This window comes from Triticum aestivum, chromosome 4B, assembly GCF_018294505.1.
Source record: "Triticum aestivum cultivar Chinese Spring chromosome 4B, IWGSC CS RefSeq v2.1, whole genome shotgun sequence".
Lineage (NCBI taxonomy): Eukaryota > Viridiplantae > Streptophyta > Magnoliopsida > Poales > Poaceae > Triticum > Triticum aestivum.
In genome coordinates this window covers 116,217,927-116,290,015 of record NC_057804.1, presented here as the reverse complement: position 1 = coordinate 116,290,015, position 72,089 = coordinate 116,217,927, and positions in this window count along the sequence as shown.

The following is a 72,089-nucleotide window of genomic DNA, read 5'->3' as shown; positions in this document are numbered from 1 at the left end:
CTCCACACCTCCTATTATTCTCCACTGACTGCAGCCCCACGCCGCACTAGAACCAGTTATAACCCTTGTACTCCTCTCAATCTGTGACTCCACTGCCACGTCTTCCCATCTCCTGGTCGTTCCCATCTGGGGCCTCGCTGTCATCCACTGCCTCGCTGTGCTCGGCGGGGTGTGGTCAACAAACGAGAGTCATCGGAAGAGGACTGTACATGAAGAGCCTGACAGCTGGGACCCGCAAGGTCCATGGTCGCATGCAAGGAAAGTTCCTCCTTATCAAGCTGAAAAAATGTTTCCTCCCCCTTATAGCTGGGCCCACCGGCTTTATCTTTGCACGGAAGGAAGTGCCTCCTTGTTATGCGAAAAACCTACCGATGACAGCTGGGAACCGGCAGATTTGGTGGTTGACTTATGGGCCTACTAAGCTGACGTGTAAGCAGGGCTTTGTCAACTTAATCAACAAATGATTATAGCAGTTGGACCATTGGATTTTAATCCAACAGATTTGCTGCTTCTTCAACCTCTATTGTTGCTCCTGTCTCCCGTGGGTGGCAATGCTGCCGCACACCCAAACCAGTCAAGTTTCGCACTCCTCTCCATCTGCAACTCCACTGTCGCGTCTTCCCCATCTCCGGGTCGTTCCAGTCTAGGGCCTCGCCATCGTCCACCGACCTTGGTGCACTCGGCATGGTGTGGTCAAGGTGGCAACAAACGAGAGTCATCGGAAGAAGACTGAACATGAGAGGGTGACAGTGGGGACGCACAACGCCGATGGACGATGCATGCAGCTGCATCATTTTTACCCTAAAAATAATGTTTTCTCCCCTTGATAGCTGGGACCCACCAGCTACAACTTCGCACGCAAGGAAGTGCGTCCTTATTACGGGGAAAAAATAACCCCCCTGGCAGCTGGGACCCAGAAGCTATATCTTCGCATGCAAGGAAGTGTGTCCTTATCCTCCCTAACAGTTGAGATCCACCCGGTCGAAGTGTACGTAGCATTGTCTGTCTTGTCGCAAATGTGTACGCACATACTGGTCGATTGGTCGCTCTTCAACGATGAACCGTGGCCGAATAAGTAGCATCACATGTCATAGTAGAGCCCCCCACGTAGCAGTTCAGGTTGTCCCGTCTAAACCATGTACACGTACATACATCCACATGCCAAAAAATACGACCACATACGTACATTGAGTGGGGTCTTGAAACACGTACTCGCACATACGGATGGCCAGGGCTCGTGTACATGGAGAGGCAACAGACGGCAGGGATGTTGTCCTGTTCATCTTCAGCTAACCGGCTGGGTCGGAATGGAGGAAACAACATCGTGTTGCCCGGGAGCCAAGTGACTGGGTCGAAACACATCCTGTTCATCGGGAGGCAACAGACTTGGTCGGAATGCGTCGTGTGTTCATCGAGAGCCAACTGGCTTGGACGGAACAGCCGAAACGAGGCATGGCGTACCGCAGAATGGAGGAAACGGCCTTTTGTTCGAGCGCTTACGGTCGAAATGGGATCCTGTTGATCAAGAGGGGTGTGGCGTACCGCAAAACGGAGGAAACAGATTTCTCTTCGACCTCCTACGGTCGAAACGGGGGTCCTGTTCATCGGGAGGGGTGTGGCGTACCACAAAACGGGACTCCATAGGGCTACTATTCATCCATCGTCGACTTCGTCCAGCCTCCACCTACTACTGTTCATCCACCATTGACTTCCTCCAGCCTCCACCGACTACTATTCATCCAGCTCTCCACGGGGTCCTGTTCATCCAGTCTCCACCGGCTACTGTTCAACAGCCCTCCATGTACGGGGTGCCTCCACCAGTTACTATTCATCCACCCCACCTCCTCGATCGGGGTCCTGTTCATCCAGCGGCAACGGCCTCTACTACCGCGGGATCATGTTCATCCAACCCCCACCAGGAACTGTTCATCATGAGGTAGCTTCGATTGGCTTCAGTTAGGAGCAGTAGTCAAGGAATCACTCAGGTTCTGTTAATAGCAAGGGATCGACCGGGGTTCAGTAACGTAGCTAGTGCAATAGCTTGGGTTCAGTTAGAGCCAACACCTCGCTCGGGTTCAGTTAGAGCGCAACGCCTCGCACACACGTGCGTACGTGTACGAGAGAAACACGCAAACCTTCGTGCATCGCTCAGCCCCGACCACCCACCGTAACCGGGAAGTCCCCAAAATTTTCCTCGCCCTCGCTTCTACCATGATTTTTCCCTCATGGACAGCCCAAAGAATGTCATGCAGGTGCGCCTTCGGCCCGCCCAGGACAAAAAACCAATTTTCTGTCATGAGTTTTTGTCATAGAAGTAGGAGCCCACCACATCTATGATGATACCGGGTTTTGTCATAATTATCATCATAGAAGTGTCATAAGTATGACAGATTTTTTTTCGTTCAATCCATAATGTCACGGAAGTGTCTTTTTTAGTGCCTCCATAGTTTACGCCTCCGGTCATATTCTTGCGGTGCTTAGGCGAAGCCCTGCCTGGATCACATCACCACGCCGTCATGCTGACCGAACTCATCTACTTCCTCGACCCGTTGCTGGATCAAGATCTCGAGGGACGTCATCGCGCTGAATGTGTGTAGAACTCGGAGGTGTCGTACGTTCGGTACTCGATCGGTTGGAATGAGAAGTTCGACTACATCAACTGCATTAAGCAAACACTTCCGCTTTCGGTCTACGAGTGTACGTAGACACACTCCCCCCCTCTCGTTGCTATGCATCTCCTAGATAGATCTTGCGTGAGCGTAGGAATTGTTTTGAAATTGCATGCTACGTTTCCCAATAGAAAAGAATGCTTTTTATGTGATAGTTATATTGTTGAATTTGTTAATGATGCTACTGAAAATTATTGAGAGAGAGAAAAATATGCTTATATAAACTTCAACGACATCAAGTTTTCTCTTTTTATGTTGAAAGTTTTAAAGTTACACTTGTTTTGCCTTCCTATGCTAGTTGATTCTTGCTTCAATAAATTGTTTGCTTATAAAATTCCCATACATAGGAAGTGGGTTAGGCTTAAATGTGTTAACTATATGATTCATGATGCTCTCTTATGTTTTCATACTTTTATGTGAGCATCATTAAGTTATCATGCCTAGCTAAAAGGCATTAAAGAAAATTGCTTGTTGGGGGGCAACCCAATATTTATCCTTACTATTTTTGTGTGTCTACATGATTATGCTACTATAGTAATCATGTTTTGTACCTTTTATTTCAATAAAGTGTCAAGTGTAGCCATTACCATGTTTAGTTTGCAAGTTTATGAGTTGTTGTTTGAAAGAAGAAAGTTTTCTGTTATGTCCTGAATATTTCCAAATAGTCAGAACATGATAAATCTTGAAACTTTTACATGGTAAGAATGTATGAGTTCTATGTCAAGTGGCAATTTTTCAAAATTTTAAGAGTTATAGGAGTATGATAATTAATTAGACCTTACGCACTCTTATGTTTTTGATGGATTTCAAAACGTAGCATGCAATTTCTAGAATGTATTTTGTTTTCTTTTTCTGCTTGTTTTAAAGTTTCCATGGCTTATACTGAGGGATATAAATTATGGAGATGATATGATAAAGTATATATCATTTAGACATAATTATGCATCTTGTCTGTTGGGTGCAGATAAGAGGAGAATAAGGAGTGGAAAGACCCTAATCTTGAGGATGCCCAAGGCATCCCCTCTTTCCTCTTCAGCACTATTGGTATACCTCACTTGAAGCTATATTTTAATTCTTCACATAATATGTGTTTTGCTTGGAGCGTATTTTTGTTTTGATTGTTGTTTGAATCCTAAGATCTGAAATTGTTTTCGAGATATTTTATGCATAGCCACCTATTTACTTAACTACTCTTTGATATCCACTTATTTCTTTTGGAGTAGTTTGTTCTTTACTCTTGTACTTCACTTATATTCTTAAGAGTAATTTTTTGAATGAATTGAATGTCATGTGCTTCATTTATTTATATATTCATTGAGAAGTAAAAATGCATCCTATGCTTAATCCGTTAAAGTAGAAGTGAGACTATGATAGTGCATATTTTTAATCAAGTATGGAAGTTATATTTTAATGACAACGAGCATTAGTTTAATTAAGTTGAACACATCATGTTGGGGTGGTAAGTATCTCCTAGTGAAGGACAGATGATTGGCTTGGCACATTCACATATGTTTGATAAATTCCAAATTCAGCCTTGGTGGTATTCCAGTTTGTAGGTTATCATTGTGATTATATTTTCTCAATAATGTTACTATTAGAGAATACATGATTTAGTTCTTGTGGTAAAATAGTTACACTAGTCTTTTGCTAGCCTTTTCCTGTACTAAGCGGAAATACTGCCTTGAAAATAGTTTTGTGCCACAATGTGTCCACCATACCTACCAATCGAAGGTATTTCACCGCCATTCCAAGTAAATTTGCATATGTCACCTCTAAACCTTCAAATAAACTTCTGTTTTGTGTGCCCGTACACCTCATGGAGCGATAAGGGTAGTCAATATCTTCCGTGTTGAATGTGTTTTACTCTTGACGAGAGTTTATTCTCCTATCAACTTAATGAGGAAGGATGATAATAGGGATGCCCGGTCCCAAATAATAATAAAAATATAATAATTGAAAAGGACACTCCCCCCCCCCAGAAAAGTTGTAAGTTGGCAGGCACCCATGGATTCAGCTAGCCATGGTTTGTGTTAGTATGGTGGAGAGAGATGTAAAAGCATGGGAACCACCATTAATTTGTTTAGCATGGAAGATATTGGAAGCCTTTGTCGTTAAACCGTTGACATGTAAAGTACACATCTTAAAATAAATTCATCTATGTTTTAAAGCAATGAGGTCTGGCATATGTTAATCCATGCTTCCCTCTATGGAGGGCCTATCGATTTTCTTTTCATGTTGAGTCAATTCCATCTTCCTATCTCTTTTGGCACCACATATTGAGCACAGGGATCACTCTTAGCTTTGCATGCATTCTTCTAGTAGAAATTTCTTGAGCATTGTAAAAGTATGATGGTTATCTTCAAACTGGGCTACCTAGTCATCATCCTTAATTCATTGATTGCTTATATTTGCAATATAGTCTTGAAAGATTGTAGGATACTTCATTACAACTTTATGATATGTTGAAATTAAGGACGACAATGGGTATTTTATGTGGTGGGTAGAGCAATACCATACCCATACATGTGAAGTTAATGGGTACACAATTCTACCCATACCCGACGGGTACCCATACCCACTGGGTGCCCAATGGGTAGATCGAAAGTACGCACATTATTCACAATTTTACATTCGTCTATAGAAAATTTGACAAAAGAACACTGATATCAACTGAATAACAGATAGATGAGTGCATGACAGTTATCTCAATTCAAATTTACAATTGGTGACAAGCTCATGACACAATTTAACATAGGTTCACAAGCTCACGACACAATTTTAACATAAGTACACTTGTGAATCATGGACAAGGTTCAAATGTCAATACAAACTGGTAGGGTATGAGTATATATATGGGTAAAAGGCTATACACGTGCCCTACCCATGACTTAACGGGCAGGGTGTGTGTTGGGGATATTACCGCTGGGCGTGAACCGGCCTACCTAGGCCGGGTTAGCTTCATTAGTAGTTTAAAGGTGATTAAGCAGATGAAGGCCCAAGGCCTGTAGTCGGTTTAGAACTTGTAGCCGTAAACCGGCTTGATATGTAAGCTTGCATTGTAAGTTAGGAATAGAGAGAGACCAACCGGGATACGAGTATGAACCGGTGTGGGACTCTATGGACCGACGGGTGTCACCCGTGTATATAAGGGGACGACCCGGCGGCGGTTCAAGGACAGACAACAACAACTCGAGCCTAGGCGAAGCTTGTTTGCTCCATAGCCATCGAAGCCACATCAATTCCATCACAACTAGACGTAGGCTTTTACCTTCATCGAAGGGGCCAAACTAGTATAAACCCTTGTGTCTTTGTGTCCGCTTTAACCCCTTCAAGTTAACCCGTAGCGATGGCTCCACGACTAAGTCCTTTCACAAGGACATCTGCCGTGACAAATCCACGACAGTTGGCGCCCACCGTGGGGCTATCGCACGACGGTTTGATGATCTTGGAGGGCAAGCTCAAAGGACTCGAAGGCTATGCTGTGGGCCGGATGACCAAGAGTCGTCGCGGCAAGCTCTACATCGACAATGCAGGATGGGGTCCCGAAGCCGGCTCGATCGAGTACGGGTACCGGGTCCCCTTTGGTGGCATACACGTTTTTATCGGCAAGATTGGTGAGCCTGGTCCTGAGCCGGACATCCGCACCGACCTCGTCGAGACGGCTCAGCGTGCGAGATCTACCCAGGTTAAACCGGCCGTGAGGCGTGCCTTCATGGGAGTCATCCACGGAGGAGAGCATGAGGACGAGTCAGAATACGGTAGCGAGACCGTCATCTATTCCGGCGACGAGTCCTCAACCGGAGAGACCGAATCATTGTACCAGTTGCAAGACGACCAGATTAGGGGCTGTTCCGATGGCGACAGTGTTCCGGACCCCCCAGATAAGATCAACCGGGTTGGAATATTCATGGCCGGCACGCAGGCGGCGAATCACTCTTCGACTGCAGCAGCAATGCTCTCCGGATCAGCAGCGGCAGCGACAGCAATGGCAGGAGGCCTTGTGCCCCTACCGGTTCAAGTTCTGTCTGACCTGTTTGACGCACTAGCGGTACTTATGGCAGAGGCCAATCCGGCGGATCAGGAGGCCCATGATGCGGAGACTGCAAAGGTGAAAGAGTAGATCATACAGGCAAAAGCCGACCTGGCAGCAGAGAAGGACAGTATGGCTGCAGAGTGGGCCGCTTTGGACGCCCAGGCCTATAAGCTCATGCTCGACCAGAACGCATCACAGGAGGTCTTGAAGCGGAAGCACAGATCACGCCAGCCGTTAGGGTTCGACCCTCGAAATCTCTTTCACACTCCGGGAGCTGGAACCAGTAATCCGCCGGGGCACCTGGAGGTAAACCGGGTCAAGGCACCAGGGCCAGGAGCGACGGTCGAACCCCGCCTGATGGAACTTCCTCAGCAGAACATTGTGATTCCTCCGCCGGTCCAGACACCTCCGGGTCATTATTCTAATCCTATGGACAATCTTGTCACAGCTGCTGCGCGATTAGAAGCTATCCCGGTCGAAGGAGACTCTCCACAAGCAATAGAGACGCGCCGGGTTAAGGAACTTCTCCGGACCGCTTTGATTCAACAGGAGGCATATTCATACAGCCGCGATCGGATTCATTCCACACCTCGTCCAAGCCGGAGCTATAGTAGGTGCCTGGATGAACCGGCCATATCAAGCAATGCGCGGGGCCGTGAAGCGGCCCGTGGCAATAACCCGGCCGGTGGTGTTCACGATGCTCAGGATGTAGTGGACCGGGCCCGGGCACGAAGGGAGGCCGAGTTAGCAGCACAGAACGAGGCGGATCAGCTTACACCGGTTCGTCCTACCACCTCTGCCGGGCCAGGGGTCGCATCTAGCTTGGGAGTGCCCTGTTTAGTCCCCGCTTTACGCAATGTACGCCTGCCCAAGGACTTCAAGGGCCCGCGCAAGGTGCCAAATTACACCGCTGATTTATCTCCAGAAGCGTGGGTAGAGAGTTATGAGATGGCAATGGAGATGCTGGATGTGGATGAGACCGCGTGTGCAAAGTACTTCACCATGATGCTTGAAGGCACAACCCGTACTTGGTTGAAGAGCCTGCCGCCTAATTCTATCAGTTCATGGGCCCAGTTGCGGACCCGGTTTATCCAGAATTTCAAAGATACGTGTAAGCAGCCTAAGTCCATAGTAGACTTGGCGGCTTGTGTTCAGGAGGACGGAGAGTCAACAACCCATTGGGTACGCCGCGTTTCTGAAGTCTTGCACTCGTCTGACAGGATCAATGCTGACTCTGCGATCTTAACCCTGGAGGGCAACTGCCGGTTTAAGCCTCTAAAGTGAAGTTGGGGCGTATGAAGCGGTTCTGTAATGACATGGGAACTCTCATGGCCGCTTTAGTGAAGTATGCTGATTCTGATAGTACCAAGGATCCCGAGACTGACGATGACGAAGCAGGGAAGGGAAAAAAGAATAGCAACTCTAAGGGGCATCAATACAAACCGGCGGGCCATGGAAACGGAGGCAAGCGTAAAGGCGGATGGCAGCATGGACTTTGTGGCTAACACTAATGCGCAGGACAAGGGTCAGCGGCGCAGAGGTAAAGCGGCGAATCGTAATGGGGCTCCAAATCCTAACCCGGATCGCTTAAACTATTTGCTGAATCAGCCTTGCCCAAAACACGGGACGAAGGAGGCGCCGGCTAACCACCTTTGGAAGGATTGTTACATTATGCAGGAATTTAAAAACTCTAATGCCTTCCGGTATGACCGTGGGTCAGGTGGTGGCTCAGGATCCGGTTTCCATGGGCCGGGTCACGATGGAGCTTCCGGTTCAGGTTTCAATCAGGGCGGTAATAATAACCAGGATAATCAGAACGGTCAAGGGGGTTACAACCAACAGCAGCAGCAGCAGCGGTCGGGTTATCAGAGCCAGCCAAAACAGTTGAACAATGGGCAGTATCACGTTTTCACAACTAGCTCGGATAAGCGCGACCGGAAACTTCATAAGCGAGCAGTGAACTCTGTTGAACCGGCCGTACCGCGTTATTTACGCTGGTCGGAGCAGCCTATCGTGTGGAGCAGGGAGGATCACCCCCCCCCCCCGGGTTGACAATCCGGGCCAGTTGGCATTAGTGGTAGACCCTCAGGTGGGAGGTTATAAATTCACCAAGGTACTCATGGATGGAGGGAGCAGTATTAACATCCTGTACTATGAGACATTCCGCCGCATGGGGCTAACAGACAAGGATCTCAGACCGTCTAATACGGTGTTCCATGGTGTGGTGCCTGGCAAATCAGCATATCCTGTTGGTAAGATAGCCCTGGAGGTGGCTTTTGGGGACGAGCATGATTCCCGATCCGAGACACTAACCTTTGAGGTGGTGAAGATCCGGAGCCCGTATCACGCCTTGTTTGGGCGGCCGGCTTATGCCAAATTCATGGCACGGCCTTGTTATATCTATTTGCAGCTCAAGATGCCGGGTCACAAAGGGACAATAACGGTTCATGGGAGCCGCAAGATTGCTTTGGAATGTGAGGAAGGTGATGCGGCCTATGCAGAGTCGGTTTGTGCCACGGAGGAGTTAAATATTATAGGGACAATGTTGATCCGGCGGACATGACCCCTTTGAAGAAGCCAACTACGGAGCATGATTCAGATCTGAAGTTCAAATCGACGGCTGAGACCAAGCTTGTTGACTTCGTGCCCGGCGATTCGTCCAAGCAGTTCACTGTCAGTGCCAACTTGGACCCTAAATAGGAAAGCGCGCTCATCGAGTTCATCCGTGAGAATCGGGACATTTTTGCATGGAAGCCTTCTGACATGCCAGGTGTACCGAGGGAACTCGCTGAGCACACTCTTAATGTTGATCCCAAGTATAAACCGGTAAAGCAATTTCTCCGCCGGTTTAACGAAGAAAGGCGCAAAGCTATTGGGAGAGAAGTGGCCAGGCTCTTAGCAGCTGGTTTTATCATTGAAGTGTTCCATCCAGAATGGCTTGCTAATCCGGTGCTGGTTCTTAAGAAAAATGGCACTTGGCGTATGTGTGTGGATTACACGGATCTTAACAAGGCTTGTCCAGCGGATCCTTTTGCCCTCCCTCGCATTGACCAGATTATTGACGCCACGGCGGGTTGTGAGCGTTTGAGTTTTTGGATGCGTATTCTGGGTATCATCAGATCAAAATGGCGGTTAAGGACCAGGAGAAGACGGCGTTTATTACTCCCTTTGGAGCCTTCTGCTATGTATCTATGCCTTTTGGGCTCAAGAGCGCCCAAGCCACTTATCAACGGTGTGTACAGAATTGCCTGCATAAACAGATCGGCCGCAATGTGCACGCCTATGTGGATGATATTGTAGTCAAGTCAAGGCAGAAGGAGACGCTGGTTGATGATTTGAAGGAAACCTTTGACAACTTGCGGGTTTATAAGATGATGCTTAACCCTGCCAAATGTGTCTTTGGTGTTCCGGCAGGCAAGTTACTGGGCTTTCTTGTGTCCAACAGAGGAATTGAGGCTAATCCGGAGAAGATTACGGCTATCACCTCCCTGGCTAAACCGAAGTGTATCAACGATGTTCAGCGTTGGCGGGTCGGATCGCCGCACTGAGCCGGTTTATCAGCCGCCTCGGAGAGAAGGCCATCCCTTTATACCAGATGTTGAGAAAGACAGATCAATTCATCTGGAGTCCAGCTGCTGATGAAGCGTTGGAGGACTTGAAGCGGCAATTAGCCAATCCGCCCGTTCTTGCAGCTCCGGTCGACAAGGAGCCGTTATTGTTATACGTAGCGGCCAATGCTCGTGCAGTTAGCGTGGCTATTGTGGTAGAACGCAAGGAGGCAGGCAAGGAGTATCCGGTTCAGCGGCCGGTTTACTATATCAGCGAGGTGCTTATTGAATCCAAGCAAAGGTATCCGCATTGGCAGAAGCTGGTATATGGAGTTTTCATGGCAAGCCGGAAGTTGAAGCAGTATTTCCAAGGGCACCCTATCACAGTGGTCAGTTCAGCTCCCTTGGGCGATATCATACAGAACCGGGAGGCGACTGGCCGGATTGCCAAGTGGGCTATAGAACTTGGGCCGCACGGATTGAAGTACGTACCCCGGACGGCGGTGAAGTCTCAAGCACTTGTTGATTTCATCAATGATTGGACTGAGTTGCAAGCACCAGAGGAGAAGCCGGATCACACATATTGGACTATCCATTTTGATGGATCCAGGCAATTGGAAGGCTCGGGGGCTGGAGTCGTGTTAACTTCCCCACGAGGTGATAAGTTTTGTTATGTTCTCCGCTTAATGTTCCCTTGTACTAATAATGCAGCTGAGTATGAAGCCTTGCTCCATGGTCTCCGGATGGCTAAAGAGATGAATCTAAGTCGGGTTAAGTGCTTCGGTGACTCGGACCTCGTAGCTCAACAGGTGTCTGGCACTTGGGATTCTAAAGACCCACTCATGGCTGCATATCGTCGTGAGGTGGATATTGTTGCAGGTCACTTCAAGGGTTATCAGGTGGATCACGTGGATCGTCGAAAAAATGAAGCGGCGGACGCTTTAAGCCGGTTGGGCTCTCAGCGTAAACCGGTCCCGCCTAATGTCTTTCTCGATGTGTTGCACAACCCGTCAGTCAAGCTCCCGGGTGAAGCGGATTTGGCTATTCCTGATCCGGAGGCTCAATTGGTGGCAGCCCTGCATATTATACCGGATTGGACAGTTCCCTATCTTGCGTACATGAACCGGGGAGAGTTGCCAGAGGATGAGACTCTAGCCAGGCAGATAGTCCGGCGATCCAAATCTATGACAATTATCAATGGCGAATTGCATCATTGCAGTGTATCAGGGGCGTTTCAACGCTGCGTCTCTCCTGAGGAAGGTTGTGAAATTTTACGCGAAATCCATGAAGGGGATTGTGGTCACCACGCCGGTTCAAAGTCTCTGGTGGCTAAGGCGTTTCGTCACGGGTTTTACTGGTTGACAGCTCATGCTGATGCGGAGGACTTGGTTAAACGGTGTGATGGCTGTCAGAAATTTTCAAGGCGTGCTCATGTGCCGGCTCAAGAATTGAGGATGATTCCAATTACTTGGCCGTTTGCAACATGGGGGCTGGATATGGTCGGACCTTTTAAAAGATCCAAGGATAAGAAAACCCACCTTTTGGTGGCAGTTGACAAGTTTACCAAGTGGGTTGAAGCGGAGCCTGTCAGCAAGTGTGATGCAGCTACAGCGGTGCAGTTCATTAAAAAGGTGATTTTCCGGTTTGGCTTTCCACACAGTATCATTACTGACAATGGTACCAATTTATCCAAGGGTGCTATGAAGGAATTCTGTGAACGTGAGCACATCAGACTTGACGTATCATCAGTGGCTCACCCCCAGTCCAATGGGCAGGCAGAACGAGCTAATCAAGAGATCTTGCGAGGCATCAAACCCCGGCTTATGGTTCCATTGCAAAGAACACCGGGATGTTGGGTTGAAGAGCTACCATCTGTGCTATGGAGTATCAACACTACGCCCAACCGATCTACAGGATACACACCGTTTTTTATGGTCTACGGAGCAGAGGCGGTTCTCCCTAGTGATATCCGGCACGATTCGCCTCGTGTGGCGGCTTATGTTGAAGCGGACAATGAGACAGCACGGCAAGATGCTTTGGACCTATTAGATGAGGAGCGTGACATAGCGGCTGCCCGCTCGGCGATTTATCAACAAGATCTTCGTCGCTATCACAGTCGCCGGGTCAGAACCAGAACTTTTCAAGAAGGAGATTTGGTGCTTCGGCTCATCCAAGATCAGACGGATATGCACAAGTTATCCCCACCTTGGGAGGGACCTTTCGTGGTCAGCAAGAATCTGCACAACGGGTCGTACTATCTGATTGATATTCGAGAGCATAAAGACTCACGCACATCAGAGGAGGAGACCAACAGGCCGTGGAATATAGCTCATCTTCGGCCTTACTACACTTGAGCCATCGGCTCTATCTATGTACATATTATGGCAGTGTATATATTATCATTGATATAATAAAACCGGAGCCTCAGCTAAAGCGGGGTCTCTGTCCTTTCATATCATGTGTGGTTACATGGAGTGGTTCTGTTTTAAAGCGGCCTCCGGTTTACCCCTTGAAATTTGCTTTTCAAAAAAGCTTTGTGATATCACTTGGGGCCTTGGTCGTGTCCGAACCAATGCGACACCTTTTGATAGGCGAAAGCCACCAGATCACTTGGGGACATGGTCAAGTCTGAACCAGTCACGCCTCTTGATCGGCCTAAGGCCACAAAATCACTTGGGGGCTTGGTCGAACCCGAACCATTGCCACGCCTTTTGATCGGCATAAATGCCACGGTTTCATTTGGGGACCTGGCTGACTTGAACCATTGTCACTCCTATTGGGGGCTTGGTCCTGTCCGACCGTGGTAACACCATCTGATCAGCTCAGTAAAGCATGTTTTTGCAAACGGTTTTTATCATTGCCTTTGCTGCCATATTTCTTTTATGACTATTCTTCAATTTTTGTTGTGTTTCCTTTAAACCAACAACACTTTTTTACCGGTTCAGCTGACGGAAATCGGTTCATTTGTATTCCGGAGAAATATGCCCGGTTTAACTTTCCTGTTAACATCATGAAGTAGCAGGGGGGCTCATAATGACCCAGTACGGTTTACATGGGAGTTGTTTTTTCCCCTTTGATGGTAACGGTTTATAAATACTCCGTTTCAAGCCTGGCTAAGCCAACTTCATGCCCAGCGATGGCAGGTATTTTGTATCACATATTTGATTATATGTCTTAAATACATTGATGATATATATATATATCAAGGTCATAAACCGGTTGGCGGTATAACCGCCACCGCAGTTCAAGATTTTCTGATTGCAGGAAATATAAATTGAGGATTTCAAGCAAAAGCATCAGTACTTATGCACGAAGGCATATTCAAGGCAGAAGTATTGACTATCCTATTACAAGGCAACGCGATGCCCAAATAAGATCATTGTTGTTCCGGCGGATCATAATAAAGCAGCTATTTAAACCGGCTTCCGGTTCAAGCCTGTTCATCAACCCGGTCTGATGGTTGTGGGTCGTCCCGCGCCGCTTCAGCTTCCTCATCTCTATCCATTGGCTGGAAATCAACAGTGGTCCAGTCGATTCCCATTAAAGCTTGAAAGACAGCCTCTTCATGGATCAGAGAAGACGGTTCAATATCAGGAGCGTAAGTATGCTTACGGATTGGAGGAATCAGATTCTCCGCTTCAGGAGTTGGTGCAGGCACTCGTTTGTTCTGATCATTGTACTGAGCTTGATAATGCGACAAGTCTGCCTCTTCAGCCAATTGACAAGCCAGAGGGCGTACTGCACGGTTTATCGCCCTCAAATCATCTTCATTGAACTCTGAGCCATCTTCCTTCAAGCTGGGATAGCCTTGAGCTGCTTCAACAGGATCGAAATCCGGCACCCATGCTTTTGCCCGGATCAAGGCATTAATGGCTCCGGTTCGAGCAGCAGATTTTTTCAGTTCTTCAATCCGAGCAGGAAGCATTGACAACCTATTAAGAGTGTCTTGGATTAAAGTGGGTGCCGGATTGTTATGAGATGCAGTGGTGATGATCCGTTGCGCTCCGGTATACAGCTGTTCAATTAAAGTGTAGGCAGCCTTCAACTTCTTCCGAACATCTGACCCTAAGTGACCAATGCGTGTACCTGCAACAATACAGGAAAGATCACAAACCGGATCTATTATAAGCAGGCCAGAGTTGTCCAGGAAACCAAAAGGAGCTTACCAAAGATAGCAGCGGTCATGGAATGTACTTGCCGCTTTACGGCGGTCAGCTCATCTACCACCGGTTTAAGGGCAGCTTCAGCGTTTTCAGCTCTTTTTATTAAATCGGCCTTCTCAGTGGCCCAATCAGTCCGCTCCTTCTTGAAGCCCTCCTTCAGCTGTTCTGTGATGCTCAAAGCGCTGGTTATTTCTTCCCTTGCCTTGTCGGTTTCAGCTTGTTGGGTTTTCAAAGTTTCCTGCAGATCAGTAATCCGGTCCTCTTTGATCCTCACTTCAGCCTGCATAAAGACAGTGCTTGGCTTTCAACAAACGGTACAAGAATTTGAAGTACCAACCACATAACAAGTTATACGCTTGATACTTGGGGGCTAATGCACCTTCAATTTTCATCTATTACTAAATCGCAAAGTCCCAAGCTCAATACAGGTATTCAACTTGGCACTTGGGGGCTAATGGCTATTTGCTCAGTTATGTTCTGATGTTAGAATCTTTATTGGAGTCCCGGTTTAACTATACTAAGTTGAACCGGCCCTTGGGGGCTACATTGATGGATTTCAAAGTATTGAGGACTATATTCAAGTCCCGGCTTGAAGAAGGTTACAAACCGGCCCTTGGGGGCTAGGAGGATTAATACAGTGGCAGTAATTAAAGAAAGAAGAAGCACAAGGAAGTTACCTCAAATTTATCTCTCATCATCTTTACCATGCCAGCTTCACAGTCACGACTAGTATATAGCCGGTTCAAGTAACCAGAATGAAGATCTTGGGCACTCAGAGCAGCATATGTTTCCAGATCAACATCCCATTTGCCTTTGTTCATGGCAGAAAAATCTTCTTTCACAGTATGCTTGGCCAAAGCGACAGGATTCCCTGGTTCAAAGCGACCTACGCCGGTAATTACAACGTCATCATCCTTGGACTCGCCGGTTTGCGTTGGCGCGGTCGGTTTATCGGCAGGCTTTGAAGGACTGCGGGATCTATCAATCCGGACGGAGCTGGCAGGCTGGTCAACAGGGACTGAGGTATTGATAGGCCTTTTCTCAGGAATAGCATCATCTTGCAAGGGAGGATCATTGGGAATATCCTCATAAACGAACGTTTCAAGATCTGGTGTTTTATCCTGTTCAGGGGCGACATCTTCCTCGGCCGCTTTATCCAGGCGGGCTTTCTTGCTCAGTTTAGGTTTAGCCCTGAAAGAGAAACAAAGAGTCAAGGAACAGCATAAGTTATAACATGGTATACCAGAAGCATATGTTCAGTCTAGCTTACCCAAGAACCGTTTTCAGTGGTGGCAGCTGAGTGGCCGACGATTCACCAGAGGAAGAATGGGAAGTAACCTGATAATCGGAGTCGGACGGATTAAGAGGTTGACGGATGAAACCCGCTTTAGGATATAAATTAATAAAAAGGTCGGAGACCTCGGAGCGGCGTTTTCGAACCGGACTGTTTGGTAAACCGGCGGAGGTAACTACCTGGCCACTGTGCCGGGTTGTGCGGCGAGCTTCATGTTGCTGAGTCTTCATAAGAAATTTGGGATCCAAGTAAGCAAGAGGATGAGAAAATTTAACTTTCCGGTTTGCCTGGCGAAATTTTGGCAAAGGCAAAGGATCTGAATCGGAAGAGAGAATAGTTACCTCAGCGACATCAGCATTACTGGCTTCAGCGTCGTCCTGACAAGTATCATCATCAATAAGGCGTGTAAAAAGTAAGCCTAGTGAATCGAGTTCTACCTCAAGGTCCGAGTTACCCACATCATCATCAACAGCCGGATCAGATGAAGCAGTGGTTTTCCTCTTTTTAGCAGGCTTCTTGATGACCTTGGTCTTTAGCCGGGTTGACCGTTCTGCTTTCTCCGGTTTGTCTTGTGGAAGCTTCTTGCTCCAAAACGGATTATCACCCTGGTTAAGCAGCAATTGATGTCAGACAGAGATAGCAATAACAGGTTCAGTAAAAAGTACAATCAAAATCTTACAGCTGGCGGTTTGTTGGTAGCACAGAAAGGGAGCAGGCCGGTTTGAGCGCAGAGGTGCTCCGGTTCGTTCAGCATTTTCTTCACAGCCTCTGTGACTTCATCATCGGAGAGCTGGATGTTGGTGTGTCGGAGTGGGTCATCAACGCTACCAGTATACTTGCACATTAAACCGGAGCGCCGGCTGAGAGGCAGTATGCTCCATGATATCCAACAGCGTGCGAGATCTACTCCTGTTAAACCGTTGGCCATGAAGGCTCGGAGCTTGGATAATTGCGGAGCGTATTTACTCCTCTCCTTGGCACTTAACCTTTGTGGGAAGGGGTGTGTATTGCTGAGCCGCTCCGGACGAAAGCCAGGCAAAGGATTTTCATCATCAGGGGAAGTATCTTTGCAGTAAAACCATGTTGCATTCCACTCCTTGGGGTGACTGTGTAGTCTGGCATGGGGATAAGTGATTTCTTTCCTTTTCTGAATTGCCATACCGCCCAATTCGGTATTGGGACCATCAGTGAATTCTGTGCGGCGGTTTAAGTGGAAGCAGTCTCTGAACAATTCAACTGTGGGTTTCTCTTGAAGGTATACCTCACAGAGCACTTGGAAGTGACATAAGTTGGTAACAGAATTGGGGCCAATATCTTGCGGGCGGAGTTGAAAATTGTCTAACACATCCCGGTAAAATTTAGAGCCGGGCGGTTTGAAGCCCCGGGCTAAGTGATCCGCAAAGATCACAACCTCTCCCTCTTGAGGTGTGGGAGGACATTCATCACCAGGAACCCTCCAGTGGATAGTCTCTTTGCTGTCTAAAGTGTCGATCGAGACTAAATCATCCAACTGAGTTTCTGTGACACGAGAAGGAACCCAGTTGCACTCATATACTTGTTTGGCCATGGTGAGATCTACAAGAAATAGGTGATTCCGGTTCAAGAACATGTTGGATAAAAGAAGGCGCTGGTATGAGCAATGCTAAACCGGAGGCAGTATATTTAAACCGGATTTTTATGAAGTGGCATCATATGGCTAAAGAGTTCTGGAGGTTCAACAAGGGGACTAATGGTATATACCGGTTTATTAACTTTTTCTATATTGAGTTAAACCGCCTGATCTGAACATTGAAAGCAATTGAGGTTGCGGATGGCTAAGTATGCAGAAACAGGTTTCACAAGGTCTTATTGCAGCAATGGATCTGAAGCAAGTTCAGAAAAATAGAAACTATTCAAAAGGTTAAAGCAGAACAGAAGTAAATCAATGGATAGGAATGTGGACGAGATCTATAGACTTGAGCGTAAAACTACAGGCGGATGCTAAAAAGCTACTGTTGGTCAGAGCAGGGTTTCACAGATATGTCTAGGAGTCTGGGTACGAGTATGAACAAGTGATGAACACGGCAAGAACACGAAACCCTAGAATAGATCTATGTTAAGAAGAACAGAAGGCTTACCAGAGTCGAGGAAGACGCGGAAGGCTACCGCGGTGCTCTGGTGCGTTCAGGTTGATGCAGCGGCCCAAGACGGTGCAGAGGTTAACGGCGGCGGCGGAGCTCCGAGGCTGGTAACGCGAGGAAGACAAAGAGAAAGAGACGAAGGAGAGAAAAGGAAATGACCCTTCGGTCCTATTTATAAGGCAGGGGACGTGTGTCAGGCGCGCGAATCCAGGAGCCACAAGATTCGGAAGTGGAGCTGCTGCCTTGGGTATCGCAGATCTATTAATAAAAGAAGGCGTCATAAATGTTAACTTCATGATGACGTCATGCCGGTTTACAGCAACCAGAGATGATGACGACATGGCGGTTTACCAATTACCAGAAGATGTTGAAGACAAAGATTTTTGTGAAGGATTGACATGAACCAGTTCAAATCAATCTGGGGCCTAATGTTGGGGATATTACCGCTGGGCGTGAACCGGCCTACCTGGGCCGGGTTAGCTTCATTAGTAGTTTAAAGGTGATTAAGCAGATGAAGGCCCAAGGCCTGTAGCCGGTTTAGAACCTGTAGCCGTAAACCGGCTTGATATGTAAGCTTGCATTGTAAGTTAGGAATAGAGAGAGACCAACCGGGATACGAGTATGAACCGGTGTGGGACTCTATGGACCGACGGGCGTCACCCGTGTATATAAGGGGACGACCCGGCGGCGGTTCAAGGACAGACAACAACAACTCGAGCCTAGGCGAAGCTTGTTTGCTCCCTAGCCATTGAAACCACATCAATTCCATCACAACTAGACGTAGGCTTTTACCTTCATCGAAGGGGCCGAACTAGTATAAACCCTTGTGTCTTTGTGTCGGCTTTAACCCCTTCTAGTTAACCCGTAGCGATGGCTCCATGACTAAGTCCTTTCACAAGGACATCTGCCGTGACAAATCCACGACAATATGGGTTGTATCCTTGGGTATAAAATTGTGCCCATACGGTGCCCATGCGGGTACCCGTACACATGGTTAAACTTGCCATCCTTAGTTGAAATTAATGGAATGATGTTACTTGTTATCAGAATTTTCATTGCCTATGTGACCAATGGTTTGTTATATTTTAGCATTGATACTTCATAAATTGTTTGCTTTATCATTTACCTACTTGTGGACGAGCAGGAATTAAGCTTGGGGATGTTGTTACGTCTCCAACATAATTATAATTTATGAAGTATTCATGCTATATTTACATCAATTACATATGGTTTTGGTGCACTTTTGTATTATTTTTATGGACTAACATATCAATCTAGTGCGAGTGCTAGTTCCTGTTTTTTTGGATGTTTTTGGTTTTGTAGAAAATCCATATCTAAGAACCAAACACAATGAAAATTTACGAGGATTTTTTGTGGAAAATAAGAAACATGGCAAGCTTCGAGAGGCAACCAGAAGAGGACTAAGGGACCACAAGCCCAGGGGTGCCCCCTAAGTAGTGGCACCCAGGCTTGTGGGACCCTCGAGGCTCCATTTAACCTAATTCCAAGCCTATAAATTTTGTAATATTACAAAACCCTCAAAGCGAGACCCGAAATATTTTTATGACCGCTGCAAGCCTCTGTTCCGAAGCGATCTCATCTGGAGCCCTTTTTTGGCACTCTACTAGAGGGGGAACCCATCCACGGAGGCCTCTTCATCAACCCTTCTGCCTCCATGATGATGTGGTAGTTGTTCATCCTCGGGGCTGAGGTTCTGTACTAGTAGCTATGTGTTTGATTTCTCTCTCATGCTCTTCATGGATTCGGTCTTGATTGTATCATGAGCTCTATTAATAAAGTTGGATCATATGATGTTCTTCCCCCTCTATCCTTTTTGTAGTGAATTGAGTCTTACTCTTTGAAGTTTCTTTATGTTGGATCGAATACTTTGGATTTGAGATTGCATGATGCATGTGTAGTATTAACTTGAAGATACCGGTGGTAACAGGTGACATAAAGGTTGAACGATATGATATCATATGGTGTTGTCGTAGTATGATCTCTAGGGCTATCTGTGACACTTTGCGGGTGGTTTAAAAGATTCATTAGAAAGACAACTTTGAGTGGTTTTGCTACCTACATGATTCCGTCTTACTTTCTCTGATAGAATAGAAACTTTGGAGTGATTCTTTGCTGCACTTTGAGGGATTACCATGTGGTTCAGTTATGTTAGTGATGTTGAGAGATTGCAGTAGTGAGAGTATGAAACCTAGGGCTTGTTTTCAAGAATTGCAACACCGTTTTTGCTCACTTTCGTTACTTGCTACATTGCTGTTTTTATTTATTCAGATTATAAACATATATTTCTACCATCCATGTTACACATATATCACTCTCTCTTCACCAAACTAGTGCACCTATACAATTGACAACTATATTGGGTGTATTGGGGACATAAGAGATTTCTTGTACTTGATTGCAGGATTATTTGAGAGAGAACCATCTTCTTACTACACATCCCACGGATTGATAAACCGCATGTCATTCACTTGAGGAGAATTTGCTAATGTCCTACAAAACTCCGCACTTGGAGGCCTAACAAAGTCTAAAAGAATAAAGTTGCGTAGTAGACATCAGCCGGTATGTTTATTGCGGCAGTTGGTACCGGGAATGCAGTGGGGTGATGGCGGTCATGGCTACGTGCACATTCACCATGGTCAGGCCATTGTTCTCATGAGGGTTTGGCTTGTTGTTATATGCCCCACCTCCACTTTTGGCGGCTAGACGTGAACCCGGTAATTATACATCTCCTTTCTCCAGATTCAATTATTGTACTGGTCAGGATTTTTTGGGCAGTCCCTTTAATTTGACTCGACTCAATTCGATTCTCCTCCAATCAATTTGATCCTAGAAGTGATGACTACTATTAGTGTACCACAGTTAGAACTTCTAGGATTGCTATGATTAGTAGGATTGGTAGGATTACTAGGATTGCTATCATGAGTGTAGGAATGCTTGCTTAGAATGTGGGTATGATATGTAGGATAGCTTGCCTAGAATACGTGGATGCTATACATGATTTCTTGCCTAGAATATGTGTTATGTGTGCTTGCGATGTGATCATAGCAATACCCATTTCCTTAATCAATGCACTGATCATAGCAATGCCCCTTGCCTTGATAAGTGCACCGATCACATCATACCAACACACATTGCTTAGAACATACCATGTATGTAGTCGATGTAGGGTCAGATTTTTGGTTGTTCGGTTGTTCAATGCAGTGCTCTGCTAAGAGGCTCCATTCATGTTCTTCATTTGTTTAATGCAGTGCTTTTCCCAGAAGCTCATCCTCATCAATGCTGCTTCGTGAAATTGCCCGAATGGCAAGGAGGTGGTGTCGGTCAATGATGCCTACTACACAACTTATTCTTGTAGACTCGTGTTGGGCCTCCAAGCGTAGAGTTTTGTAGGACAGTAGCAATTTTCCCTGAAGTGGATGACCTAAGGTTTAACAATCTTGGGAGGCATAGGATGAAGATAGTCTCTGTCAAGCAACCCTGCAATCAAATACAAGAAATCTCTTGTGTCCCCAACACACCCAATACAATGGTAAATTGTATAGGTGCACTAGTTCGGTGAAGAGATGGTGATACAAGTGTAGTATGGATAGTAGATATAGGTTTTTCTAATCTGAATATATATAAAAAGCAAGGTATCAAGTGATAAAATGGAGCACCAACGGTACTGCAATGCTTAAAAAAGGCCTATGGTTCATACTTTCACTAGTGCAATCTCTCTACAGTGCTAATATGACCATCCCTCAACGTGCGACAAAGAGTCACTCCAAAGTTCTTATCTAGCGGATAACGTAAGATGAAATTGTTGTAGGGTACGAAACCACCTTGAATTTAACTTTTCCGATAAATCTATTGAGCCATCCTATAAGTGTCACAAACAACCCTGGAGTTTGTACTAAAATAACACCATATGATACGCATCAACAAACTCTAATGTCACCTAGATACTCCAATGTCACCACAAGTATTCATGAGTTGATTATTTGATAAGCATCAAACAACTTCAGATTCATAATATTCAATCCAACACAAAGAACTTCAAAGAGTGCCCAAAGTTTTCTACCGGAGAAATAAGGATGAAAACATGTATCAACCCCTATACATAGATTACCCCAATGCCACCATAATCCGCAAGTTGACTACCGAAACATATATCAAGTGAATCAATAGAACACCCCATTGTCACCAGGGTATCCATATGCAAGGCATACATCAAATGTTCTCAAGTTCAAAAGTTATTCAATCCGATAATAGTGAAACCTCAAAGGTAAAATTCAATTCATCACAACAAGATAGAGAGGGAGAAACACGCTATGATCCAACTATATTAACAAAGCTCGCGGTACATCAAGATCGTGCCAAATCAAGAACACGAGATAGAGAGATCAAGCACATAGCTACTGGTACATACCCCAGCCCCGAGGGTGAACTACCCCCTCCTCGTCATGGAGGCCGCCGGGATGATGAAGATGGCCTGCGGTGATGATTTCCCCCTCCGGCAGGGTGCCAAAGAAGGCCTATAGATGAGATCACTTTGGTACAGAGGCTTATGGCAGTGGAGCAAAATTTCTAGGTTTCTTTCTATTTTTTGGTATTTATAGGAATTTTTGGCATTGGTTTCACGTTAAGGGGGCCCACGAGGGAGCGGCAAGCCTGCCCGACGTGCCCTGGGGGGGGCAGGCTTGTCACTTCCTCGTGAGGCTTCTGGTCCTTCCTTGAAGCTCGGGGGTCTCTTTTGGTCCACAAAAAATCACTGTAAATTTTTAGCCCATTCCGAGAACTTTTATTTCTGCACAAAAAACAACACCACGGCAGTTCTGCTGAAAACAGCATCAGTCCGGGTTAGTTCCATTCAAATCATACCAAAGCCATATAAAATTGTTGTAAATATGGCATGAATACTTCATAAATTATAGATACGTTGGAGATGTATCAGTCAACTGCTTGAAGGGCGAGGACGTGGATGATGGCAGCGGAGCCAAGAGGCCTTGGCGGAGGAGTTATGACCATTTCCATGGGGATCAAGTCCATTGCACTTCTGCAAGGTCATTCTAGCGCCTAAGTTGGAGTGCCCGCCGATCCCCAGTGACTTAAGAAATAACATGTGCACCGTCCCACCGGAAGTCATTCTCAGGATGAACACCGACTACACTTGAAGAATCACGGTTCGGGTGGCCTACGGTAGGCTCACCCTTGGTAAAGGGTGGACGTACTTTGTTGTAAATCATCAGCTACAGATGGGGTACCTCCTCACCTTCAACGTGCCGACTGCCGACACCTTCAAGTTGGCCGTCTTCGACCTTTTCAACAACGAGGTATTGGCCAGGTGCAAGAAGCACGATGAGGCACTTTGCATTGATCTGTTCATGTGTTTTTGCTAGTAGTGGTTTTTTTGTTTAAGACTATGTGTGGTTAATTGGTTGTTTGTTTAAGACTGTTGTTATCATGACCATGGATATTAATGTGTTTTTACTAGTAAGGCCTAATGCTCACTAAAATTGCTACATTGTTCCTCTGATGAGTGTGTGTTTGTGTGTGCTGGTAACTGAGGGAGTCCTGGATTAGGGGGTATCCGGACTGCCGGACTATATACATCGTCCGGACTATTGAAGCGTGAAGATACAAGACTCAAGACTTCGGCCCGTGTCCGGATGGAACTCTCCTTTGCATGGAAGGCAAGCTTGGCGATCCGGATATTATGTTTCCTTCCTTGTAACCGACTCCATGTAAACCCTAGCGCTCTCCGGTGTCTATATAAACCAGAGAGGATGGTACTTACAAGGCCGATCACAATTACAATCATACCATCATAGGCTAGCTCTTAGGGTTTAGCCTCTACGATCTCGTGGTAGATCTACTCTTGTACTACTCATATCTTCAATATTAATCAAGCAAGAAGTAGGATTTTACCTCCATCGAGAGGGCCCGAACCTGGGTAAACATTGTGTCCCTTGCTTCCTGTTACCATCAGCCTAAGACGCACAGATTGGGACCCCCTACCCGAGATCCGCCGGTTTTGACACCGACATTGGTGCTTTCATTGAGAGTTCCTCTGTGTCGTCGCTTCGAGGCTTGATGGCTTCTTCAATCACCAACAACACATTCCAGGGCGAGAGTTTTCTCCCCGGACAGATCTTTGTTTTCGGCGGCTTCGCACTACGGGCCAATTCGCTTGGTCATCTGGAGCAGATCGACAGCTACGCCCCTGGCCACCAGAACAGGTTCGGAAACTTGAACTACATGGAGGATATTCGCGGAGACTTGATCTTCGACAGATTCGGCCCTGTGCCAGGAGCGTCGTACAGTCACGACGAGCACGACCTAGACCTGCTGTCGGACAATGCTCGGGACATCACCCCTGCAGTAGCCCCGGATCTAAATTCAGAGCAGGTTGCGTCGCCCAAGGACGGAGGGGTAGACCCTGCCCTGTGGGCCGCATACTCATCGGCGGTGGAGCCGAACACAGGTCTCACCTCTATGGAGGCCTGTAACCCCGGCCCCCGGACTCGTATCCAGTTGCTGGTTCCGGTCCGCACACCATCGAGCCAGTCGAACCAGGTTGGGCTCCGGTAATGGAGTTTACCGCTGCGGACATCTTTCAGCACTCGCCCTTTGGCGACATGCTGAACTCATTAAAGTCTCTCTCTTTGTTAGGAGGCTCTGGGCCGAACTATGTCCGGCTTGAGTGGAAAGCAGGTGACAAAGGAATTCGCTGCACACCCACCACCCACTTCATTGCCACGGTCGATGATTTAACCGACGTGCTTAACTTTGACTCCGAAGACATCGACGGTATGGACGACGATGCAGGAGACGTACAGGAGCCACCGCTCACAGGGCGGTGGACAGCCACCTCTTCATACTATATATATATGGTGGACACTCCGAAAGAAACAAATGGCGATGACGCAATGGAGGATAACCCTTCCAAGAAGAAAGCAAAACATGGGCATCGCCAGCGCCGCTCCAAGCCCCGCCAAGGCAATACCGGCACCGGAGACGAAAACAATCCGGACGGTTCTGAAGATGAATACAACCCCGATCAGCCCACCTTCGAGCAGGCCAAGCAGGAGGATGGGCAGGACAACCCAGATGAACAGGCGACGGACGGGTATCCGGAGGAGGACAACTACATGACCCCCTCTGAAGACGAGATTAGCCTCAGCGACGACCAATTTGCGCGTGCCTGAGGACCCTGCGGAGCAGGAGCGCCTCAAGCGCCGGCTTATTGCCACTGCGAGGAGCCTGAAGAAGAAGCAACAGCAGCTTCAAGCTGATCAAGATCTGCTCACAGACAGATGGACGGAAGTCCTAGCAGCCGAGGAATATGGACTCGAGCACCACACGGCTGATCGGCCGCCTCGAGGTCGGGATAAAACGTCATATCAGCCCAAATACCAGCCTGCACCCTCGCGCCAGTTTACTACGGCCCGGGGCAATACTCAGGACCTGCATGATAGATTGGATAGCACCATAGGACTACCAAGATAGATCATCACGGGGGTGCGCTACAGCACATGACGATGACCGTCATACCAGAAACACTAACAGTAAATCCGGCCTGCCCGAACACAACCAGCCAGATTTGGCCGGACTGCGTCGTGACATAGCCCGGCACAGAGGCGCCGCACACCCCCTCTGCTTCATTGATGAAGTGATGGATCATGAATTCCCAGAAGGGTTCAAACCCGTAAACATCGAATCATACGATGGCACAACAGACCCCGCGGTATGGATTGAAGACTTCCTTCTCCATATCCAAATGGCCCATGGAGATGATCTACATACCATCAAGTATCTTCCCCTTAAGCTCAAAGGACCCGCCCGGCACTGGCTTAACAGCCTACCCGCAAATTCCATTGGCAGTTGGGAAAACCTGGAAGATGCATTCCTTGACAACTTCCAAAGCACATATGTGCGACCTCCGGACGCCGATGACTTAAGCCACACCACTCAACAGCCCGGAGAATCAGCCAGGAAATTCTGGACTCGGTTCCTAACTAAAAAAAACAAATAGTTGACTGTCCGAACGCCGAAGCCCTGGCGGCCTTCAAGCATAATATCCGCGACGAGTGGCTCGCCCGACACCTCGGCCAGGAGAAACCCAAGTCCATGGCAGCTCTCACGACACTAATGACCCGCTTTTGCGCGGGCGAGGACAGCTGGTTGGCTTGCAGCAGCACTACGCCACATTCTGGCACGTCAGATGTCCGTGACAATAATGGCAAGCTACGATGCAACAGACTCAAGCGACGGAAAAACGGCAACAACACCGAAGACACGACAGTCAATGCCGGATTCAGCGGATCTAAACCCGGTCAGCGGAAGAAGCCATTCAAAAGAAACAATCAGGGACCGTCCAGTCTAGACCGTATACTGGAGCGCTCGTGCCAAATTCATGGCACCCCGGACAAGCCAGCCAACCACACCAATATAGACTGCTGGGTATTTAAACAGGCCGGCAAAATAAACGCCGAAAACAAGGACAAGGGGCTCCACAACGACGACGAGGAGCCCCAGCGTCCGAACACGGGGGGATAGAAGAAATCCCCCCAGGTGAAAACGGTCAACATGATCTACGCCACTCACATCCCCAAGAGGGAACGGAAGCGAGCACTATGGGACGTCTACGTGATGGAGCCAGTCGTCCCCAAACTCAACCCATGGTCAGCTTGTCCGATCACCTTTGATCGTAGGGATCATCCTACTAGCATCCGTCACGGCGGCTCGGCCGCATTGGTCTTAGACCCAATCATCGATGGATTCCACCTCACGCGAGTCCTTGTGGACGGCGGCAGCAGCCTGAACCTGCTTTACCAGGACACAGTGTGCAAAATGGGCATCGATCCTTCACGGATCAAGCCCACCAAAACCACCTTTAAAGGTGTAATTCCTAGAGTAGAGGCCCGTTGTACGGGCTCTATAACATTGGAACTGGTTTTCGGATCTCCGGACAACCTCCGAAGCAAGGAGTTAATCTTCGATATCATCCCTTTCCGTAATGGTTACCACGCACTGCTCGGGAGAACCGCATTCGCTAGATTCAATGCGGTACCACACTATGCATACCTCAAGCTCAAGATTCCAGGCCCGCGCAGGGTCATAACAGTCAACGGAAACATGGACCGCTCTCTCCATACAGAAGAGCATACTGCAACCCTCGCGGCAGAAGTACAATGCGGCCTCCTCCGGCAAACCACCAATCCGGCGACGACAACCTCAAGCACCGTCAAGCCACTTCGGAGCACCCCACAACTGGACCACCAGGCACGCCAAGAGCACGACTAGCAGTCCGGCCTCCACTCAAAGCCCATCAAAGAAGCATTCGTGCCACGCGTACACAATTACGCACTTAAAATACCATGGGCACAGGCGGAGGCGCAGTAGTGGCTCAGTCAACAGTGCGGTATCACCGCCACATACCTTCGTAACCTTTCCTTGCACCTTTCAAGACATTGCTTTAGTGCAGCCTCTCCAGAAGAGCCAGATTGTCGGACTTACATAGGAGAGAAAACCAAGGAGGTAACAGGCTTTGCGCACAGAAGGAAATACCCAGGTGGAATCTATTTACGATCGTTATACCTGCTTTATCTATCTATACGTAGCCCGCCCCTAGATAGGGTATGTCAAATAATCCTATTTATCTCCGCTTAATGCATTCATTGTAAACATACGCTTAAACGTATTATTCATCAATGGGAGATCATATATAGCGTCAGGTTATTATTCTTATTTGAGCATTTTTTCTTACAAATGTCTATTTGATATTGCATCCGTACACCTTGGTACCTTCAGTTTGCCAGGGGCTTCTTATGGCGCCCCATAATATGGCAAGACAAGTCCGAACACTTTCAACAGTGCGGCACCCCAAACTTATAACATTATATGCATCAGCTCCAAATCATGTCTTGGGTCTACAGTTGGGATAGCACGGCTCCCTTGTTTTGGTGCCTTACGTTCCGTTATATCGGCTAAGGTAGTGCAGGGAGAACTACTGCGATTGTGTCCCGGTTCTTCCGGACGAGCACCTCGGTAGAGAAAGCCAAAAACTGACCGGCATGATGTGGCGAGAGCTGGTCACTGTTCGAGAGGTCTTAAAATCCTGAAAGATTTTTCCGCTTTAGGTGATAATTCGGCTTCGTCTGATTTAGGCGTATATAGCGCCCCAATTCGGCCTTCCGGATTCTAGGGGCTTCGCCGAAATTTAAAATTGTAGACTTCTATGGCTAAGTGAAGGTTATAAAGCCGCATAGTCAGATTGCCTTGTTCGCTGCGCCAGACACCTCCTTAAGGGACCAAACATTTGGATAAAGAGTGTCCGGGTTTTCCACGAACACCCCAGTACTAGTTACATGGGGGCGGAAGCCGACGACTGGCCTACTTTCAGAATTTTATAAACAGCCGCACAGAAGGTAATATTTTAAATAAAAAAAGTGCTACATAGCGCAAGTAACTTTGTCCTTAAATTACAAACATGACAGAAGTGAATTCATTTTAAAATTATGTCCTTGGTACATTCATCGGCACGAGGCGAGCGCCCTTCATAACGCCATCATAATACTTCTCCGGATAGCGATGCGCCTTGCCCTCCGGCGGCCCGTCCTTCACCAGCTTCTCTGCATCCAGCTTACCCCAATGCACCTTCGCACGGGCAAAGGCCCGGCGGGCACGCTCAATGCAAATGGATCGCTGGATGACTTCCAGTCGCGGACAGGCATTCACCATCCGCTTGATCAGGCTGAAGTAGCTGGTGGGCAGGGGCTCACCAGGCCACATCCGGACTATGAAATCCTTCATAGCCACTTCGGCCGCCCTGTGGAGTTCGACCAACTGCATTAGTTGGTCACTCAGAGGCGTTGGATGTTCGGCCCCAACATACTGGGACCAGAACAGCTTCTCCGTTGAGCTCCCCTCCTGAGCATGGTAGAACTCCGCGGCATCTGATACGCTGCGTGGCAGATCTGCGAATGCCCTTCGAGAACTCCGGACTCGGGTAGGTAAAAGAAACGCCTCCTCCACATGTTTGCTTTGCATAAAGAATTTCTTACACGCCGCTATCTTTTTGGCCTCCTGGATTTCCTGTTGTGCCCTCTCGGCTTCGGCCTTGGTGTCTTTTATACTTGCAAGGGCCTTCATAAGCTCACCCTCTTTCGCCTTAAGCTCATGCTCCACGGCCTCGAACCTCTTGCCGAGATCCCGGAGCTCTTGTTGCACCTCTCCCACTCTCGCATCTTGCTTTTCACGCTCTTTGCGTTCCAAGGCCGCCTTGTGTTCGGCCTCGGATAGTGCTTTCTTGAGAGACGCCACTTCGATGGTGACCTCTATTACCAAATCACGATGTTTCGTTGTTAGAATAACCAATTTTATCTATCCTTCATTATATGAGAGAGGGGAATCATTCACCTTTGCTCTCTTCGAGTTGCCTCCTCATGAGGTCGAGCTCTCCCTGCGCCTTCTCCAAGTCCTGTTTTAGGCCGGCGATCTCGGTCGTACGGACAGGAGCGGCAAGCAGCACAACCTGTTTATTCACATTCAAACTTCTTGTTAGACTCCTGCGGATTATAATTGACCCTCTATTTGGTCTTTCTTTCTGAACACCAAATAGAGTATCAGGGGTACTACCTATCGGGTGGTAATTTCACACATTTTTATTACTTACCTCAAAGCCCGTTAGGAGGCTGGTGCAAGCTTCGGCTAGTCCGCTTTTGGCGGACAAAACCTTCTGAATCACCGCACTCATAAGAGTACGGAGCTCTTCATCCATGGAAGCGCCCCGAAGCGCTTCCAGCAGACAATCCGGCGCCTCTGGCGTAGCGGAAGTCCTCAGCACAGACGGCTCACCCTCCTTAACGAGGGGCTGTCCGCCTGAGTCCGGAACCACGGGAGGTCCCGGAACAGTGTTTGGCTGAGAGTCCAGCTTACTGCGGCTCTCATCAACATGATCCATGGGGATCTTGAACCCCGCGTGTCCGACTTTGGAATGCCGCCTTGGGGCGCCTCCAGATCCACCTCCCCCCGCTCTAGGAGCCTTTGGGACAACACCTCTGTGTCATCCCCGGGCTGAGGAGTAGTGGCCATCGGAAGTGAGTTCATTGCCGAATCACTCAAGTACCCACCCGAAGACGACACCTCGGGATGGACCCTGGCCGGAGTGCATACAAGTTCAGCGTTATAACAAAACTATGAAGCAAAATTACGATAGAGTGCGGATACTTACGATCGCACTAGGGGCTTCTTCCTGGGAAGACACCCCTCCTCGCTATCGGCGGCGATGGCGGAGTAGTCCGGAAGGGACGCCTTTCCCTTCTTGGACGTCCCTGCCTCCCCCTCCGGGGCGGCCTTCCTCTTTTTCTCCCCCCAATACGGGGAGGTGGAGTTTCTTCTTGTTTCCCCCCACCTCCGCGGGAGGAATCTGCCTCGTCGTCATCAAACGACGAGGGTATGATGGCCTTGCGCCGGGGGCCTCTCCTGCCCCCTGGTCCACCCTCTCAGGCCCCTCGTCCTTTCCGGATGGGGCGGCCTCCTCTTCTTCTTCTTCCCCTTCAAGGGAGGAGTGTTCCTCGTCGTCTTCGGACGAGGCTTCTGGCGCAACCTTACGTCGGAGACCCTTTCGGATCCCCGGGGCCTTCTTATCGGCCTTCTTTCCGGCCCCTTGTAGGGCGCCGGGACCAACATCTCCGTCAGGAGAGCATTAGCTGGGCTTTCTGGCAGCAGAGCCGGACAGTCAATCTGCTCCGCTGTCTCCACATAATCCTGAACAAATATGCATAATTACTTAAGGCTCCCCCCATGAATATATTGGGAAGAACCAAATCCGGTGGCAGCCTGAGAACTCACCTGACTAGGAGGTCGCGCGGCATGGAGCCCACGGTCCTCGGATATGGGAGGATGCACTTCGGAGGCCTTGAACAACGCCTTCCACGCGTTTTTGTGCTTCATGCCATAGAGCCTCTGAAGCGTCTGGTGTTCGGTCGGGACGAACTCCCACAGATTGAATGCCCGCCTTTGGCATGGCAGAATCCGGCGAACGAGCATTACCTGGATCACGTTGACAAGCTTCATGTTCTTGTCCTTCATGCCCTTGATGCAGTTTTGGAGTCCGGTTAGCTTCGTAGATTCGCCCCAGGACAGGCCCTTCTGTTCCTAGGAGGTGAGCCGCATGGGGGTTCTGGATCGGAACTCGGGGGCCGCCACCCAGTTGGCGTCGTGTGGCTCGGTGATGTAGAACCACCCCGACTGCCACCCCTTCACTATTTCCACAAAGGATCCGTCAAGCTAGGTGACGTTGGGCGTCTTGCCCACCATGGCTCCTCCGCACTCTGCTTGCTGGCCGCTTACGATCTTCGGCTTCACGCAGAAGATTTGCAGCCACAAGCCAAAATGGGGCTTGATGCGGAGGAAGGCCTCGCATACGATGATGAACGCCGAGATGTTGAGGATGAAGTTCAGGGCTAGATCATGGAAATCTAGCCCGTAGTAGAACATGAGCCCGTGGACGAAGGGGTGCAATGGAAACCCCAGTCCACGGACGAAGTGGGCGATAAACACAACCCTCTCGTGGGGTCCCGGAGTTGAAGTGACCTGCCCGTCGTCCGGTAGACGGTGCGCTATGTCTGCGGCCAAGTATCCGGCCGCCCGAAGATTCACGATGTGCTTCTCCTTCACGGTGGAGGCCACCCACTTGCCTCCTGCTCCGGACATGTCTAGCTGTGCGGAGAAGATTTGGACTAGGGCACTGGAGCTCGGGGAGGTGAGGTTGAGCGAAGGAGGAAGAGGGCGTGGGTGAAAATGAGGGTCCTTTATCCCTTTATAGAGGCCACGAAAGTGGTGCGCCTCCCCACTAGCCTGTTGAGAATCGCTTACTTCCCAAGCACCACGATTGATGGCACGGTGGGATTACCCATACCCGTATTGATGAGAATCCCATGATAAGGGGACATGATCTCTGCTTTGACAAGACGTGTCAAGGAAACCGCCTCGCAATATGCGTTCTGGCTGGTCGAAGGAAAACGGTTCGAATAATGACCCGACCGTAATGACATGTTACGTCCAAAAAGTTGTCAGTAGAGTATGTTTGTGAAATATCGTTCTCTCTATGGTGATATATGAAGACATTTTGCAGATCCGGACACGGTCTACGTGTTCGATAATTACCTTGGAGTATTCGGAGAAGGAACCCGCCTTGCAATGCCGAAGACAAGACTACGCGCCGGACTCATCGTCATTGAAGCCTGGTTCAGGGGCTACTGAGCGAGTCCTAGATTAGGGGGTATCCGGACTGCCGGACTATATACATCGTCCGGACTATTGAAGCGTGAAGATACAAGACCCAAGACTTCGGCCCGTGTTCGGATGGGACTCTCCTTTGCGTGGATGGCAAGCTTGGCGATCCGGATATTATGTTTCCTTCCTTGTAACCGACTCCATGTAAACCCTAGCCCTCTATGGTGTCTATATAAACCAGAGAGGATGGTCCTTAAAAGGCCGATCACAATTACAATCATACCATCATAGGCTAGCTCTTAGGGTTTAGCCTCTACAATCTCGTGGTAGATCTACTCTTGTACTACTCATATCTTCAATATTAATCAAGCAGGAAGTAGGGTTTCACCTCCATCGAGAGGGCCCGAACCTGGGTAAACATTGTGTCCCTTGCTTCCTATTACCATCAGCCTAAGACGCACATATTGGGACCCCCTACCCGAGATCCACCGGTTTTGACACCGACAGTAACCTCACCACTCGAACAAGAGGTTACCATACCACATGTTTTGTATGTAACCAAACAACATATTTTTGCATCTTGTTAGTAGAGGCTTGAAACCAAAACCCCATGCATGTGTCTTTTCTTAGCTAGGCTAGGAGATGTAGGCAAGCAAACTATGTGCAGAACATGTTTTTCTGCATGTATTCACTCCGCCAGGGCCATCAGAGCCGCGGATGCAAGGGTACCAAAATCCATGCAGGTAACCAAACATGTCTGAATTGATAACATGGTGGGTGAGACAAAGCTCAGGAAGAACCCTGGTGTAGTGGTGACCATTGAGTTGATTGATTCAAAGTCTACCAGGTGGATGCGAGATCACCCCCTCGCTATGCGGCGGCCAAAGTTTTGACCAAAATAAAAACATTTTTACATTGTAGTTCATTAGTGATTAGTGCTACAACTTGACATGCTATTTCTCTACTACCTAAAAAAAGAATAATGTTCCTTTTCCTGCCAGCCAGAGTGCTTCTTCCAACCTTAGGTACCTTTCTCCCTCTTTTTCTGTATTTTCCTCCCACCTCAATTTTTTTTCATCGGTTTTCCTCGAAAACCGTCTTAAGTGTCTCTCTTCTTGCCTAATCATGCAAGCTTCTTCACACTTTTCTCCCTCCACGAGCTTCTTCGTGTTTGTTGGTGTGAGCGTGTCATCCATTGCCGAGGTGGCCATCGCTTGTGCTCAAAGTAGGCGAGGGTAGTGGGAAGCCAGGGTGGTCGACGGTTGTTTCCGGTTTCGTAGGGGATGTTGGAAATATCCCTAGAGGTAACAATATTATATTATTATATTTCTGTTATTCATAATTAAGAGTTTATATTTCATGCTATAACTGGTATGATCTTGGAATATGCGATTCAGTGGAAAACTCACAAGCACGTGTGAAATGATAAACAATAAACAATAGGTCCCCGATCTCGCCTCTAAGACCGGCTCAAGTGTGCTAGTTGATCACGTTTTCCGGATATTAGGATACCGGTAAGTGTAACAATAGTCCTAAAACAACATTGAGGGTATGATGTTAGAAGAATGATCATATTGAATCAACCCAGTACCTGTCTATCATACTATGTGATTATATCATCTGAAATCATCTATTATAACACGGAGCGTTAGCATATGTTTTAGTTCCTCAGACCATGAGAGTGTCTCAGTCACTTCCTACCGTACGGTGGGCTTTGGGGTTTCTCAAACGTCATCTATAACAAGGTGATCATAATGACAACTTTCAGGAACACCGGAAAGTTTGGTGATCGGACAGCTCGAGAGTGGGATTTGCTCCTCCGACGATGGAGAGATATTCTTCGGGCCCTCTTGATGTGATGGCATCTATCATCGTCTAGCAAGACATAGGTGGCTACATGACGGGGATGTCGAAACACGTCAACAAGAAAGAACAACAAAACCGTTAACGGGAGCAATAGTATAGTGAGCATGGTGATGACTCGGGAGGGTACCGATGCACACCCAGTTTTTTGAAGTACCATGTAGCAAAGGGAACATCACATGACCACCAAATGTTCACTCTAATATTATTTGGGTAATCATAGGGACCGATATGGATGTCCACGGTTCCGCTATCGGTCATTGAACTAATGGGGTTTCGTTCATGTCTATGGTTTACCGAACCTACGGGGTCATAAGCTTAAGGTAATCATGATATGCTAAGTGTTAGTGGGACGGGAGTGATGAGAATATATTTGTGTAATTGCTTCATTAATATCCAAAATAGTTCCGAGAGGTTCCAGAAGCGTTTCGGGGTCCCAGAAGTGTCTCAGCGAATATCGGGTAATACCGGGTAATATCGATTAATTATATATAGGTGGAAAATGTTTTTGAGGATGTTAAATTCTATATATGCTCCGAATATGTTTAGAACATTTTATATTTAATTTAAATATCAATGGTCCTTAAAAGGCTGAGAGGTGGAGGGCAACCTGGGCCACAAGGGCCCAAGTAGGAAGGCGCCCCCTTTCCTTGTAGGGGGGCCGAATTGGACTAGGAGAGGAGTAGGACTCCTACCCCTTAAGGGGGAATTCCCCCCTTGGTGGCATCCCTCTCCCTCCCCTCTAACCTATATATACTAGAGGATTTCCACCCTATGAGTACACAAGTTTTGGAGCCTACTTTAGTTGATCTAGTGCACGTTCTAGTTGGTCCTAGTTGACTAATTAGAGCGAGACCTAGCCACCTCCAATCCTCGTAATTATAAGCCCCGTGTGGTTCTAAACTCCTCCCTCTAATTCTTCGACGACGATTAGCTCTAGATGAGAAGCGCTGCCGGATTGTGAAGACCGTACGCTTGTAACCAAGTAGAGAGGCCGTGCTTTTGGTCTTCTGTTTGAGGGATCATCCGAGGGCAGTTCGCGGGGTCATCATCAATGTTTGAGAAACTCCAAGTATGATCTACACCGACTCATCTACTTCCGCTGCAATTCCAGAGTCGGTAACGATCGTAGATCACAACCCGTTATGCATCTTCACATTGTTCCTCGGCGATCGTAGGGTGAAATGTTTTTGTTCTCTACTATGTTTCCCAATCGGGGAAAGGTCCGGGAGGAGGTTGCGATCGACTTGGTTTTGCGAGCTTCTTCCTGCCGTTGCATGGTCCAGGAGGAGGATGCGGTCGCCGTGAGTAGAGGCCCCTGGAGGTGTTGCGGTCTTCTTCCCGTTATTCGGTTCAAGTGGTTCTTGGATCGCGTTGGATCTTTTCGATTGCTCTATTTTTCTCCTCGCAGGATTTTCTATCGTGTATACTAGCTATCAATTTGTTGGTGATGTACAATGCATTTGTGCGAGCAATAGAGGTTGAAATATTATGATGTTTGCATATTGCGTGTTGTTATGCCACTAGTGGAAAACATGGCATTAAACCCGGTACCAGAGGGCCTTTAGGCCTGGTTCTTAAACCGGGACAAAACAAACGGAACTAATACCCAAAATCTCTAGTCCCGGTTGGCTTACGAATCGGGACCAAAGGTGCTCCAGCTGGCCACTGTGGGGCGCACAGGCAGGAGGACCTTTAGTATCGGTTGGTAACACCAACCGGGACCAAAAGGCAGCCACACGTTAGCAGCTCGCATGCGCTAGGGTTTTTGTTTTTTAAGGGGCGAGGGGGGGGGGGGGTTAGGGGTTTTGGAGGGTTTTAGGGGTTTCATATTGTGTTAGCTAGCTAATTGATGTCTACTACACAACCTTCTTCTTGTAGACGTTGTTGGGCCTGCAAGTGCACAGGTTTGTAGGACAGTAGAAAATTTCCCTCAAGTGGATGACCTCAATCCGTAGGAGGCGTAGGATGAAGATGGTCTCTCTCAAGCAACCCTGCAACCAAATAACAAAGAGTCTCTTGTGTCCCCAACACACCCAATACAATGGTAAATTGTATAGGTGCACTAGTTCGGCGAAGAGATGAAGATACAAGCGCAAAATAGATAGTAGATAAAGGTATTTGTAATCTGAAATTATAAAAACTGCAAGGTAACAAGTGGTAAAAGTGAGCGTAAATGGTATTGCCATGATAGGAAACAAGGCCTAGGGTTCATACTTTCACTAGTGCAAGTTCTCTCAACAATAATAACATATATAGATCATATAACAAGCCCTCAACATGCAACAAAGAGTCACTCCAAAGCCACTAATAGCGGAGAGCAAACATAGAGATTATGGTAGGGTACGAAACCACCTCAAAGTTATCCTTTCTGTTCTATCTATTCAAGAGTTCATAGTAAAATAACATAAAGCTATTCTTTCCACTCAATCCATCATAGAGTTCATACTAGAATAACACCTTAAGACACAAATCAACCAAAACCCTAATGTCACCTAAATACTCCATTGTCACCTCAAGTATCCGTGGGCATGATTATACGATATGCATCACACAATCTTAGATTCATCCAACCAACATAAAAGTACTTCAAAGAGTGCCCCAAAGCTACTACTGGAGAATCAAGAATGTGTGCCAACCCCTATGCATAGGTTCATGGGCGGAACCCGCAAGTTGGTCACCAAAACATACATCAAGTGGCACATGATATCCCATTGTCACCACAGATAATCACGGCAAGACATACATCAAGTGTTCTCATAAAAGACTCAATCCGATAAGATAACTTCAAAGGGGAAACTCAATTCATCACAAGAGAGTAGAGAGGGAGAAACATCATAAGATCCAACTACAATAGCAAAGCTCGGGATACATCAAGATCGTGCCATAGAAGAACACGAGAGAGAACACGAGAGAGAGAGAGAGAGAGATCAAACACATAGCTACTGGTACATACCCTCATCCCCGAGGGTGAACTACTCCTTCCTCGTCATGGATAGTGCCGGGATGATGAAGATGGCCTTCGGTGATGGGATCCCCCTCCGGCAGGGTGACAGAACAGGGTCCCGATTGGTTTTTGGTGGCTACAGAGGCTTGCAGCGGTAGAACTCCCGATCTAGGTTCTGTTCTGGAAGTTTTAGGGTACTTAGGTATATATGGGTGCAAGGGGTACGTCGGTGGAGCTACGGGGGCCCCACGAGGCAGGGGGCGCGCCCACGGGGGGTGGGCGCGCCCCCCACCCTCGTGGTCAGCCCGTATCTCCCCTGGCATGCACTCCAAGTTCCCTGGGTTGCTTTCCTTCCAAAAATAACTTCTCCAATTGATTTCGTTCCGTTTTGACTCCGTATGATATTCCTTTTCCTCGAACCACTGAAATAGGCATAAAACAGCAAATCTGGGCTGGGCCTCCGGTTAACAGGTTAGTCTCGAAAATAATATAAAAGTCGATAATAAAGCCCAATATTGCCTAAAACAGTAGATAAAGTAGCATGGAGCAATAAAAAATTATAGATAGGTTGAAGACGTATCAAGCATCCCCAAGCTTAATTCCTGCTCGTCCTCGAGTATGTAAATGATAAAAAAGAATTTTTCATGTGGAGTGATACTTTGGCATAATTTCAATGTAAATCTTCTTAATTGTGATATGAATATTCAGATCCGAAAGATTCAAGACAAAAGTTCATATTGACATAAAAATAATAATACTTCAAGCACACTAATCAAAATAATTATGTCATCTCAAAATAACATGGCCAAAGAAAGTTCATCCCTACAAAATCATATAGTTAGGCTATGCTTCATTTTCGTCACACAAAGATGTTCCCAACTTCTATACCCCCGATGACAAGCCAAGCAGTTGTTTCATACTTAGATAATCTCAAACTTTTTCAACCTTCACGCAATAGATGAGCGTGAGCCATGGATATAGCACTATGGGTGGAATAGAATATGATGATGGGGATTGTGTGGAGAAGACAAAAAGGGAGAAAGTCTCACATTGACGAGGATAATCAACGGGCTATGGAGACGCCCATCAATTGATGTCAACATGGGGAGTAGGGATTGCCATGCAACGGATGCACTAGAGCTATGAATGCTCAACAAAAGAAAACTAGTGGGTGTGCATCCAACTCGCTTGCTCACGAAGACCTAGGGCATTTGAGAAAGCCCATTGTAGGAATATACAAGCCAAGTTCTATAATGAAAAATTCCCACTAGTATATGAAAGTGATAACACATGAGACTCTCTACATGAAAAGCATGGTGCTACTTTGAAGCACAATATATGAGACTCACTACATGAAGAACAAGGTGCTACTTTGAAGCACAAGTGTGGAAAAAGAGATAGTAGGATTGCCCTTTTTTTGGGCCTTTCTTTTTTTATTTTGGCCTTTCTCTTTTTTTGGCAATGCTCTAATAATGATGATCATCACACTTCTATTGATTACAACATGAGGATTACAACTCGAAACTAGAACAAGGTATGACTCTATATGAATGCCTCCGGCGGTGTACCGGGATGGTGCAATGAATCAAGAGTGACATGTATGAAAAATTATGCATGGTGTCTTTGCCACAAATACGATGTCAACTACATGATCATGCAATGGCAATATGACAAAAGTAATGTATGTCATGATGATGATGATGGAAGTTGCATGGCAATATATCTCGGAATGGCTATGGAAATGCCATAATAGGTAGGTATGGTGGCTGTTTTGAGGAAGATATAAGGAGGTTTATGTGTGATAGACCGTATCGTATCACGGGGTTTGGATGCACCAGCGAAGTTTGCGACTCTCAATGTGAGAAAGGGCAATGCACGGCACCGAAGAGGCTAGCAATGGCGGAAAGGTAAAAGTGCGTATAATCCATGGACTCAACATTAGTCAAAAGAACTCATGTACTTATTGCAAAAATTTAGAAGTCATCAAAAATCAAGTACTACGCGCATGCTCCTTGGGGGGGGGGGGTAGATTGGTAGGAAAAGACCATCGCTCATCCCTGACAGCCACTCATAAGGATGCACAAGCCAGGTACACTTCATGTTTCAAATTTGTTACACAAATTTAACCATACGAGCATGCTACGGGACTTACAAAATTCAACACAAGTATTTCTCAAATTCACAACTACTCAACTAGCATGACTTTGATATTATTACCTCCATATCTCAAAACAATTATCAAGCATCAAACTTATCTTAGTATTCAACACACTCAAAAGAAAGTTTCACATATCTTGAACACCAAGTATATTAACATTAAGCAAATTACCATGCTATTAACGACTCTCAAAATAATCTAAGTGAAGCACTAGAGCAAAAATTATCAAGCTCAAAAGATATAAGTGAAGCACATAGAGTATTCTAGCAAATTCCAATTTGTGTATGGCTCTCTCTCATTAAAGAATTCTAGATCTTGGTATTGTATTCAAGCAGCAAGCAAATCTAAAGAAAACTACAATGCAAGGATAGCACAACTCATGTGAAGAAGCAAAAACTTAGGCTCAACCGATACTAACCGATAGTTGTTGAAGAAGAAAGGTGGGATGCCTACCGGGGCATCCCCAAGCTTAGATGCTTGAGACTTCTTGAAATATTATCTTGGGGTGCCTTGGGCATCCCCAAGCTTGAACTTTTGTGTCTCCTTAAGTCCTCTCATATCATGGTTTCTCTTTTTATCAAAAGCTTCATTCACAACAAACTCAACAAGAACTTGTGAGATAGGTTAGTATACCAATGCAAAACCTTATCATTAACTACTGTAACAAATCACTAAAATTATTATTCAACATCGCATACTAAATGCCTCTATATATTTAATACTCCTATCCTCAAATAGAATCATTAAACAAGCAAACATATGCAAACAATGCAACCATAACAGCAATCTGCTAAAACAGTATAGTATGTAAAGAATGCAAGAGTAACAATACTTCCCTGACTCCAAAAATTATGAACTAAACTTCCCACTGTAATAAATTTATTAGAGCTTAATATGCAAAAAGATTCAACGTTATACCTTGCTCTGACTTTTCTAGGGAATTTTTGCAACAGCGGTAAACTTTCTGTTTTCAAACAGCAACATGTATACTAGCAAAATAAGCATGGCAAAGGCTATCCTTGACTTTTTTTTATTGAAACTAAAGAGGCAAAACACTATTATAACTAACAGCAAGCAAAAACTAACAACATAAAATGACGCTCCAAGCAAAACACATATCATGTGGTGAATAAAAATATAGCTCCAAGTAAAGTTACCGATGAACGAAGACGAAAGAGGGGATGCCTGCCGGGGCATCCCCAAGCTTAGTTGCTTGGTTTTCCTTGAATATTACCTTGGGTTTCCTTGGGCATCCCCAAGCTTAGGCTCTTTCCACTCCTTATTCCATAGTCCATCGAATCTTTACCAAAACTTGAAAACTTCAACCACACAAAACTCAAACACAAAACTCGTAAGCTCCGTTAGTATAAGAACATAAAACTACCACTTAGGTATTGTAATGAACTAATTCTAAATTCATATTGTTGTAATATCTAATGTACTTCAACTTATCTATGGTTCATACCCTCCGATACTACACATAGATGCATCAAAATAAGCAAACAACACATAGAAAACAGAATCTGTCAAACGTATACTTCTGGAACCCCACAAATTATGAAATAAATTTCTGGACCTGAGCAATTTGTCTATTAATCATCTGCAGAAAGAATCAACCTAAAAGCACTCTCCAGTAAAAAATGGCAGCTAATCTTGTGAGCACTAAAGTTTCTGTTTTCCACAGCAAGATCACATAAACTTCACCCAAGTCTTCCCAAAGGTTCTACTTGGCACTTTATTGAAACAAAAGCTATAAAACATGATTACTACAGTAGAATAATCACGTGGACACACAAAAACAATAAGGATAAATATTAGGTTGTCTCCCAACAAGCGCTTTTCTTTAATGCCTTTTTTAGCTAGGCATGATGATGGCAATGATGCTCACATAAAAGATAAGAATAGAAACATAAAGGGAGCATCATGAAGCATATGACTAGCACATTTAAGCCTAACCCACTTCCTATGCATAGGGATTTTGTGAGCAAACAACTTATGGGAACAATAATCAACTAGCATAGGAAGGTAACACAAGCATAGCTTCAAGAATTTAAGCACATAGGGAGGAAACTTGATATTATTGCAATTCCTACAAGCATATGTTCCTCTCTCATAATAATTTTCAGTAGCATCATGAATGAATTCAACAATATAACCAGCACCTAAAACATTCTTTTCATGATCTACAAGCATAGAAAATTTACTACTCTCAACGTAAGCAAATTTCTTCTCATGAATAGTAGTGGGAGCAAACTCAACAAAATAACTATCATGTGATTGAAAATTAAGATCAAGATGACACGTTTCATGGTTATCATTATTCTTTAAAGCATACGTGTCATCACGATAATCATCATAGATAGGAGGCATGCTTTCATCATAGTAAATTTGCTCATCAAAGCTTGGGGGACAAAAAATATCATCTCCATCAAACATAGCTTCCCCAAGCTTGTGGCTTTGCATATCATTAGCATCATGGATATTCAAGGAATTCATACTAACAACATTGCAATATTGCTCACCATTCAAAGATTTAGTACCAAACAATTTAAAGATTTCTTCTTCTAGCACTTGAGCACAATTATCCATTCCATCATACTCACGAAAGATATTAAAAAGATGAAGCGTATGAGACAAACTCAATTCCATTTTTTGTAGTTTTCTTTTATAAACTAGACTAGTGCTAAAACAAGAAACAAAAAGATTCAATTGCAAGATCTAAAGATATACCTTCAAGTACTCACCTCGCCAGAAAAGATCTTAGTGACGGAGTGTGAGTACCCTTTACCTAGCTTCCCCGGCAACGGCGCCAGAAAAGAGCTTGATGTCTACTACACAACCTTCTTCTTGTAGACATTGTTGGGCCTGCAAGTGCACAGGTTTGTAGGACAGTAGCAAATTTCCCTCAAGTGGATGACCTAAGGTTTATCAATCCGTAGGAGGCGTAGGATGAAGATGGTCTCTCTCAAGCAACCCTGCAACCAAATAACAAAGAGTCTCTTGTGTCCCCAACACACCCAATACAATGGTAAATTGTATAGGTGCACTAGTTCGGCAAAGAGATGAAGATACAAGTGCAAAATAGATAGTAGATAAAGGTATTTGTAATCTGAAATTATAAAAACAGCAAGGTAAAAACTGGTAAAAGTGAGCGTAAATGGTATTGCAATGATAGGAAACAAGGCCTAGGGTTCATACTTTCACTAGTGCAAGTTCTCTCAACAATAATAACATAGATAGATCATATAACAAGCCCTCAACATGCAACAAAGAGTCACTCCAAAGCCACTAATAGCGGAGAGCAAACATAGAGATTATGGTAGGGTACGAAACCACCTCAAAGTTATCCTTTCTGTTCTATCTATTCAAGAGTTCATAGTAAAATAACATAAAGCTATTCTTTCCGCTCAATCCATCATAGAGTTCATACTAGAATAACACCTTAAGACACAAATCAACCAAAACCCTAATGTCACCTAGATACTCCATTGTCACCTCAAGTATCCGTGGGCATGATTATACGATATGCATCACACAATCTCAGATTCATCCAACCAACATAAAAGTACTTCAAAGAGTGCCCCAAAGCTACTACCGGAGAGTCAAGAACGTGTGCCAACCCCTATGCATAGGTTCATGGGCGGAACCCGCAAGTTGGTCACCAAAACATACATCAAGTGGCACATGATATCCCATTTTCACCACAGATAATCACGGCAAGACATACATCAAGTTTTCTCATAAAAGACTCAATCTGATAAGATAACTTCAAAGGGGAAACTCAATTCATCAAAAGATAGTAGAGGGGGAGAAACATCATAAGATCCAACTACAATAGCAAAGCTCGGGATACATCAAGATCGTGCCATAGAAGAACACGAGAGAGAACACGAGAGAGAGAGAGAGAGATCAAACACATATCTACTGGTACATACCCTCAGCCCCGAGGGTGAACTACTTCCTCCTCGTCATGGATAGCGTCGGGATGATGAAGATGGCCTCCGGTGATGGGATCCCCCTCCGGCAGGGTGCCGGAACAGGGTCCCGATTGGTTTTTGGTGGCTACAGAGGCTTGCGGCAGCAGAACTCCTGATCTAGGTTCTGTTCTGGAAGTTTTAGGGTATGTAGGTATATATGGGTGCAAGTGGTACGCCGGTGGAGCTACGGGGGCCCCACCAGGCAGGGGGGCACGCCCAGGTGGGTGGGCGCGCCCCTGCTCTCGTGGTCAGCTCGTATCTCCCCTGGCGTGCACTCCAAGTTCCCTGGGTTGCTTTCCTTCCAAAAATAACTTCTCCAGTTGATTTCTTTCTGTTTTGACTCCGTCTGATATTCCTTTTCCTCGAAACACTGAAATAGGCATAAAACAACAAATCTGGGTTGGGCCTCCGGTTAATAGGTTAGTCCCAAATATAATATAAAAGTGGATAATAAAGACCAATATTGCCTAAAATAGTAGATAAAGTAGCATGGAGCAATCAAAAATTATAGATACGTTGGAGACATATCACTACTACATATAAAGAGAAGTGACCTCTCTTTCTCCGTGCTTGGTCAACGGTAGCTACTATATATAGAGAGAACTCGACGCTAGCTAGTAAGTAAATGAAGGAACCATTAATTACACAACATCGTGATCATGAACATGTATAGAGAGAAGTGACCTCTCTTTCTCCGTGCTTGGTCGAACAACAAATTTTCATATATCTATCCGACACTACTACATATATACAATATAACATCCGTGATATCATCAAGCACCAAACTCCCATTGAATTTCCGTATAGTATTCTCCGTGTTTATGTATGACGTGGTCAAGAAAGAATGCCACCAATTCCTCTTGAATTGCTTGTATGCCATCATGTAGTAGGAGTTCATCTCGCATCTGCCATGTCTAACTTAAAGATGGGGGTCAATACATATATATGAATGAAACTCAACACAATTGATGGTAATAAAATAAAATTGTGAATATTGTTTATGTACTTCAAATTGTTTGTCAGAGTAGCCCCGGTTAGAGGTCGAGTGGCGTATGAACTCGCAAACGTAGTATCCACATAAATTATTCCCGCCTTCCTGCCACAAGCACTTTACGAGAATAGAGCTCAATCAAACTGATAATCAAGCATGATAAATGGTATTGATGAAACTAGAATCAATGAGAGATGCGCGGAACTAGCTAGTACTACTTACTTTGGGGTGTGTAAATCATAGTTGCTTCTGCAGACCCGGAACCATTCCGATGAACTTTTTCCAAACCCTGTCAGGCAAAGAAAATGATTACTTGATGTCAGGAAATGAATGAAAGTTGTCTGCATGGTGCGATAATGATTGAACTTACTTCTGGAGCATTGCAGTCATGTACGCATACTCCTGGGGATCTTTACATCTCGAGTCTGAGATAGTTACTACTCCCTTGTCAAGCCTATTGGATTGCAGAATAAAGTGGAATCTGCGCATGCATAACTCATCAATTACATTGCTTAACCCCGAGTAAGCGAAACCGAATATGCACAAGATAGTAACACTCACTTGAAGTTGTAAGGAAAGAGTATTTTCCCTTTGTTTTGATGTCGAAGGAACGATTTTAGCAAGTTTTGCTCAGTGTCTTCAACTCTATTTCCTACCAACCATTCATTTACGGTATTTGGGCTAATGAACCCAATGTCATAGATTTGTCCTTTTTTGCATTCGATGATCTTCAATCTGCATAATATAGTGAGGATACTTATATATACATGCAATGAATGAGCTGAGCTAGAGACTTAATTATAGAAGTAATACTTACAGACAATAGCAAGTCATGAGTTATTTGTCGAGGGCCTCTTGATTGAATAACTGAAAGAATTCCACAAATTCAACAGGCATCAGGTCGACTCCAATGAGGTCGTGCTCATCTTTAATTCTCACCATCAAACTATCGGTCCCATCCTTCCTGCAGCTTTCCAAGTACCAGTCATGCAATCTTCACATCATCGTTGTTAGAGGAGGATGACCAGGTTTGACGAGAACCTTCCTGTGCTTGTATGTAAAGATCTATACTACCTCTAACATTTCAAACTATACATCATCGCCCAGGTAATCACCAAGATTGGTACCAGGCAGTAGCCCCAGTTGATTAGCGATATTGCTAGACACCTTGAGAGGGGGGCACGATTGCTTCTCCTTTAAGCCGAGCTGGGGAATTATTTTCCCACTTCTTCATTTTGCTTCTCTTGCAGCACTGGTAGTACTTCCTGGCCGCTGTGCTTCATCATATCACTACAAAAAAAAGACACATCCGTGACATTTTGGGCCAAACGAAATTTTTTCTGTCATACTTATGACACTTCTATGACGATAATTGTGACAAAAATCGGTATCATCATAGATGTGGTGGGCTCCTACTTCTATGACAAAAAATCATGATAGAAAATGGGCTTTTCGTCCTGGGCGGTCCGGAGACGCAGCTGCATGACATTCTTTGGGCCGCCCATGACGGAAAAAACCGTGGTAGAAGCGAGGGCAAGGAAAATATCAGGGAGTTACCGGTTACAGTGGGTGGTCGGGGGCCGAGCGATGCGCATTTCTCTCGTACCGTACACGCATGGGTGCGAGGCGTTGGGCTTTAATTGAACCCGAGCGAGGCGTCGCCTAACTGAACCCGAGTGATTGCACTGCAGGCTACGCGTTACTGAACCCGAGCGATCGAGCGATTCCTTCGCTACTGCTGCTAACTGAAGCCGATCGATGCTGCCTATGGATGAACAGTGAGCGTTTGCTGGGGGGTTTGGATGAATAATGAGCGTTGCAGGGGGGTTTGGATGAACAGTTCCCGGTGGGGGTGGATGAACAGGACCCCATGGTGTTGCCTCTGGATGAACAGGACCCTGATCGATCAAGCCGGTTGGGGCTGGATGAACAGGACCCCATGGAGGGCTGGATGAATAGGACAACCCTGTGGAGGGCTGGGTGAATAGTAGATGGTTGTGGGGTGGATGAACAGTAGCCCGTGGAGGGGTGGTTGAATAGGAGCCCGTGGAGAGGGATGGTTGAACAATAGCCGGTGGAGTAGCACACGGTGGAGGCTGGATGAACAGGAGCCCGTGGATGAATAGTCACAGGTGGAGGCAGGACGAGGTCGACGGTGGATGAACAGTAGCCCGTGGAGGCTGGAGGAGGTCGACGGTGGAGATGAACAGTATCCTGTGGAGTCCCGTTTTGCGGTACGCCACACCCCTCCCGATGAATAGGACCCCCGTTTCGACCATAGCACTCCAACACAAGTCCGTTTCCTCTGTTTTGCGGTACGCCACACCCCTCCCGATGAACAGGACCCCGTTTCTACCATAGGAGGTCCAACACAAGTCGTTTCCTCCGTTTTGCGGTACGCCAGATCCCTCCCGATGAACAGGATCCCGTTTTGAACATGGTTGGTTGAACACAAGGTCGTTTCCTCCGTTCTATGGTACGTCAGGCCTCGTTTCTGTCGGATGTTCCATCCAAGCCGGTTGGCTCCCACACGTTTCGTTGCCTCCCCATGAACACGACGCATTTTGTTGCCTCCCTATGAACACGACACATTTTGTTGCCTCCCCATGAACACGACACATTTTGTTGCCTCCCTATGAACACGACGCATTCCGTTGCCTCCCCATGAACACGACAATGACGCAGTTTCTCCGTTCTGACCCAACCCATATGTACGTACGCGGCCGTATTTTCTTTCTTGCACACTGGCCGTTGTATGTACGTGTACATGCTACATGCGCGCCTCTACTATGACACGTGTGTGCCTGTACATCGAGCAGTATGTACGTATGCTACGTCTTGAGCTAGCGTTGGTTTTCCTTGAAGAGGAAAGGGTGATGCATCACAGTAGCATAAGTATTTCCCTCAGTTTTTGAGAACCAAGGTATCAATCCAGTAGGAGGCTCCTCAACAAGTCCCACGAACCTACACAAACAAACAAAGAACTCGCAACCAACACGATAAAGGGGTTGTCAATTCCTTCACGGCCACTTGCAAAAGTGAGATCTGATAGAGATAGTATGATAAGATAAATATATTTTTGGTATTTTATAATATAGATGCAGAAAATAAAGATGCAAATAAAAGTAGGTTGGAAGCAAATATGATAAGAGATAGACCCGGGGGCCATAGGTTTCACTAGAGGCTTCTCTCGAGATAGCATAAGTATTACGGTGGGTGAACAAATTACTATCGAGCAATTGATAGAAAAGCGAATAATTATGAGATTATCTAGGCATGATCATGTATATAGGCATCACGTCCGCAACAAGTAGACCGACTCCTGCCTGCATCTACTACTATTACTCCACACATCGACCGACTCCTGTGTGCATCTAGAGTATTAAGTTCACAAAGAACAGAGCAACGCATTAAGCAAGATGACATGATGTAGAGGGATAAACTCAAGAAATATGATATAAACCCCATCTTTTTATCCTCGATGGCAACAATACAATACGTGTCTTGCAACCCTTTCTGTCACTGGGTAAGAACACCGCAAGATTGAACCCAAAGCCAAGCACTTCTCCCATGCTAAGAAAGAGCAATCTAGTAGGCCAAACCAAACTGATAATTCGAAAGACTTGCAAAGATAACTCAATCATACATAAAAGAATTCAGAGAAGATTCAAATATTATTCATAGATAAACCTGATCATAAACCCACAATTCATCGGATCTCAACAAACACACCGCAAAAAGAGATTACATCAAATAGATCTCCACAAGAGAGGGGGAGAACATTGTATTGAGATCCAAAAAGAGAGAAGAAGCCATCTAGATAATAACTATGGACCCGTAGGTCTGTGGTAAACTACTCACAACTCATCAGAGAGGCTATGGCGTTGATGTAGAGGCCCTCCGTGGTCGATTCCCCCTCCGGCAGAGTGCCGGTGAAGGCTCCAAGATGGGATCTCGCGGATACAGAAGGTTACCGTGGTGGAAATTGTGTTTCGTCTGCTCCCTGGATGTTTTCGGGGTACGTAGGCTTATATAGGAGGAAGAAGTACGTCGGTGGACGCCCGAGGGGCCCACGAGACAGGGGGCATGCTCTATAGGGGGGCGCCCTCCTATCTCGTGGAGGCCTCGGCTGCTTCTTGACTTGCACTCCAAGTCCTCTGGATCACGTTCGTTCCAAAAAATCACGCTCCCGAAGGTTTCATTCCGTTTGGACTCCGTTTGATATTCCTTTTCTTCGAAATACTAAAATAGAAAAAAACAGCAATACGGGCTGGGCCTCCGGTTAGTAGGTTAGTCCCAAAAATGATATAAATGTGTAAAATAAAGCCCATAGACATCCAAAACAGGTAATATAATAGCATGGAACAATCAAAAATTATAGATACGTTGGAGACATATCAACGTACACGTTCACGACCAGAATGACAACACTACGTACACTTCAACCAGGTGGGTCCCGACTGTCAGGCACTTCCTTGCGTGCGAAGATGTAGCTGGTGGGTCCCACCAGTCAAGGGGGCAAATTGTTTTTTTTTGCTCGGACGCACTTCCTTGCGTGCGAAGATGTAGCTGGTGGGACCCAGCAGTCAGGGGGCGAATCGTTTTTTTGCCCGGACGCACTTCCTTGCGTGCGAAGATGTAGCTATTGGGTCCCAATAGTCAGGGGGGAAACTTTTATCGTGAAATACGATGGCCCGTCCGGTGGGTCCCGCTGTCAGGTGGAGGAATAATTATTTTGTGCGTAATAAGGAGGCACTCCCTTACGGCTGCCGTGGACCCAGCTGTCAGCCTCTCCACGTACAGTACTCTTCCGATGGAAGTCGGTCATTGACCACATTGAACACACCGCACCGAGAGCTCCATGGTGGTGGACGACGGCGAGGCCTAGGAAGGGGACGACGCGGAGCCTGGCAAGACGCGGCAGTGGATGCCAACGCGGAGAGTAGTATGATGGTTCACTGGTTCAGCTGCGGTGTGAGGTTGCCATCATCGCAGAATAACAGGGGGTGTGGGTGAGTGGAGGGATGGCCTGGCCAGCGGTGGGAGTAGTAGGGGGCGGTGAGGCCTCCGCGGCAGCACAGCCGACCACGAGAGGCAGGAGCAGGCGGCAGGACAGGCGCTGCTTTGGGCGGCTGGAGCAAGAAGACCAGAGGTTGAAGAAGCACGATGGTTGTTGGATGGACATCGTACGGTCACTGCAGCTAGAATCATTTATATTGACTAAGTTGACAAAGCCCTTGGTACGCATCAACTTAGTAGGCCCATAGGCCAGCTTCTGAAACGGTGCGCCCCAGATGTTAGGGGGAGGAATCATTTTTTGGGCGGGTGAAGCTAGAATATCCGAGATTGAAGAAGAAGCACGGCATCCGTTGGATGGACATCCAACGGCCACTGCTGCTAGAACCGTGTGTTGACTATAAGTTGACAAAGCCTTGCATACGCGTCAACTCTCTTTTTTTAGGGGACACGTCAACTTAGTAAGGCCACAAGTGTGTGGCGGAGAACTTATAGCCCATTTGAGATTTGTAACAATGTGCAGCCTATTTTTGAATTCTAATAGAATTTATGAGATCCCATTTATAGTTTGTTAAAAGTATAACCCATTTCAACCAACCGTTCAAAACAGAATTCAATAAAATTTTCCACATTTTGATGGGATCCGAAATATTTTTATCCCGAAATTTCTAGTCAGATTAAATACAATTTCAATATAAATTTATATTACGTAAAAATCCAACGAAACATTGCGGTCGCAACAATTAATAAAATTAAAAGTTTCAATATCCAAAAACAATATTTTATAAAGTAATTACATGTTTGGAGCATTTTTTTATAGTTACTGCCCAGTTTTTATAATTACATCCTTTTATTATTTCTTAAAGCACATTTTCTTGTTAAGCCTAATGTGGAAAAAAGTATAGCTGGGCTAGCCATTTTCAGCCCAGCGAGGCAGAGAATAACAACTTGACCTTGACTGGGTATTCCTAAAAAAAGTATAGCTGGGCTAGCCATTTTGAGCTTGAAAAAATTTAATATCTGGGCTGGATATCTGGCCTGGGCTAGACGAGCCACAACCCGCCCAGTTAATACCTGCAGCAATGTTTTTGTTGTTGTTCAGAGGAGAAAAATTAATATCTGGGCTAAACATCGCTCAAGAAATACTCTGGAGTGCTCACACCTCAAAAACACAAATACGGCTCAAGCTGCTTGGTCCCAGTTGTAGGCTGCTTCTTGTGCAATTCTCTCATTTATTGACTACATAGGTTGACAATGGTGTGGGACCGTGATGTCAGGAAACCAGGAGGAAGCAAAAAAATTTATAGTTTTATATATTAAGGAGGCACTTGCGTATGTGCGGCTATGGCCCTGGTGGGTCCCCACTATCATCCTCTCCAAGTAAAGTCATCTCCTCATCCTCATGTCCATTGACCATGTTAACAATGCGAGACAGCGGCGCCACGACGAGCGCAACAACTCGAAGGACGACGGAGAGGGCCTCGCAGGCCCTAAGGATGGTCTGATACAGCGCCTGCTGCTCATTCGGGAAGCCAGGATCACAGGGCCACATGTCCGCGACGACATTGACATTCTCTTGTTCACCGGTGCTCATTGAGGAGACGGAGGTTGCAACATAGGTCCTCCTGTGATGGTAGCTCTTCCGCCATTAGGGCGTCTAAGTGCGGTCGCACTTGTTCTATGGTGAGCACGGCATGAACCAGCTTGGACAGTGGCACCGGCTCCTGGTCGGAAGCTACGTCCATCGTCTAATTGTCGATGCTCAGCTCAGCGAGCTTGCGGGCGAGCCAGCATGTCCGGCAGCTGGACCGACCCGCTGCCAAGCATGAGTCTGACTGCCCTGGCCCACCCAGACCGCCTGCCTCGCCCGCGCGTGCTTTTCGCCCGAAACCATCAGCACCGCCTGCCCCGCTTCCCGATGCAGGCGATTGCTCCGCCTTGAAACGACACAAGTGTCGTCCGTACGTCCGTCTGCCACCCACATTAATGATACGTGGTTGCCGAGGCGGCTACTCCGGCGCCACACGTCCGCCCCTCCGCCGCCCACAATTTCTATATAAACTGCTGCGCCGGCCATACCCGCAGTCATCCGCATTCGTTCCCTTTCTCATGTCCACACCACTACTGCCCCACCATGGCTTCCTTGCGCTCTAGTGCTCTTCGAGACGGGCGAACGATGGACCACAAGGAAATGGCAGCCATTGCTGCTGACTGGCTGGCTGGCAAGCAGCCGGAGGACGACTACATCCCATTGGAGTACATGGTAGTCGACGATCCGGCACCAACCCCCTCCTCCGCGCCATCCTCGCTGGTGCATTGCACCATGACCATCGGCGAGGCCCGTGCCCAATATATGGACACGATGAGGCAGAAGCGTGAGGAGTAGTTCCGGGAGGCGTAGGCCAATGCCGCCTACAACCACCATCTCCTCCAGGAGCACCTGCAGACGGAGGAGCAGATCGCCGCGGAGTGGGTGGAGCAGGAGGCGCTGCTCGACTCGTACCACTCCGCCCGCGAGGGCCGCCTCGAGCGTTGGCGATACCGCATGCGGGTGGCGGAGGCTGCAGCCGCCTACAAAGAGGGCGATGAAGCGGGCGAGGCGCTGTTTGGCGAGACCGAGGACGAGGCAGAGGACAATGCCAGCTCTAAGGAGTCCCTGCTCCGCTGGCGTCGATGAGGCCCTACTCCACCGAGGCCCCGCATCACCAACAACGAGGCAGAGGACATCGTTGGCTCCGCCGAGGCCCCGCCCTGCCAACAATGAGGCAGAGGACATCGCTGGCTCAGCCGAGGCCCCACCCAGTCGGCAAAGAGGGGGAGGATTTCTCTCGCTCCACCGAGGCGCCGCCGGCCGGCAACAAGACAGAGGACATTGCCTGCTCCGCCTAGGCGCCGCCCGCTGCCAACGAGGCCGCGCCACACAGAAACAAGGAAGAGTAGAACACGGTAGGTTGCCGCCGCTCGGGTCCAAGTAAGGCAACCGCTGCTACCCTTCGGTCTGAAGCCAAGCTAGGCGGGTTGACCATTGACGGCCGTTAGCTTCTTGGCAGCGACGTGGAGTCGGCGAGCTATGTTGGAGAAGGACGCTGCTTCTACTTAAACTGCTGGTGCAGTTGGCTGACTGACACGTGGGTCCAGCAGGCATCTGGGCACATGTCAAGTTACGCAACTGCACTGCAAGTTAAGTCACTGAAGCTTCTTTCGGCTCAGCCGACACAGGTGGGTAGCTTCGGTTAATTAATTATACTCCAGCGCACCCCTTTTTAGTTGAAGAATGTATGAAATGTAATGAAATCCGGCATGTTTATATTGAAATCCGACCATGTATGAATGAATTTATTTCGATTAGTTCGAATTCTTGTATCACTGGCATTGATGAACATGCAAAACAATATGTACTAGCATTATTCCCAGGGTGATCACCCTCGTTTGCAGCAGTTTCACATGTAATCCCTCCGGTCCTTTCTAGTCTAGCATACAAGTTTTGTCTGCAGTGAAAGTATCTCTACTTTGACCAATCTTATAGAAAAAGTATGCACTTTCCAATGTGTGAAGTAAAAAGGAACAGAAGGAGTACAAAGAGTTTGCGAATCTTTTTAGTGTTCCTATACATTGCAATCAAACACATAGGCCTGACAATTCATAGAGAAGATTCAAAACAATCGATGATTATGCATCTCAGTGATTCACATGTCAGAGCCAATATTTACTTCAAAACTAAAGAATAAAGAAAAAATTGATCGACGCTGCTAACAGCAATGGGCATCCCATTCGAAAATATCAAACGCATGTCTTCTTGCCAAAATCAATGAGCAAAATTTGACAGGGTTGTCCCATTCCAAAATATCAAATGCCTACGATTGTGGAATGGGCAGGGTTTGCCATCAGTTCGGACATTGACATGGCACCTCGTGCTAAATAAACTAGCTATTCTTTTTGTGCAGTTCTACCAAAATCAACCAAATTTGCGCGTAGCTTGTATGATTTCGCCCTTATATGTTGCAACGCCTTGAACTTATCGACACCTCCTTTCTTGTGGTGGAAATTAATGATTCGATGTATACATGAACATTTTGTGTAGTTCCCATTGAAATCAAGCTGAGCACCCCTGTTTGCACAAATACAAAAAAAGTGATTAGTATAAAGCTGTCGGATGTGGGGTTCCGGCAAACCCTTAAGGTTCGAACTCTGGTGTGCGCATGAAGATCTTTCCTCTACCAACCCACGTCACAACGCCTCGCTGAGAATCTAGACTACTCGATGAACAACACAAGGGACACGAGGTTTATACTGGTTCAGGCCACCATTGTGGTGTAATACCCTACTCCAGTGTGTGGTGAGTGGATTGCCTCAGGGGCTGATGATGGATAGTACAAAGGAAGAACAACCTCGCGAGGGGTGTTCTTGTGGTGGTGTGCTTGGAGAGGAATTGCTCCGTCTCTGTTGTCTCTGGGTGAGATCCAGATGAGATCCCCTCCTCCTCCTACTGTGGTGGCTAGTCCTATATATAGAGGCCCTGGTCCTCTTCCGAAATATTGAGCGGGAAGGGAACCAACAATGGCCATTTGAAGGGGAACATCTAGTACAGCTTATCCTGACTAAAGTTGGTCTTCGACTGCCAAAGAATCTGGCGATGACGCCGTCCTGGGCTCCACGGTGACCTCCGTCCTGTCGCTCTGCCGGTCTTGGTCCTGTTGCACTGGAATGGAAACCTTTTCTTGACGCCTCGGTACTACGCGCTTGCGCTTACCCTTTGCACCAAAGAGGAAACAAGGACACTATGCAGGCTGGCACCCGCCTGGCGCCCGCCTGGTCTTGATTGTCATGGCTTGCGTCATGAGCACCTCGCGAGGTACCCTTGCCTTGATCTCTCCTCCTCCTCGCGAGCTTAGCCTGGCGAGGCCGCTCCTGAGGAAGCCTGCTGTCATCCGCCCCGCGAGGATTGGCCCCTCGCGAGGGCTTGAGCTTGAGTCGATGAAGATGGGCCGTACTGGGCCACCACTTGAGCCATGCTGCAGGCCGCAGGCAGGCAAGTCTAGGGACCCCCGTTCCGAGAACACCGACAAAAGCAAACTGTACTATGAATTGACAGTTTAAATAGGCACCTACATGGTCCATGTAGAGACACTTTTAGAAAAATGGAACTCACCAGAAAGAATCCTAGAACAACATTGTACTCGCGCATAACAGCAAGAAAATGGAGATTTGTCAGTCCTTCTGACCAGAAGTTAGTTTGGTCTTGTGGCAAGTAATGTAACCATCCTTCAACTGCTCCTTCTGATGAGAAGGTAGACATGGCTTCTTCATCCTGGCATAATCGGAACTAGTCACTTCACGTACTCCATATTTTTCTTCTTCAGAGGATGATCCTCTTGTGTGCAAAGACAAGAGGACAACTAAATGCTAGCATCCCTGTTTGCTCGAAAAAAGGGAAGGAAATATTTAAAATAGCACAAATGAAGCACTTCTTAAGGACAATACCACTTTTTCATGACAGTATCTAAACTGTAGCACAACACCAGCAGAGATGACAAAGCTCAATCATATGGATGAAATCAGTGGACGAGTACCAACCTTTATCAGGAGGCTTATTGTGTAGAGCATACAGATGAAGCACTTCTCCAGAACCATCTGTTTCTATCTACTGTGGTGGCCATGCTTACTATATACTCCTCGATTAGTTTAATGTTCCCAACATCTTCTTGTGCAGTTCCACTAAAATATATGGTATCTTCAAAGAAGGTCCCTGTTTGCACAAGTAGAGATAATTACGTATTACATTAAGAGTGGCATCAAATCAGTGGCAAAACAATTGCTCGTTCCAGCCATAGCAATAAATTAAGATGCAAAACTATATCATTACTTGTGTCATCATAGTTCCAATGCTTCATTACAGCACCGGGAGTTGATTTTTGTTTTGCTTCCGCTTGTTCTTCTCCTTCACCACTTGGTTCAATAACAGACAAGCTTCGCCTTCAATGTAAGATTTGGCATGTAAATTAGGGAGCACAAGTATAGCACTAAACAACGACATTAATTTTCGGATGAAAGTGACAAAATATAGGCCAACAGTTGTGAAATATCCTTATCTTACCTCAATGGGATATTAGGGTGCACATACAGATTGGAAGTCTTGTCTCCATTTGTGAAGTTCACTAAAATCAAGCAACATTACCGTGCAAGTAGCACAACATATGAAAGCACACTGCAGAATCATGTGAAAGAAGGCTAGTACAGACCTGTCATGACGTGGAATTCAAATAACTAACAAGAATAAGATCTGAACCAAATTTGCCAACACGGATAGGAAGTAAGATCTCCTCTTGTGCAGTTCCACTAAGATCAAGCAATCAAGCAACATTGTCGGTGTGACATTTTGGTTGAACTGCACAAAACACTCTTAAAACAGAAGTGTTTTGTGCAGTGCAACAAAAGGTCACAATGGCAACGAGGTGAAGTATATAACCCTGTTTACACAGAGGTGCAAAGGAAACAACTAGTGGTCCATAATGGTGGATGACACAGAAGCTAACAAAAAGAAGCATCTAACTTATCTAAATGGGAAAGAAAGCGAGACATCAACATTTATCAAACGGTGGCATTGATTAATATTAACAGAGAGATTGGATTAACAATAAAATTCGTTAAACATGTAATTTGCTTTTAACTATGGCATTGCATCAATTTTCCAGCAGCATTATTAGAGGGTGTTTGTTTACACGGACATTTTGGTGCAGGGACTAAAAAAACTCCGTGTGAGTCCCATCTAAGCCAAACAACAGGGACTTTTAGGGACTAAAAGTGTGCATTTGGGACTAAAGGAAGAAGACCCCGAGGGAGAGTATTTTGGGACTTTTTCCAACAGTTTCCCCTGCCACACATTGCACCTTGTCTCTATTAGTTCATTACTAGGGGTAACATGGTCTTTTAGCATGTTATTTAATAACCTCTAGTCCATGTTTAGTCCCTGGAACCAAGCAGGTAGGGCGTAGGGAGTTTTTAACCAAACAGGACCTTAGATTAACAACAGCTAAAGAGTTGCACGGGACAGTGGACGCACCAGCACCATGTGCATCTACCGATGTACTGGGGTGATGCACAGTGTGTTGCAACAAAGAACAAACAACCAAGGATCATATTTGTGTTGGTCTCAGTTTTGTTATCTTTAGACACCTTTCCCTATGTGAGCGCAACAAATCTAGTCCTGCTCAAACTCTACAGCCTTGTCCCCCAAAACAAAAGATCAGTTTGTTACAGATGTGCGTACTGCATTTGTCATTGTTTTCCCTTTTCGACCAACGTAGGTGCTGGATGGCCAGTCTGTACTAGTAATTTCCCCCTTCCTTTCCTCATTGAACCACGTCCTAGATTTATGCTATACAACTTTCGCCACTACTTTCCCCCATTCTCTTCCTCTTTGAACCACGTCCTAGATTCATGCGATACAACTTTCCCCCTTCCTTTCCTTTTTGAACCACGTCTAGATTCATGCTATACAACTTTTCCCACTACTTTCCCCCAATCCTTTCCTCTTTGAACCACGTCCTAGATTCATGGTATACAACTTTCCCTACTACTTTCCTGTTTGATCCAACACCTAGATTCAAGTGCAGAAGCGGAAAAATCCCACATCTAGCTAGAGCAATGCATGTGGAATAAGTAAATTATACCTTAAGGTTCTTGGGGTGTGGTTCGGTGGGCGACCGGAGGCCGTTCGGCCCACACTATGTATGGTAGCAAAGAAGAAGGGGTCGGAGGCCCTCCCACCCCGCTGCTGGGTGAAAGTGAACAGCTGCACCGGTAGTGGATTCCCTCCCTCACCGACGGCGACAGCGTTAAGCCTCCTTCCCTTCCCGGTGCATGGATTCTGCCGGCTCTTTGACCAGCAATGAGGGGGGAGAGAGAGGCCAACGAAGTCTTGTTTAGATCTGGAGAGGGTGAGAGAGTGTTAAGAGAGCAACTACAAGCGCTGAGAGAGAGAGGCCAACGAAGTCTTGTTTAGATCTGGAGAGGGTGAGAGTGTGTGAAGAGAGCAACTACAAGCGCTAAGACTCCAGCGTGTATATATATACTTGAGAGAGAGTGTGAAGAGTGCAAACCCTAGAAAACAAGCGCCGAGGCTGTAGCTTATATGTGATGAGATGATTATACGGTCACTACTAGATCGTATAGCTCTGTATCCATCCATTTTGACCAGTCAAAGAATCGTCCTGGCATGAATTATGCTCAAGTGTAGTTATCGAACCCGAGACCTCAATTTTGATGAGGGAACAGGCGAACCAGCTACACAACCCTCCCATTATGTTCAACGAAAGGAAAATAACCTTTTATACATTCCTGCATTCATGTGGCAAGCATGTCGTGTTGTTTTTTTGTGGGAGTCATTGGGATTTAAATCATAATTATGTCATGTGGCTTTGCTGGTAAGACTATCCATAATGGTGCAGAAATAATGCAGCCTTAGTCACCTTACCTCTCTCCACGTAGTACATTGGGTCCCACAAGTCAGAGGGTGAAACAAACAAATGAATAAGAAAAATTAAAAGTGCCAGCGGTGTATCTTACCTCACACATCTCGCTACTGCTCGGGAACACTGTCCAATTTATCCCTCTATTCGCTCACATACTACTTTAAGTGAATCCTTATTATAACATGCACACAATTTTGGGCACTTGTATTCGACCTAAGTCAGTGTGCCACCGTATCTCATACTAGTCCCTCCGTCTAGGTGTAATAAGTCACGTTAGAAGGTGCAGCGGGACCAAGGTGCAAGCAGATTCGAGGAGAAGGACAAACTAGACCGATCATTCCTCCAATCAAAGCCATGATTTCTGTCTCTAAACGCAACAATTAATCCAAACAAGTAAGAGATGCCATTTTAGCTACCATGCAGGGCTACGTATTAACTCGCATGCAAGCCGACTTTGATTTCTTGACTGATCAACGTGTAGTTGCGCTCCATGCATTGGGTTTCCGGGGGAGCAGAGTAAGGAGCATTTGGTTACATTGCTTAGCTAGGCTGGTCATAGTGGTGAGTAACTTGGACGTGTAACATGCATATGTTACTAGTCTATGTTACTACTACACGAAGTTTGCCGTCGGAAGCGAGCCGATCTGGCTCTCCTGAGCTAGCAAGGTTTTTCTAGCCCACCCAAGCTAGCTGGCCCACAAAAGCTAACATATTTTAAAAGTTCCAAATGCCTAACCTTGCCTAGCTATGCTATAAGTTGTTCTTGCTAAGGATCCAAATGCTCCCTAAGTAACAACACTCGCTAGCAACAAGGCAGGAGGGGATTGAGATGCAAAGTTAATGGACAACGCCTAAACATTTTGGGAATATCTGATTTTCGTAAGATGACTTAACACCTAGACGGAGGGAGTACTACTCCTCAGTCCAGGTTTGATGGAATATTTGTCACCTCTTCTCTTCTTGTACGTACTCCATTTGTATCTCACTTCCTGTGGCTTCGCACTCACATGATTTTCCTATTCTATGAACCTGTGTGTGCGTGTGCGTGTGTGTGTGTGTGTTTAACAGCATGTGTGTGTTAGAGAGAGCGATAGATCAACCTACTCCTATAGAGAGATGGTGTTTAGTGTATGATTTTAGCCGCGAGAGTCGGTGCATCCTCTCATTTCTGGCCATCCGGTAGGGACAGCAGACAGCTGCCACGCCCGCTCCTGACCAACCTGGCCCACCCAAAGCCCCTCCATCGCCCGCGCGTGCTTCCTGCCCGAAATGGCCAGCACCGCTCCAAAGAATCGGTGCCGCATTCATGCCCTGGCAGAGTGGACGCGACCTCTCACTAGCGCCTTCATTGAAGGGAGAAGCGGATTCAAGAGTGATGGTTGCTTTGTCCGTCCAACTTACTGCTGGGTCTATGTGATTTGACGGCTCATTGGTCATTATTACTGAGGTGGTAGGACTGCTGGATGTCCCACACTTTCGGCGAAAGGAGGTACTACTAGATTGAAATTTTCTCCAATCTTACAGCGGAGGAGTGCAAGAGCAGTGAAAACACGCAGGCTCAGTGATTACATGGCCCACCTCACACTATCACCATATTTTCTGGACACCGTGCGACACCTAACTCTTTACATAGTACTCCCTCCGTTCCTAAATATAAGACTTTGTAGAGATTCCACTAGGTGGACTACATACGGAACAAAATGAATGAATCTACACTTAAAATGCATCTATATACATCCGTATGTGGTTCATGGTGAAATCTCTACAAAGACGTATAGTTAGGAACGGAGGAAGTACTAGTATAGTACATACTGTAATTTATCAGCGAGATAAATTTGTACAATGCTATGAAGCTTCCAGCTTCTGTTACATGTATCTTGCGTCCAAGGTTGCCCGTTGCAACATTTCACCAAATACAAAGGAGACTAACATGCATGCTATTGCATCTCAATGATTGACAGATCATAGCAAATATGTACTCCCTCGTTCCAAAATAAGTGTCTCAACTTTATGCAAACTTTAGTACAAAGTTGTACTACTACTAAAGTTGACACTTATTTTGGAACGGAGGCAGCTAAAGAAAAAAACTGATCCATGCAGTCCCTAGCCCTTGAACCGTAAACCCTAACCAGGCTTTAATTTGCTGGCAACGTTCGAGCTTCCTAAGAAATGAAGTTTGCAACCTTTTGACCATCGGATCATTTTGTGCAGTTTCACCAAAATCGAGATGAGCATCCCTGTGGCAAAGAAATTGAAGAAGCGTGATTAGAATAAGATTACTGGGACTAGTTGATGAGACATAAACTCATCACAAATACAGTACGTAGAAGCCAGTAGAGGTATGTGCGGGGCAAAGAAGTAGAGAAATATCCACATTGAGTGATGTGGGCAGCTGGAGCAGTGGTGCAAGCCGGCTATAAAGGGAGTTGCACCTAAGGGATGTCGGCACGTAGCTCAACCTTGAGAAGGCCGGCGGGAAGCGTTAACTGCCCACGTTGCGGCAGTGAGCAAGGGGCGAAGGCAACCTCACCGGCTTTGTGAGAGAGAACGGAGGGGACCCCTGATCGGGACGTGCCGACAGTGGGTTTTCGCCGTCGACGACGGCGACTACATCTACACTGAGCATCTACCCCTTCCCCCGGTGGACATGATCCGCCGGGATGTTAGAGATGTGGCCACGGTCATTTTGTGCAAGAGAGTGTGAAGAGAGCAACCCCAGCAAGCAACCGTGTAGGCTGGCCTGTCCTGACTATGTACATAGTGGAGCGGTTTCCTTTTCTCTCCATATGAACCTATCATATTGCCTACGTGCCACTGAAGAAAAAAAAACTTTGTTTATAAATGATGCGGCACCTACTACTCGTTCTCCTATAAACCTTGCGCTTAGCATCTCCAAAATATTAACCTTGTGATTGGCTCTTTGCCTCTTCGGGAAATCGAGCAATAATGGTACTACAGTATATATCATTCTGGCTATATGAGACCGAATGAATTGTTGCACGTACACCACGTGGGCGAGGGTGGAGGGGCGAGGGAGAGTGCGTACTACTACGTCCGTTTCAAGGGGGTGTTTGTTTCCAGGGACTTTTTAGTGTAGGGACTAGAAGAAGTCCCTCTTAGAGACTTTTTAACCAAACGGGAGGGACTACTAGGGACTAAAACTTGCTTTTTCGGACTTAATGAAGAAGACTCTCAAGGAGAGTCTTTTTTGGGACTTTTCCAACAATGCTCCTCCCTGCACACATTGCCCCGCCGCCCCATGGTGTTGTTTGGTTTTTTTGTATACTAGGGGTAACATGGTCATTCAATAACCTCTAGGGAGGGACTAGGAACTTTTTAGTCCCTGAAAACAAATAGGGAGGGACTTTTTAAGGAGTAGGGACTTTTTAGTTGGGACTAGAAAAAGTCCTAGGACTTATGACCCAAACAGGGCCTCAATATGGACTACATACAGAGCAAAATGAGTGAATCTACACTCTAAAATACATCTATATACATCAGTGTTTGGAGTATGTACTAGTCGTTCATATTGATATCTACTAAAGGACATATATATTCCAAACAATATGATAATCTCTCTAACCAAGGTAGTAGGGATGAGGAGTAAACGGAGGGAGTAGTAAATTTTTCTCCTCGTCCTGCGAGCCACCACGCGCATGGGCGAGGGAGCGAGCATAAGGCGTACAGTAGTACTACTGCTAGTAAGCAAGCTTCACCTCATCCTGCGAGCCACCCGCCCATGGGCGGGGGGAGGCATACTAAGCAAGCTTCTCCTCGTCCTGCGAGTTGACGGGACACATCAAAATAACTCTAGCGTATAGAGCCTTGCCTCTAAGGTAGGCCCCACATGATTTGCCTCTTTTTTAACATAACGCATCAAGTCACAATTTGTTTGTTGACCCGTGGTAGACGACCCTCCCTCCATCAAGTGGACAACCAGTACACGTGTCAAATTACCACGTGGGTTGCCTTTTCGCATAGAAATGAGCTCCACCGTGTACCCACGCGGGTGTGGATGGGAAAGAGACGGGAGTATGTGCGACATGCGTGCACCTCTTCTCTTCATGCACGTCCCCCACCTACGTGGGTGTGTGTGAGAGATACAAACCTAGACATATGGTGTGTGCGTTCATGACTGATTTCGTGAATGTATTTGTGGGAATATGTGTCGATGACATTTAAAACAAAATTTTGCATGCAATGTGTGTGAAATGGAGGCCTATCCATATCATATATAGAGGGTCGGGCGATCCACGAGAAGAGATGGAGGGGTCATAGATATCGATAGAGTCGAAGAGAGGATCAAGTGGGTGGGTGCGAGATCAATGAAGAGAGCCATCGAAATTGTGTGTGTCTGCAAGTCAAAGATATAGGGCGACTGGCCTACCAGAACGACAGAGGGCACATGTCAAGTTTGTGTGTGGCAGGGAGACATGAGTAGAGCGCTCGATGTATCGATGTGTGTGTGTGGGAGGGGGCGGGGGAGGGTTAGGCAGACTCCTAACTATAGAGGTAGAACGACTCGTATATGTGTTGAGAAGGAGAGACCCAGCTATGTCTTGAGGGAGATCGGTCGACATCCATACATAATTGAAGGACGGGAAATAGGATGGGACAGAGAGAGAGAGAGAGAGAGGAGGAGGAGAGAGGGAGGGAGAGGGGTAGAGTGCTAGATGGGTGATGGAGTTGCTTCTTGAAGATGGTGGGAGAGGCCTACTAGACAAACTGAGGGTGGAACTGCAATATTATCAATAAGAGTGGGGATGTGTTTCTGTGTGTGCCTGTGCATGATAGATCTGTCGAGACGCATCCATGGATGATGAAGGGGAACCATGTGTTTGGTAAGCAAACCTAACTAGATCGGTAGATCAATTGTTGTTTGTCAGAGGAAGGGAGAGACATAAATAATGAGGTAGATCGATCGACGCGTGGGGAAAAACGAGTTATAAGGACCTAGCTAGCTATATGTATAGCGGGAGATCGGTCGGTGTACGTCCATTTGTTAGAGGCAAATAAGGCCCAGCGAGATGGATAGACAGAGAGAATGGAGCTAGGAGGTGGTGCGAGAGGCCCAGCTACTAGCTAGATAGGGGGAGGAGTGTGCGGTTGTGAGATCGATGAAAATAGGGGCGAGAGTTTACACGTGTGGGGCCGTATGAGAGACACGAGGCAAGGACACATAAAGGAGGAGATTGAAGGTGCGTGTGTATGTTGTAGGCAGACATCGCTGGAGAGGTTTATCGATCGGTGTGTGTCGGAAAGGAGTTGTGGAGACTGTGGGAGAACGACCTAAAGAAAAAAATTGAATTTGCACGATGGATAGAATGCTGAGGGAGGGGGAGGGTCAGGAGCGCGTGTGCATGCACGAGAGAAAGTTAGTGGTAGCTACAAAGGTTAGAGGATTGTGTGGGTGTAAGAGACTAAGAAAGATCATAATTTGATATGAAATTGGATTCATATATTTGAATAGGAGATCATAGTGTTTTAAACATATGCATGCATGAATATAGCAGTGATACGCGTGTTGTGATTTTGCACATGTTATACCATAATGTGATAATGCGTGGCGTTTGCATCTCACAGCTAAATGTCAAACAATCTAAACAATACTATATATCAAACATTCTCACATTTTATTTGAATTTATGGTAATGTGTGGTGTTTGCAACTCACATCTAAATACTTGTAGGCGCAGGGGGCGAGGCACCATGCATAATGTGATAAACACATTATAAATATGCGACACGGTTTAGGTTATGAAGATCTAGATAGAGCTTGAGATGTACCGTGATTTGAAATCAACATAAAGTGGATTCAAAAAGTCGAGTTCGAGTTCATATAGTACACATAGTTCATATGTAACTCGAGACTAATCATGTGGTGTGCTGTGAAGATAATACACAAACGATGGTTTACCTTGACAATAATGATGATTGTAGATCTTATTAAAACAGAGAAACAAATTCAAATGCTTTGACTTCACAACAATCATTATTGTAGATCTTATTCAAATAGAGAAACGAATTCAAATTTAGTTCATATTGAAGCGGTAGTATATACGTTTGGAATGCACTAAAACGTTCATTTGAGTAGTAGGTTGCATGCATTATACACGTAGCAAAATATTTTAATTGCACATAACATGAATTCAAAGTTTTGAATGACATTTGTAGTGCGAATTGATTTGGTACAGTACATGTTAGGCTTGTCCAGAAATTTCAACCCACGCCTCCTTAGCCCGAAATATTTAAGATATATCTTTGTCTTGTTGTGCTCCGACAACGCCCTTCATCTCAACCCGCGCCTTGCTATTCCAAAATTACAACGCGCGCGAAAACTCCCACCTCCTGTGAAATCCCGACACGCGAAATGCCCGTGGTACCCCTGAACCAAAAGAACCGCCTCAAATTGGTGGGGGTACTTTCGTAACTTACCCCACATTTCGGACAAGCGCGTCCCTAAGCCATGGTTTCCCACTCCCATCCCATCCGCCCACCCATTCGTACACCGATGCCGCGAAAGCCTGCAAAGCCCCACACCCTCCTCCGTACGCCACCCAGCCAGAGCCTCTCTTCCCCGACGACGTCGTCCACAGCAACACCTCGACGTCCCTCATACACCGTACAGGATGAGGATCGGTCGTCGATCTCGTCGTCCCGCCGGTTCAGCCACCCCGTCCTCCACCTCCAAGGAGCTGCCCCAATGTTCCCCTCGTCTTCACCTGCACCACCGGAAGAGCATCATCTTCCCCGTTTCCTCGGATGAAGCTGCGTCCTAATCAGCACCACCAAAGAGGTTGTACACTAATCGCCAAATTTTATTCTTGATTCGATCTCACGGTGCTACCGGCGCTCGGTCCCGAGCCGACACGGCACGGATCCATCCACGGTGGCATCGCCGGACACTTCCTCCATGGCGTCGCTCCCTCGGCGGTGACGTCCACATCAGTAGGAGCTGCTGCTGCTTTAACTCTCGTTCGCGCTGCTGCTCTGCTCTTTCTCTCGGTCCCGTGCCTAGTCTGCTCTTGCTATTGCCATTGCTCGCGTTGCTGCTCTCGCTCTTGCTCTTGCTTGCGATGCTGCTCCAATTTAGCTACACTTTTGTCGACTAAGTCGACTTTTGGGTCAGTCGATTTTTAGGGGGTGGGGGGGCTCGCCGGAGTTAAGAACCAGCCGCAGCAGGGAGGTGGGCTCGCCGGAGAGGTACCCCACTATCTATCTTAGGGTTCAGGGTGGGGCGGTGGTGGGGCGGTGGCGTGGGGAACATTGGAGAAAAAGCTCGGCATAGGGGGCCCTAGAGGGATGGCCAGGGCGGCGGAGGACCGGCGGTGGGGAGTGTTTTCGGGGCGTGCGGGGCGGCGCACCTCCGTACGCAGGCGGCTGTGTGGGGCGGCTGTTTGGCTGGTTGGGGCTGGTGGCTCAGGGGGGTGGAGGTTGAAGATGAACTGCAGGCCCTTGATTTCGTACCCAACGGCTGCAAACTCGACTCACCAGAGATGAAAAAGTCAGTGGACTGACATGTAGCCTCAACTCTAGTGCGTTCAGTTTCGACAGTAAAATTCAGTTTCGACAGCAAAATTCAGTTTCAACAATTAAGTTCAGTTTCGACAGTTAAATGCAGTTTCCACAGTTAAGTTCAGAGATGAGCGGCTGATGTATTTTACATCTAGCACTTTGTGGTTATTTATTTTACGTCATCTATTGGAGATGCTATTATAATTCCACTCAGGTTAACATTGTCTCTCTTGTCCTGCTTCAGCCTCGGCGTCGTACAACTCACCGAAGCTGCTCCAACGACGAAACCCTCCATCACAGCGGAGCAGTACCTCGGGCTCCATCTCTAGACGCCTAAGATCTTCTTCCCCTCCTCCGACAGCCAAGTCAGCCGGAGCATCCTCACCGGCCAACCCAATCGCGCTGAGATCAACATGGCTTCGCCAAAGAGGTTGTACACTTGTTGCATCTCTTTTTTACTCTACATGTTATATATATTGTCCACTAAGCACACGAAGTAATGGGAAATACGATTATTTTATCCTACTATATGACAAGCAGTGAGGTACCAGGCAACTTAGCTATCCGTGATGGACTCTCTTGAACGCCATCATTATTTATCTCTGCGCGTTTGAGCTGTGCATTTGTCGATGGCCCTGGGAGTTGAGCTAGTAGGGCAGTGGCCTGGGTCCAAAGTAATAGAAGTAGCACAAAAACATTTTTTTAGTGTTGGCTTTACCTTGCTCAAGCCTGCCTACTAGAATCGCTAGTGCTTGAAAGGAAAAGTGAATGAAAAACAGAGGAATTGGAAAGTTTCCTATGGTACTACTATTCATGAATTTGGTTAAAAGGAATGTAGCAAAGGAAAACTTTAGGATTTGTTCCTTTAGTGTCTCCTTGAAAGAAAAACCGTAGGAATTTTAATTTTCTCTTGTCCTCCTTTTCAAATTCCTATTCATGAAGCACAAGACTAAGAGATAGTAGCATAATAGCATTATAACCGTACATTTTCTTGTGGTTTGACTTAATCTCACCATGCTTCTTTGCATCCTGTGATCTTCCAATTCTTGTGAATCAAACACCCAGATTGGCAGAAATCCTGTGTTTTTAAATTCTTTGTTTTTCACGTGCATTCCTATCCTACTCCTGTCTATTTCCTATCCCTGTATTGTTGGAATCCTCTAATTCAAACGAGCCCTTACAGAATTACTTCTCTTACAGATAGTTGTCAAAGAAAACCTTGCGTGGTTTGTCCTGCTCCTGTTGCGCCGTCGTCCACCCCAGCTCAGCTGATCCAACGACAGAAGGGTCTAGCACAGCAGGGATCCGGCCTCCAGACTGTCTTTCGCCGCCTCAGATCTTCTTCCCCGCCGCCGGCATCCATGAAAACTGCATTACCATCATCAACCGAGCAGATGACCTCGAGGACTACACGGGTCCGCAAGAGAGGTCGCACACTTTCGTGTCTGCTTACGTTATGTATCGCTTAACATTACATGCTACTTTATCGTCCTATTCACTGATTAGACTCTGAGTCAGCTCCAAACTAATGGTTAAACTTGAGTTTTTAAATGGTTGTGTGGTACATATCGGGGCCGCAATCAATAGTATGTATCTACTATCTGGTTAATCTCTGGTGTCTACTATGAGTTTCATGTTGGGTGGGAAACAAACAGTAAAGAAGCCATTATCTGTATTTTTTAACTGAAGCTATTATTGGTCTTGGGTCTATCCACAGGTTGCTACCATCACTCTGGATTTCTACATGCACTCCTTACATAATCTCACTATGTTTTATTCCTATGCATGACAGTTATTGTAAACAATGGAGCTGAACATGTAGGGAAAAAGAGGCAAGCCTTGCATGGCAATTAAACTTCATGCAGACGTCGCTCCATGGTAGGCGCAAAGGCAGCCCCCCTCCACCCATTTCGGATTGTAATTGAGAGGAAGATATCTGTTCTGAGGGGGTTCAGAAGGAGAAGACCACTCCTATTTACCCCCGTAGGTCTTCGCTCTAACTTGGCACGCCGATGTTGGTTATATCATGCATATGGTGTCTTGCATTGCTTAATTTATACATCAAATATGTCATCTGCTTAGTTTAGACATCCTTTGTGTGAATGCCATCTATTTAGTTTATTCATCGTTTATGTCAATTATGCAACGCCATCTTGTTTAGTCAGGCATCATATATGTGAATTTTGCAATGCCATCCTGCTTAGCCAGTCATCTTATATGTAAATTATATCAGGCCATCCTTTTTTTCGTTATGTATTACATTTGTCAACAATGTTAGTACATTCAACTGCTCTTTGTGTGCATCAGCCATTTGACACGGTGATGGAAAATTCTGGAGTGAAAACAAGGTCTTCATAGCACACTATGCTATTTGACGAAGCGCATATCTCGCTGGTTACAGATAGCTCCTCAGAGGAGGATTCAGAGACAGATGACCAGTCCTATCCCCCCCCCCGAGGTGTATGCTCTAACTTGGCAGGGTTATGTTGCTCATATCGTGCGTATGGTGTCTTGCATTGCTATGTCATTTGATTAGTTTAGACATGCTTTGTGTGAATGCCACCTGTTCAGTGTCTAATTACCATATATGTGAATTATGCATTGCCATCTTGTTGCAAGACATTATATATGTGAATTATGCAATGCTATCTTGTTGCAAAGGCATTATATATGTGAATTATGCAATGCCATGCTGTTTAGCCAATCATCATGTATGTGAATTATATCATGCTATCATTTTTTTGTATTACGTGTTCCATTTGTCGACACTGTTTGTATATTCAACTACTCTTCCTGTGCATCAGCCATTTGAAGCGGTGATGGAAGTATCTGGAGTGAAAACAAGGTATTCAGAGCAGACAATGCTACCTGCTGAAGCAGACATCTTGCTGGTTACAGAGAGCTCCTCAGAGGAGGATTCAGAGACTGATGACCAGTCCTATTTCCCCCCTGAGGTCTATGCTCAAACTTGGCAGGGTTATATTACCCATGTCATGCATGTTGTCTTGCATTGCTTAGTTTTTACATCATATATGGATTGCCATCTGCTTACTTGCTTACTATATAAATCATATATTTGAATTATATCATGCCATCATGTTTACATAGTACATACACAACATCTATCTGAATTATGGCATGGCAACCCATTTAATAAAGACATCATATAGTTATATCATCTCATCCTGTTTAGTGTTTACAGTCATCATATTTTGAATTATGGCATTCTATCCGTGAATGTATGTGAATTATGGCATGCCAACCTATTTAATAAACACATTATATAGTTATATCATGTCATCCTGTTTACATAGTCATCATATTTTGAACTATGTCTTTCCATCTTTTTTAGTTAGCCATCATAATGTGAAATTGTGTCATGCTATCCTGTTTAGTTAGCCATCATATGTGAAATTGTGTCATGCTATCCTGTTTTGTTAGACAACATAAATGTGAAATATTTCATGCCCTCTTTTATTCCCCACTATCCATTGCACCTGTCTATCATACAATGTCTGTACTTTCAAATACTTTTCTTGTTTATCAGCCATTTGAATTGGAGAGGGTGATGGCAGTATCTAAGGGAGTAACAACATGGTCTTCAGAAAAGATAGTGCTACCAGTTGATGCAGATAGAACCACAGTTGTACTTGCCCAAGAACCAGCTCCACCACACATAACCCAGACTATCGCAGATTGTACCCCTACCCAGTTGGATAGAGAACCAGCTACACCCCTTCTAACCCCAACCCCGGCAGATAGAAACCCAGCTCTGGTTGACAAAACACTGTCACCACCACAAAGCACCCAAACACGAGCAGTTAGTAAGGGAACTGCAGTGCCCAAAGCATGAGGACGGAATTTGAAAGATGGAACTGAAACTCCAATGGCGCAACAGGTATGTTTTAAACCTGTTTCTTTAACTAGTTTGCTGTTGTAACCTTCTCTATGTTGATTTCAGTTTCGTTTGAATAAACAGTTATGTTCTCATGTCATGCACATTACAAGTGTTGTTATTGCTCTATAGTTTCCCACACTTATATTCTTTCTATTCTGATTTGTCTTAAACAAATATTATTTGAACTATGTCTCTATCTTGATTCGGCAACAGAAACTAGAATCATATAAACCATAAAGTGACCATGGTACATAGATATATGTTTGTTTCATGCTGTTATCCTGTCCACTTTACTACTGAACTCATTTACCAAAATGAGTTTCATATACAACATGGTAAACCTGTGATGTGTCTGCTTGTTTCTCTTTTAGAATGCAGACATAATACTGGAGAACAGTACCCCGTTATGCAATGGTAAATGAAGTAATGTAGATAAGGTTCAAGATAGTGAGACATCCCTGTTGGTCTCCAAGAAAGCTGATAAAAAGTATCTTGACGATAGTGAGAGATCCCAAAAGTCATGTCCATATGTAGTATTCGAGTTACTGGCCACTACTGCTGGCACAAGCTCTTCGAACACACTGCCTGAATCAGTTCGTCTTCTTGAGTCTCAACTTCAAGTTGAAAGACATCGATCAGATGTGCTGCGACAGGAAGCTGAAGGTCTGAGGAAGTCCCTACAGAATTCAGATGCATACTTTCTGGTGCAACAGCAAGCGCTGGAGGATTTAAGCGCCAAACAAGACAAAGTTAATAAGCTTGCTAAGCGTCTTGCCAGCATTATGGGTAGCCAGAATATTGTTTCTTCAGATCTTCTGAAGTGGTTTCAGTTCTGGACTTGTTTTGCTGCGGCATTTATTTGCGTTGGTCGCCAACTTTGACAACCAGTGTATATGATATGCTGCTTTGTTCCCTATATTTGCACTGGTGGCGAACTTTGATGCCCAGTGGATGTAATATGTGTAATAGCCGTGATAGCCTAGCGTAATTTGCTTGCTTATTTATTTCCTTGTTGTCTTGATTATTTGTTTGCTTGTAGTCAGTGCAGTTCTTTTTCCGCGGTTTGCTAGTGGCCGCAATAACCTATTTTTTTAAACTAGGCCACAATAAGCATGGGCTACATATTTACTGTAGTGACACTGGGCCTCCTACCGGCCATAGAAACAATGGGCCTTCTACGGGCTATAGAAACAATGGGCCTTCTACGGGCCGTAGACACAATGGGCCTTCTACGGGTCGTATCATCAATGGGCCTTATATGGGTCGTATGATCGATTGGCCAAACATGGGCCAATAATAGACCACATTATGGCCGTAAATAGGCTAGAGTTGGAATCGTCCATTCATGGGCCGACCATAATGGGCCGTAGTTAATAGGATGTATCTGATGACGCTATGAAAACGGCCCAACATATTAACGGGCCACAAACAGGTCGACTGTAACAACGGGCTGAATTTGGCCCACAAGCAGAAAATGGCAGTAACAAACCATAAGTAACCGAATGCTAGAAATGAGCCCAAGAATAAATGGGCCCTGAGAAGGCCGAAAGATAACATGGGCTAGAAATGGCCCACTCGAATAATGGGCCGTTAATGGGTATAAAGTGATACACTGTTCATTACGGGCTAGTTTCACCACAGTCTATTAATGGGCCAAGAGTTACAAAGGGCTCATATGGGCCAAAAGACGTGATGGGCCATACATGGGCCGGAAGTTAAAACGGGCTGGAATCATATTGGATGGCCCATATGACGCTACTGGGCCTAATTCGGATAGGTCGTAACGGGCCCTAGGTTAGCGGGTTGTAAATGGGATATATGCGAACAGGTCGTTAACAGGCTTTCAGTGGGCCGGCCCGCCACCTTTTGACCAAGTCAAACGGGCCGCCCTTTTCACAGGAATGGGCCTTTGTTGGGCCGTGCCACGTGTCGACGTATCATAGGTGCCTTCGGTCCAATGAGTGGATGACATCTATCTCGACGGTGAGCCTACACGTGTTTCCTCCAGCCAATGATGATTTTACACATGGAAAATCCCCATTGGTCGGGCTATTAACGGGTTATCAGATCCAAAACCAGACCCGATAGCTTAACGGAGTTCCGTTACGGTGGATGGCACGTGTCGGTCACCCTTGACGAAAACACTTCTATGACGCGCAATTTATCGTCATGGAAGTGGACACTTCCTTGATGATAATTTTGGTAATGTCATGGCACACTTCCAGCACAGGTATGACTATCTTGATTCTGTATAAAATCGTCATGGATGTACATGCATGACAAAAAACGTGACCTACTATGACAAACACGTATCATCACGGAAGTGTTTTTTTGTAGTGTATGTATTTTCAATATAGCAGTCATAGTTGGATTACGGCGGAGGTGGAGGTGGTCCTTAAGGGCATCCAGAGTGCCTTCGCTTTCACCGTATCTATTGTTTCCTTCAGAGGTGGACGTTTCGATTCAAAATGGGCATGCACTTCGGCTTCCACAATGTCCGTGTTTTCCTCATCAGTCCTCTCATATGGTAACTTTGCAAGAGGCTTGAGGCTTGGACCAAATTTGAATTTCTTCCCGCCTCTTGTACTGCTAACCACCAGAGCGGGGGCGTCTCTCTTCCGCTGTTACTGAGGTGACGGAGTCAGATGACGCGCTGGAGGAGGCGGAGTGCGCTGACGCGTCGGAGGAGACGGAGGAGGAGGAGGCGGAGTCTACTGATGCGTTGGAGGAAGCAGAGGACGAGGAGGCGAAGTTCGCTGACACGCCGGAGACAGCTGAGGCGGAAGAGGACTCTGCTGAGGGGCCTCATCCAGCTGAGTCTACCGAGGGGCCTCATCTGGCTAAGTCTGCTGAGGCGTCCAGTTTGGAAGCTTGATGTACTCCTTTCTCCATACGCATGTACTCCTTAAAGCATTTTCCAGAAGAATATCCCCTTCACTTGTAGGGTAGTCAACCTCCAGCCCCTCAAATCCCTACATTATTTCATCTATCGTCACAATAGCATAGCCATGTGGAATCGGACAACAATGCAAAGTTGCCTCAGCTCGAGGATGTACAACAGAGTCGACCGCCGCCTTCAAGATCAAGTTCTGGCATTTCATCATTAGCACACAATGTTTAGCCTCCGTGATACTATCCATGGGGTAGCAAGGAGCCGGGAAATCAGGCTGAACGAGCTCCGTGAAA